Source organism: Rosa chinensis, chromosome 4, assembly GCF_002994745.2.
Source record: "Rosa chinensis cultivar Old Blush chromosome 4, RchiOBHm-V2, whole genome shotgun sequence".
NCBI classification, from domain to species: Eukaryota; Viridiplantae; Streptophyta; class Magnoliopsida; order Rosales; family Rosaceae; genus Rosa; species Rosa chinensis.
Window position 1 is genome coordinate 121,216 of NC_037091.1, and position 70,187 is coordinate 191,402.

At 40.7% G+C, this 70,187-nt stretch overlaps 5 protein-coding genes across 11 annotated transcripts; 3 read left to right on the forward strand and 2 right to left on the reverse strand.

The window, feature by feature from the left end:
* The first annotated feature begins 2,122 nt into the window (after positions 1-2,122).
* Positions 2,123-6,879, forward strand: LOC112197114. Its single transcript, XM_024337685.1, has 3 exons — positions 2,123-2,317; positions 4,810-4,906; positions 5,801-6,879. Exons 1-3 carry the CDS (start codon positions 2,123-2,125, stop codon positions 6,877-6,879), a joined length of 1,371 nt encoding a protein of 456 aa, XP_024193453.1.
* Positions 6,880-8,863: 1,984 nt separating this feature from the next.
* Positions 8,864-15,142, forward strand: LOC112200724 (chloroplast envelope membrane protein). 2 transcript variants are annotated; one of them, XM_024341729.2, is made up of 7 exons: positions 8,864-9,609; positions 9,704-9,789; positions 10,479-10,652; positions 11,356-11,470; positions 12,726-12,823; positions 13,790-13,925; positions 14,622-15,142. In XM_024341729.2, exons 1-7 carry the CDS (start codon positions 9,040-9,042, stop codon positions 14,688-14,690), a joined length of 1,248 nt encoding a protein of 415 aa, XP_024197497.1. In that variant the 5' UTR covers positions 8,864-9,039; the 3' UTR covers positions 14,691-15,142. The 2 variants fall into 2 exon arrangements, with proteins under 2 accessions (XP_024197497.1, XP_040374846.1); XM_040518912.1 differs by lacking the exon at positions 10,479-10,652.
* A 1,859-nt stretch (positions 15,143-17,001) lies between these two features.
* LOC112196287 (YTH domain-containing protein ECT4) lies at positions 17,002-23,034 on the forward strand. Of its 4 annotated transcripts, none has more exons than XM_024336599.2 (8): positions 17,002-17,179; positions 17,968-18,005; positions 18,114-18,291; positions 18,578-18,654; positions 18,737-19,153; positions 20,080-20,613; positions 21,100-21,312; positions 22,135-23,034. In XM_024336599.2, exons 1-8 carry the CDS (start codon positions 17,149-17,151, stop codon positions 22,573-22,575), a joined length of 1,929 nt encoding a protein of 642 aa, XP_024192367.1. In that variant the 5' UTR covers positions 17,002-17,148; the 3' UTR covers positions 22,576-23,034. The 4 variants fall into 4 exon arrangements, with proteins under 4 accessions (XP_024192367.1, XP_024192369.1, XP_024192368.1 ...); XM_024336601.2 differs by having other exon boundaries at positions 20,095-20,613; XM_024336600.2 differs by having other exon boundaries at positions 18,114-18,276.
* A 66-nt stretch (positions 23,035-23,100) lies between these two features.
* Positions 23,101-33,520, reverse strand: LOC112196289 (probable starch synthase 4, chloroplastic/amyloplastic). 3 transcript variants are annotated; one of them, XM_024336603.2, is made up of 15 exons: positions 33,159-33,519; positions 32,086-32,607; positions 31,332-31,430; positions 31,158-31,210; positions 30,363-30,420; positions 29,852-29,934; positions 28,998-29,075; positions 28,612-28,691; positions 27,138-27,319; positions 26,464-26,538; positions 25,495-25,535; positions 25,099-25,204; positions 24,741-24,823; positions 24,310-24,383; positions 23,101-23,597 (listed from the first exon to the last, which is right to left on the reverse strand). In XM_024336603.2, the coding sequence occupies exons 1-15, from the start codon at positions 33,330-33,332 to the stop codon at positions 23,488-23,490; spliced, it is 1,818 nt and encodes a 605-aa protein (XP_024192371.1). In that variant the 5' UTR covers positions 33,333-33,519; the 3' UTR covers positions 23,101-23,487. The 3 variants fall into 3 exon arrangements, with proteins under 3 accessions (XP_024192371.1, XP_040373639.1, XP_024192372.1); XM_040517705.1 differs by lacking the exon at positions 33,159-33,519 and adding an exon at positions 32,793-33,143; XM_024336604.2 differs by lacking the exon at positions 26,464-26,538 and having other exon boundaries at positions 33,159-33,520.
* Positions 33,521-34,246: 726 nt separating this feature from the next.
* Positions 34,247-37,948, reverse strand: LOC121052672. The gene is made up of 4 exons (XM_040518083.1): positions 37,781-37,948; positions 35,593-37,378; positions 34,443-35,525; positions 34,247-34,276 (listed from the first exon to the last, which is right to left on the reverse strand). Exons 2-4 carry the CDS (start codon positions 37,132-37,134, stop codon positions 34,247-34,249), a joined length of 2,655 nt encoding a protein of 884 aa, XP_040374017.1. The 5' UTR covers positions 37,135-37,378; positions 37,781-37,948.
* Positions 37,949-70,187: the final 32,239 nt, after the last annotated feature.

Sequence of the window (70,187 nt, forward strand, 5' to 3'; positions counted from 1 at the left end):
CATAGTCTGATAGGAAGGCATAATCCAGAAAACCTAGTTCCTCCAACTCTCTTCATTGTCGCTGGACCATATGTTGGAAGATACCTGGTAAATGTTCAGAGTGAACATCCCCAAGAACACAAGCTTTGGCTTGTTGAAAATGGTTTTGTCCATAATCTGTGGACCAAAACAAATGATGATCTGAAAGGTTTGCCGCCCATCATTGTCAACACAGTCAAAAATATCAGAAAAAACGACTGTACGCTTCGTCTGAAGTTCAAATCCACTCCTCCAGAATGGATCCAGAAGGCAAACGGTGAGGTTGAATATATTCCTCCATATCATTATGTGAGAATTATTCAAAGAAGATATCAACCAGCTTGTGTAGCATACAACGGCCAGCCAAATTCCAGCATCCCTTGGATGAAAGCCATGGCTCTTGACTACATCAAAAAGATCATCTCTGAAGATGTCAACAATACCTTCCTGGCAGCAGGAGAAAAGACAATCATCACTGCTTACGATCATCCTGACGTAGTCAGCAGTGACTTATTCCTATCTCTAACCAGAAAAGAGATAGACTCGACAATGGCCTGCATGCGTTGGGTGGAAAAGCTTGAAAATGACAACCACCACAAAATGTATGTTGATACAGACGTCGAGGATAATGCAACAACAACTCGCATGGCCCAAGCAGACAACAACTCCTTTGTCTTTGGCCACCAGTCTAAAACGGACGAGAACATGTGAAGCTACAGGTGAAGAATCAGCACCAAATTGCAACTGTAGACTTTTAGACTTTTCTAAAGCTACTTTTGCTTTTTCCTTTTCAAAAGAAAAAGGACAAGTGAAAAACATTTCACTTCTCACCTTTTGCTTTTCCCTGGCCGACCTCCACTAGCAGGAGCACTCAGAAAAGCAGGAGTCACGGAGTTGTTCTGTACATTTTTGCATTTTGAATTCTAGTTTGAGTTCCGCTCCCTATATAAGGAGCTTTAGCTTCTCTTAGAAGGCATTCGAAAACTTGAGACAGAAAAATATTCTCTCAAAAAAGAAAGCCATAGTAGCAATGTACTTCCTTTCCTGTCTAGGTGTGAAGTAGTGTGCTTTCAGTACAAGTAAGTAACTGTTCTCATTCTTATGGATAGCTAAACAGCTTTTGCTGTTTACCTAAGAATGAGGCTCTGATTGTTTAAAATCTATATGTATATTTGAATAAATAAATTCAGATGGATGTTCACCCACTTCTTTAACTTATAAAATCAGCATTATATTCAAGTCTAAATGTCATTATCATACTCATCTTTGTCATTCATAGTTTACTATGTAAAGTTTAACATTCGAATGCATGCATCTCATGGAAATCTAAAAGTTCTAAAACTTTACTGTTTATCCGAAAGAATCAGTTTTAAAAACAGAAAAAATTAGGACAAGCAGCAGTGATTCCGCCCTGTGAGTAGCCGCTTAGACAAGGAGTCGTTAGGCTAAATGTGGCATGTTGAAGGCTAGTCTTGTTTTTATTTTGACGTTTTTTTTTACTGTTCCTTTTTGTTGAATAGAACTGTAGAGGAACCTAAAAGTCAACATAGGATACAAAAGGCATTTGTTTGTTTAAACCATCCCTGTTAGTCTTTGTTTATCAACAACAGTGTAATACCAAAGTGTTGGGCAGTTGGAAAAAATACCAAGGCTTTTTGGGTATACAGGAAAAAACCCTTGAAAACTAACTAAATATCAACCTATATTTTACGTTTGATAAACTGACTTTATGGTAGCCAAAACTGACGAACTGAAATCGAAAATTACCGAAAAAGTTAGTCCGATTTGGGTAAATACTGAATTACTGATTACCCAAATATTAGTTATATATCTTCTAGTTTTCAATACGCACATGTATATTAGAAATATGAGAATAAATAATTTTATAACAGTATTAACATTATTACTATTACTCTATTATATTACATATATTTTAATCAACCTAAAAAAAATAGGTCTTATATTATTAGGTAAACTGGTAAAAGATTGTTAGATAACTAGTTTTATTGGACCAAAAACTCAAGGCATCTTAACATTACTTCACCTGACGATAATATTACATGGACACACATTAGCACCAAGCCTGGTGTCGAGCACAACGGGCATGGTTTCAAAGCCCACCTTTCTTTGTCTAGCTTCGCAGTTGAGAAGCATAGGATCTCAATTGGAGTGTTATGGCGGTGATGTCAAGAGGCATTGCTCATTATCTGGCTTGGTATTGGATGATGGCTTCGAGTTTTTTCCGGATTCGAATATGGACTTAACTCCAATCCTTCATGTCTTGGTCTTTGGTACTTGGGTTAGCCGGTGTTTGGTTCCGATGGATTGGGACAAAGTGGCCCGGTTTGGCAACTAGGTATGTTTTGTCGCAAGGATCAAGCTCGGGTTCTGATCTTGGGTCATTTCAGATCTAGATCTGGGCATGGATTTGAATCGAAGTCCTTTATTGGATTTTGACTTATGTCACTGTTGCTTTTGGATTTGGGATGCAGATTCAAACATCTTGTTCTTAAGAGTTCATTTGTGGATTTTCGAATTCTCTGACACTGTTGGTCGCTAGCTTTTGATATCTCGGTTGGCGAATCACCTCTACTAAGTAATTGTATTACATATTACGGTTACGTTTATATTTACAATTTACAGTACTCAAATGATTTTCGCAATGTTTGGTTGTAAAGTTCGTAATACCTATAATCGATTCGAACAGATCAAATGGTAACCCTAGTTTAAAGGTAACTCTAAATCATCATGTCATAAAGAGCTCCAAATTGAAACGTTAAAATAACAGTAGTTTTTTAAAAGATGGCAATAGTTTTTCAAAACATTATAATAATTTGAGTGGTTCTTGTGAATGTGGCAATAACTTTTAAAAAAAATTTACAGTAATTATTGTAATGAATGGCAATAGCTTTTTAGGAGAATAACTTTTTAGTTCGTCGACAATAACTTTTTATTCGATAAGTTTTTTTGAAAGATGACAGTGACTTTTTTCGGAGAATGATAATTTTTATGAAGAATGATTCTTCTATGAGACTACTCCTATATATCAGTAACATGATATGACCTTTGTTGAAGTCATTAATCAAGATTTGCAACATTTGAGATGATTGTTACCTTAGTGTTAACAAACGTTAATCTCAAAATAAAGAGTATTCAATGCACCGACATTCATTTGCAACAAACAAGGATAGACGACTAGATAACATTAAGTATTTCTTTTGTTATTAAAAAAAACCTATAAATATCAATGACTGAGATTTGCTAAGGGCTAGTTTGAGATTAGTGTGACTTTGAAAAAAAACTATTGCTGCTGTGTTGTGAAAATAATCAGTTGTGAATTAAAACAGTTTCATGTTTAGTAAATAATACTTTTAAAAGGATTGAGAGCTCTCCAAAACCCTAGGTTGGCGGCAAGCTTTTCAGACCAAAGGATCGGCTCTCGTCCGGTGGCGACCTAGGCATAGGCCTTGTCTACGCCTCTTGGGCTTAGTTTGGGAATGCTTCTTGGGCTGCTTTTGAGACCAAAAGTGCTTTTGAGACCAAAAGTGCTTTTGAGTTTAATCTAGAGTATTTGGTAAAAATCTAAAAAGCTGCTTTTGATCCATTTTAGCTTCTCCCAACCGAGTTTATCAAAAGCTACAAATCGTAGCTTTTGAAAATGGATTTTGCAGAAAGCTGAAAAAACACGGAGATTCTAAAATTAAACCAGCATAATCATCTCTCATCTCCATATCCCGATCATCTCTCATCTTCATCTTCCTCTTCCTCAACCTTCTCCGACCACCGCCGCATGACCGGCCCTTCCGCACTGCTGCTCTCCCTCACTGTCAGCCACAGTGCATCTTCTAGGCAACTCAAATATCTCCTTGAAAATACTGCCCAATCCTCCCAACACTATGATCCAAACCTCTTCTGGGCAACTCAAATATCTCATCACTGACCCGACCCAAGCTTCCTATTCCATTGATGACTCCACTTTTGCATGCAATCTTTAGAACCACCAAATCCCAGAATGGGTATAAAAAAATCCCAAAATCCTAATTGAAATCGTAGAAGTCTAGAACAATGCTCAAACGAATGCCCTTAAAGATACAATATTGATACAACATTCAACATCTGAAAGATACCCACTAATCAGTGGAGCCCAAAGAACAAAAATTTGAGGGTAAAATCAAGAATGTGAAGAACCAGTTAATTCGGTAGAGAATCAATTTCATAAAAAATGGGAAAGAATTATGGGTGGGAAAAAGAATGAATGGAAGCTGGATGGATGATTGAATGATTTAAAGGAACAGACGGATATGAGAGACAGAGAGAGAGGAAGAGAAGAAATGGATATGAGAGTAGGTGGAAGATTGTTGGTGCGAAAATGGTGAGGGAAGAAGCAGAAAGAATGTGGATGATCTGATGATCATTAATCATAAAGGAAAAGCCAAATATATTATTGTCTTAATTATTAAAATTAATTTTTGAGATTTTTCAATCACTTATGAGTTTCTTGATCATTTTAGTAATTATAGCCAACCAAAGCATTTTTGCCTTGCAACTTACCAAACACCTCAACTGCTTCCTCTCACAGCAAATTCGGAAGTGCTTCCTTTCACAGCAAATTTGGAAGTGCTTTCTCTCACAGTCCAGCAATTCCAAACTAAGCCTTGGTCTGCTGTCAGACGGGAATTTGATGTTAACATCCAGGGTGCTCTTAAGGGGTGTGGCTTGGAGTTGTTGCGGGCTGTTTTGGCTTCATTCCCGGTATGAAATCTTTGGGCTGTTGATGGTCGTGTGTTGCAGGATTGGAGGCCTCGTCTCGTTTCCTGGATCGGCGACGGTGCTGGTCTGGTAGTGGAATATGCGGTGGCAAGGATCGGAGGAAGGGGGATCGGGGCAGGTTTGTGGCAACGGGGTTGCGGCGACATGTTTCGTGATGATCTAGGTCGTGACGATAGTGGGGGGGGGGGGGGGGTGGCGGCAGGAACTGCATCGCTGGATTGGGGATGCTAGATATGGATGCCTGGTCTGGGCTAAGGAAAACCTAATGGGCTTTTGAGCTGGCCCTTCTTGAAGGTTGCTCTGGATTTTATTTTGGGCTGGGCTTTCTGCCTTAGGCTCATCTCTATGTTATTTAGTTTATCTAAGTACAATAATTTCCTTTATTAGGAAACTAAGTTTTTATGTGCACTTTATGTACCTCTAGCGCCTCTGGAGTAGTACCAAAGGAGGACCTTGCTAGGTTGGGGGGGGGGGGGGGTGGCGGGAACTGCAGCGCTGGATTGGGGATGCTAGAGATGGATGCCTGGTCTGGGCTAAGGAAAACCTAATGGGCTTTTGAGCTGGCCCTTCTTGAAGGTTGCTCTGGATTTTATTTTGGGCTGGGCTTTTTGCCTTCGGCCCATCTCTATGTTATTTAGTTTATCTAAGTACAATAATTTCCTTTATTAGGAAACTAAGTTTTTCTGTGCACTCTATGTACCTCTAGCGCCTCTGGAGTAATACCAAAGGAGGATCTTGCTATGTCTACGTTTTTACTTGTCTAATGAGTGGGTCTATATGTATGTAGCAATGTAACGACATATTCTGGCTTGTGGAGACTATATATATTGACACCCATTTTGGGTGGATTCAAAAAAAAAAAAAAAACTTTTAAAAATGCTGTCAGTATATAAAACAACTTCAGAGCGTGTTTTAATTGAAAACAGCTTCTAAAAGAACACCAATTTTTAATTTTTCCCTGCAAATCAAAAGAACATCAATGCTCAGGTTTGGGTGAATTTTTGGGATTTAGGTCTTGAATTTTGGGAGCCTCTGACGCTGTTTGAGATCGCAAATGGAATTGGGGTGCCTATGAAAATTGATCAGAATACCTTAGATAGAAAACTTGGTCTCTTTGCAAGGGTTTTGGTTGATATTGATTTATCTTCTGATCCTCCACATGAATTGGATGTTCGTCGCAACAACGGAGATATTGTTGTGATTGAAGTTGGATACGAGCGTCTCCCTGATCTTTGCTCGCATTGTGGCAATGTTGGGCACAACGTTACAACTTATAAGCTTCTACGAAACCATGCAGCTTCTGGTCAGATTGTGATTGAGATGGGTCAAGGTCAATCGTGTAAGTGTCGTCGACAGAAGACAAAACAAGTATTTGTTGCAAAGAATACTGAGCAAGTGGATAAGGGAAAGAAGATGGTTGTTGCTCCTATGCCAAGTGTGAATGCAAATGCTAGAGAGGGTCCTTCATTGGCACGAGCATCTCTTCCTCTTGCTACATCAGTGGTTGTTGATTCGGAATTGAATAGGGTTATGGATATTGTTGAACAAACTCTAATTGTTGAGAAGGTCACTGCTCCAACTACTAGTCCATCTGTTGTCGAGCAAGCCATTGTTCCAATAGTACAGGAGATAGGACAAATTATCTCCAGCCCAGTTGCAAGTTCAGTTCCAACAAACTCTCCAAGTAATGTTAATGTCAATATTTCCACTGGTAATAGCTTTGAGATTCTTTCTCAAATGCAGCAAGGAAAGAGCATTGTTGTAGACGAGCAAGAGGAAGTTGGAGAGCGCAATGACAATTTGGTTGGCAATAATAATACAAATTCTAATTTGGTAGAATCTATTGCTCATCAAGCTAAGTTCTGTTGGGGTGATTTGGAATATGAAGAACCCCTTGGTCATCATACATATGCTCAGGCTGAGATAAGTCCAGTGTGTTCTTGGTTTGAAGAGGGTGAAGCAATTCTGGCAGATGAGAATCTTCTTAAGTCTCTCTCAAAGTCTCAAAATAAAAAATTGAAGACCAAGAGAGATTCACGTGATCCTTACCCTACCCGCAATCAAACGCCCGTTGTGTGTCTTGATCTTTGATTCAATGGGCTCTGCTTAATCTTTGGGGAATTTGATTCTACACCCAAATTGACACACCTCTTTTAGAATAAACCCATCCATAAGTGTGTTTTAATATACACCCAAACCAATTAATTAGATTTATGCAAAATAAAAAACCTATTAAATAGACTAAATAATAAAACCCAATATTGTTAAGAATTACTGAATCTGCCACTTTCAAATTCCCATTCACCTATTAAATAGGATTGATAATAAAATCCAATAATGTTGCTGATGGAAGTCGATCATGAAACGGCTGCCCATAGACGTCGCCCATAATTACTCAACCCTTGATTTCAGCAATTGATAATTCTCCTCTGGGTTGGAGGTTACGTAACTTCACATTGAAAAGTGTAATCTGCACATTCAAAGCTGGTGTCAATATCTCTACAAGATTGTGATATAAATGGATTGCACAATCAGAGGTTGGTGGGTTGCCTGTGTTCGACAGCATATCCGATTGGTACGGTTGATGAGTATTGTGATTGCTATCTATTCAAAAGGTGTGTGTGCTCCTGACGAAGAGGTATTTGTTTTGTGATGGTTCTAGGTTTTTGATATTGAGTAGGTATGATAGACTATACAAGTTCTTGATTGCAGGGTTTTGTTTCATCTTCTTGTTTCTCAATAGATACTACAAGTTAATTTTGATGGCTAAAGAGTACACCCACCTGGAATTTAGGTGCAACCTTCTCAAGTTTGGACGTATTATGACCGACGAGTTAAAGGCTGAAATTACTGAAGTGCGCTTGATCTGATTGCACCCTCCATCATCTACAATAACATGGACCCTATTATGAAAAATTAATGAACATGGAATATTGATTCTATACCTACGCCTATTGGAATGGGGAATCAAATTTCATTCAAAAAAAGGGAAGAAAAAAAAAAGCAAAATGACATACCTTGATGAGAGGATGTTTAATCACTACATGATAGGAATACCTCCACAAAAGGATGTTTAATCAGATTGAGAAATCTACGAAATCTAATAGCAATATCTACACAACCACATTTACTTAAAAATAGCAAATATAAAGATCAAATCTGAAAGGAAGAGATATACAATAATTAAGACCATTAATCTTTTTAAATAAGGAATATCTACACAAACATATCTCCTAAAATATGGCATCAGTTAATGGCAATTGATCACGTTGACATATTTAATAATAGGATTATCTACACAACCATATCTACTAAAAAATGGCAAATATATAGGTCAAATAAAAAAGGAAGAGATATGCAATAATTAAGGCAAGTAATCGTTTTTAAATCAGGAAAAATAAATTGATGGTATTAAATTCTAATTTGTGTTTATAACTGATGCCATATTTAAATTTAAAAAAAACACTTATATTTGAGGAATTTTTTCCTTCTTCGACGATAAGGGTAAAATAGTCAAACTAAAAAAAGAGAAAAAAACTTAATTATAGACTTAAAACCTATACGGTAGGTTTAATTATGTGAATGGGTGTAGATTAAAAGAAAACATATGATTGGGTTTCCCTTAAAAGGAGCTTCATTTTTTGGGTTTTTTTTCTAATTTTCTCTTAATCTTTCTTATGTTTTGTTGCCTTTTGAGTTAGCTGTTTTTTGTTTTCTAAAGGGTCTTGGTTTCATGTCCCCCCCACTACGTGCTATCTTTTTTAATTAATAAATTATTTTAATTACAAAAAAAAAAAAACAGCTTCTAAAAGCAATTTTTGGATTGCTTCTAAAATTTGCTGCCAGTGATCTATAATTTTCAATTAAAACTGCTTTTTATTTATTTACCAAACACAATATAATCTAGAATTTTAGATAAAAACTGATTTTTTTTTTAAGCGAAACAATCCCAAACATGGCCTAAATCTATTGATTCCACTTGTACCGCGGGTGTATAGAAGAATTTTTTTTATTTTTGCCACGCTGGTAAATTCCTCCTTTTATATATCTTTTATCAATATTAGCCTATGGCAATTGGCAAAAGTATTATACATAAATAAATGACGAGTCACTAAACCGTTATCCACTCTGGGCGAAGAGGTGTTTACCAACCAAGAACGTTGGTTTTGGTCTGAGTTTCTTCGCTCCTTGATGTTCATGTTGGATTGTTTTGGTGCTTGGAGAATCTGAAAATGTGGGGTTATATTAATCATGTTGTCCATGGTCTTATGCGAGAACTTCATCTGTTTTAACAACCACAACAAGCAGACTTTGTTTTCGCACAAAATTGATTCGCAGTCGAGGCTCGCAGCAGCAGTTGAGGTGGGTCGAGGAGGAGGAGGACGGAGGTGCAGTGGGTTCGTTGCCAATGCCGGAAAGAGAAAACGGAAATGGTGGCAGAGCTTCTTCTTCGACGAGGAAGGTAATTGGCTTGGTTTGAAAGACGATGACATGCTGGCCGCGGAGGAGGAGGACTTGGATTCCAATTCCTACTCGGAAGCTGAGAAATTTGAGGCGTGGAAGACAAGGGCCGAAGCAATCGTGGATTTGAGGGAAGCACAGCAGGATATGAGCAACGAGGAGAATCGCAAGTGGGAGGATTGGCTTGCTGCGGATTCCAACTCGTCCTCGTCCTGGGAATACATGCAGTCTGATATTCCTACCGAAACTGAAGCCGAAAAGGGGGTGCTTTACTCTCTCACCGATTCCCTTCTTGGAAGGGAAGATGATGATGACCTGCTCTACGAAGACCGTGTGTTCCGTTACGCCTCCCTCAATTCGGTAACTCTCAGCTTGGCTTCTCTATAATCTTACTTATAGCTTCATCATCACTTTTTTTACTTATAAAAATGTGTCATCCCTTTCTACTGTACAGGCTAAATTTTTGGCGGTTTTAATAATTATACCCTGCGCCTTGGATTTTGTGGTTCACGACTATGTTTTGATGCCCTTTCTGGACAGGTAACGCCTCTATCTTTTGCCCCTCTTCCATTATATAAACACACATTTCCCAAGTGAACATCCAAATTCAAATCTCTCTCACCTCCAAACATGTAGACTTCATTGTGCATTTCCTTGTCAACCATTCCTAAAGGGTAGTGCCAGCTTCCAAGGCATACCGCGCGCCTAAATGTGCTACACAATGAGAATAATATTGCTGGCAGAAAAACAAGCCTATACTGAAATAAGGGTTTTCCTTTTTCTTTGACGAGAATCATGTATTCCAAGCTGGTGTTTTGTTTGGGGGTTCCTTCTTTTAATCATGGTAGCTAAAGCAATCAATGAAACCGGTGCGTCTTAAGCACCTGCTTGTTCTAACGTAGAGGAACATGATGCACAGTACTTGGAACAGCTACAAAATAGGGTGGTTATATTTTCCAAGCTTCAAATTTTAGTACCCATGGCAAAGTCTCATGTAATTTTTGCTACTATTTCTTGGTAGTATATATTGTTCTCATACATTTCGTGTGTGTTTGTATTGTTCTGATAGATTCATGTGTTTTGTGTGTGGATTTATAAAAGAAGAAAGTCATAAGTTCCTTTTGAATGCTTCACTTCATTGGACATGGTTAACACCATTAAAATCATTGAATGTTACCTTCAAATTATGAACCACTGGATTGAGCACCCACTTACATACATGTGAGCAGATATGTGAAGACCGTGCCACTTGCGGCAGAGATGCTGGATGTCAGAAGAAATCAAAAGCTTCAAATGGTTGATGAATTAAAAATGGAGAGAGCAAGATTTCAGCTTGAGATGGAAATTGGTAAAGCTCCACCACTTTCTGATGAGGAGGTCTGGTGGGAGTTGCGGCATAAAGCGTAAGATTGACATTCTTTGTTTCTCCTTTCGAAAGATCCTCCATATATATTTATCAGTGGGTGGCTCCTATTGATGTTCCCAACAGTGGCGGAAAATCTCCTTGCTGCTTTAAAACCTGGGTCTACTTCTAATAGTACCAAGCCCTTTTGGGATAAAATCCTACACCTGACATTGCCAAAGGTGGTTAAGTGTGGACAATATCAGTGCTAACTTTGGTATCATTCTGAGCAATGGATAATCTAGCAGATTGACCCAATTTCCATCATTTATGTGCTGTTGCGTTCATTAGTGATTTTGGTAACTCATTTATATGAATTTATATGATGCTACAGCCTAAAGTTATACTTTGGACACTCTTCTATAGCTTTTGGTAATACTAGCACAGTTGGACATTTGGATCTAGGTAACAAAACAATGTAGGAATCTATTCCGAAATGACAATGTTATGGAACCTTCTAATAAAAGAACATCCAAGTATTCAGATCTGTCGTTGTCACTTTAAGTATTCACCGTCATGAATGATGATTTATACTGTTAAATTACAGATTAATATTAATGTTAATGTTATTACAAATGTTGAACCTGGGTCATTTTAGGGACAGAATTGGAAAAGTTTCTATGTTTTGTTCCTCATCAGCTAGATTTCAGACTTTAATTATGACGGTGATTGCTTTCCTAATTACTTCCTTAATGCTTTAACAGATTAGAGCTGAGAGATGAATGGAGATTTGAAAATCGTAGAGCATTTGCCAACATATGGTCCGATATGTCATTTGGGATCTCATTATTCATTCTTTTATACTGCAACCAGAGTAAAGTGAGTTATTATTACTTCTATTCTGTTCTTTCCTTTTATGTATTTAAATTGTCTTACCTGTGATAATTAGGAGATCATTTGCCATGTATGTCTTTGAAATGTTTTACAGTTAACTACTATTTGGTCATCATCTATCACATAAAAACTAGTAGGTGGCAGAAGTGCATTGTTCACTATAATTATTGTTCTTCCTGTCATTTGATTTTGGGTTTGCCTTTTTCAGTTGTCATATGTGTGGTGACTGGTGAGGGTGCTAACTATGGACCGCCGTTGTTTGCTGACTACCTATCTACAAAATTATGCAATAATAATGCCTTTTGTCTGCTCAGGATATTATAGCAATCAATTCCAACATTAAGATAAAATGTATAGTAGGTCTAGGCTATAAAACATATAATGGTCTGGATGATAGGATTCTATACTCAATGATCTCATAAGATGTTAATTGGACTGAAGCAGATAAGTTTGTTTAAGAAAGTATCTGAGTCTACATATATAAGATTTGCCTATGCAGAAGTTAATTGTTAGCCTTTAGAATTGTCACAACTCACAAAATATAAGCAAACATGTAACCCTAATTTGAGCTAGCTATGTTTTGATCTTGTTTGAGGAACTAACTGGTCACCAATTTAGGAATGCTTGAACTGATCACTTGTCATTGTAAATCATCACCAAAGTTCATGTCCAATGGGAAAACTTTCCAATTGTTCATTGGTTTGCATGATGGGGTACTATGGAAAGGTTATCCTCTCCAACATGGTATGGAAACATAAGCATGAAAAGACGCCACTTTTTACCTTTACTGCTGTAAAAGAGTTTCTAAAGATCCACTAAACTGTGATTTGTTTTTATTTATTTTGGCAAGCGACTACAAAACTATGATTAGATATAATAATTCCTTCCATTTATACTCACTCGTAGCCTAGAAAGGGCCAGGGATAGTAGGGAGTTGTCACAAAGAGAGCTCATAGTACCCTTCATTGAATTTTGATCCATTGCATACTACTCAATGTTGTGTAAGAGTATAACACTTTACTCAAGAGTATTGGAATATTGAACTTTTGAGTTTGGCAAGGCAAATGGATTAACATCATTCAAAGATTCACCATGTAGGATTTCAATCAATATAGAAATCTTGGACTTATGCATAGAGGATTAACTATTACTTGAATTCTGCATTCAGGTCTTGTTAAATTGATTATCATTTCTTCTTTTTTATTTTATTTTCCTTTTCTCCTTTCTCTTCCTTTTGCAGGTAGCTTTGCTGAAATTTACAGGTTATAAGATAATAAATAATATTTCAGATACTGGGAAGGCATTTCTAATTATACTCATCACAGATATTTTTTTAGGGTAATATTATCTTTACTTTGCTATTGTGTAATTGTGTTCTTTCCATTATTAAATTCATTCTGCCATACATTGTTGATGCAAATTGGCTTACTATTGAAATATATAAATGTCTGGGCACATGTGAGGGTTATTAAAATCTATAGAAAATTACAAATAAGTGTCACTTTGAGACTTATATTAGTCATAAGGCCACCTAAATTGTTTTGTGCACATAAGGCCACTTGCCTCTTTAAATTATTTTTTCTCTGTCCATTTTACCCTTCTACCTAAGAAAACTAACCCAAATTGTTTTGTGCACATAAGGCCACCTAAATTGTTTTGTCCACTTGCCTCTTTAGGGTTTAGGGTTTTACTTTAGGGTTTAGGGTTTTACTTTAGGCTTTAGGGTTTAGGGTTTTACTTTAGGGTTGAGGGTTGAGGGTTTTACTTTAGGGTTTAGGGTTTAGGGTTTTACTTTAGGGTTTAGGGTTTTATTTTTGTTGGGTTTAGGGTTTAGGGTTTTATTTAGGGTTTAGGGTTTTATTTTTGTTGGGTTTAGGGTTTAGGGTATAAAGGATGATTGTTAACTTTTTACTCTAGTGGCATTTATGTAAATATATTAATTTTTATATCTAAAATTTAACACCTTTTTTATTCTAGTGGCCTTATGAGGGAAAAAAACAGTTGGTGGCCTTATGGCTAAAAGAACATTCAAATATGCACTTATATGTAATTAACTCAAAAATCTATAAACCCCTTGGGATGTTTAGTCCCTGAATCTATCTATCAAATAATTTGTGTGATGAATGATGATTATGTTCAATAAAATTTGTTTATTTTCAAAAATAAAATAAAGTGATGACTATGTTGTGGGATCAGTTGAACAAATTTATTCAGGTTCATTTCTGTAATCATCTTATGCATATTGTGTGACTAGATTGTATGCTTATCAAAATCTCTCTGACACACAAAACTCCATGCCTGCAGGTATCATTCTGAGTCTGGTTGGCAGACTTTGATAGAAATTTTTGTCGAGCATTATGGGCTTCAGGTTGATCAAGCAGTTATAACCATTTTTATCTGCTTGATTCCAGTTATTATTGACGCATGCGTGAAACTTTGGGTATGTTTCACTCATCTATATGGAGGTTCTGTTTTCAGCAACAATAATGGTTCTGATGTTTTAAACAGTCATTATACACATTCAAAAACAGGCTGACAAAATTTTTACCAAAAATAAATTAGAATATGTTGTTAGCAAGTAAATAATTCTTATCTGACATCCTAAGAGGTTAAGCTTTTAGGCTTATGGTGAACCAGCGACCTTTATCATTCCAGAATAGGAAATCTATATCATGGCTACTATTGTACTCTCTGACGCATAAGAATCTACAGCATGAGGTCTTGTTAGATAGCCACATATTGGTCTTCCCTTCTTACGCTCCTCAAGAAAGTAGAGATAGCTTGTGTTTTACATGGATAGTGTCATTCTCGAATAAAATCAATAGGGTTGAAGCTGTTCCCATGGTTATATTATTTAGTACCTGAAGTCCTTCCATTAACATCTATAATGGCGTTCTATTCAAAGTTGGTCAGCTAAGTGTCCCTTGTATCTCTGTATGGCGTGTGGTCGGCAATTTTAGGATATTGACAAAGTTAGGAGGTAATGTCTTACAAGATAATCTGTATTACAACCCGTAAGAACATACATATTGATATTCAATTCACACTTACTGGAAACTTGATACTGTTTTTTTTTTCTTCAATAGGAGAGTTGATACTGTTGTTAATTTTCATTGTGCTATTGTTTGAGCTGCAGCTGTTTAAGTTTCTTCCAAGATTATCCCCGAAGGTGGCAAACATATTCCGGGAGATGCAGCGTCACTAGTAAAATCTTTCTCAGGTTTTCACTGACTTCTGAGAGAATTCTCAGGAAGGTAGCATGCCACGAAGATTACTTCATTTTCTATATTCTTTTAGTGTGTAGAGGTTTATCTGGTTTTGTAAATGTTAATGATAAACGTTGGTGAATACTCTGTGAGCTTATACGACAGTCTAGTTGTTGGGATGCCATTCATTCCCGTAAGTGTATTGTAAACACAAAAAGATCTCAGTACGATCAAATTTTAAGGAGGCGTGGCAGACGGTAAAAGAGATCGTCTACTGAAGTGGGATGTGATTGTTCAGCCCAAGGAGAAAGGAGGCTTAGGAGTGGGGAATTTCTGCCATTTATCCCCTGCCTTCAGTTTTCGTCATTTTTATTTAGCAAGCCCATTCACTTTTTTTGTTGAACTGACATCAACGTATTTTTTGTTTCCCACCCTAAATTTGTGATTCTTATATGGTTGGTTTAATATTTACTTTTTTTTTTTTTTGGGAGCGAAGGCAACTACACCTTACTCATGCAGTGATAGCGCACACTAAGGTCGAATGGGAACAACTCTAGCACCGTCACCCAAAGCAAATCCTATCACCATGTTTCCTCATGCAATCACCACAAAACTGATACGACCAAAATAGGCGTACAAAAATATCCCTGCAATCAAACTAGTCAATTGATGGTAGTATGGGAAAGAAAGGGTCTTATGTAGAGGATTGTGCATAATATGCAAATATGGATTCTAAAACAGACAAAACTCTACACTAACACTCAAATAAAGACATTAAGAACCCTACTTAGACTCAACGAAAAACTATGAAAAAGTTATAGACACAAACTAGACACACTAAGGACGACTCACAAAATTTAAGTGGAATTAGAGTTGATTTACTATATTAAAAATGATGGAAAACATAGGACCTAAAGTAAAGGAAAACATAAGTTGTTTTTGGGGTTTTATTTAGGGTTTAAAAATCAATGATAAAGGTAGGAACCATTTCTCACCAGTAGACAATGATTACACCTATGATATATTTACTAACACACACACACACACATATTTTCATTTGGATGCTTTTATTCAGATTAAGTCAATGATGTGTTAAACCTAACCTATTAACCTTTTGTAATTGGTATGTTAAGTGTATGATGTTTGCATCCTAACTTAGGTTCTAACATGGAAGACTATTAAAAACACCCAAATACACCATGAGAAGACGACTAAAAACGCTCAAATACACCAAGTGTCACAGCCTTCCCGGGACCAATAGTGATTCCCTGCACGCTGGGCCCTCGATCTTGTAATGACCCCGAGACTCTCACCGAGACCCAAGACTAGGCCTTTGATCCTTCTTGACTGGGGACTTCAGCCCCCTAAATCCCGGTAGAGTGCCTCTCGACAGGCCTCTCGCCGTGCACTCTCAGTGTTCCCACTTGGACAAACTCCCCACCTAAGAGAGTTCTTGATCGGGACTTGGGGGACTTGTTTATACCATATACATATCGAGCACAAACACCAAAAGAACACGGCTAACAGCCACCAAAAACCGCCTCTAATCCATAGGAGGCACGCCGTAGCTTCCCTAGTGGAGCAAGACGAGTCACCAGCATCCATGTCAACCGGAGCCACCTTCGGGGGATGGTAAGACATGGATGCAAAATAGTCCTCAAACTGGCTACTAGGCCTCTGTTCAATACTTGAAGGAGGCACACTCTCCCACATCGAAGCCCTATGGGCTTAATTCCCAATCCTTCATATACATACATGCATATACATCCAAATCAAGTCAAAACTGTACCTTCTCCGTACCATTACTCTGTCTTTATCTCATATCAATATTGACTTAGGTATCGAAGGGTTATAGGCTGGCAACCCCGGTCTACCCTTGATCTATCTCTTTATCTTGACAGGTATCAAGACGAAAGGTGCTTAGCTTGGTGATTCTTTAGGTGACGACATCCCCTGGACCGACATAAATAAAAGTAAAAAGCAACGAAGACAGGCGATATGGAATGGAAAATTTAGAAGAAATTACAAAAAATTTGACCGTAAATCGATCATAAGGAGTAAATCAGTAAGAATATGAAATGTGTAATTTATAAAAATAAAGAAATGAGAGAATAAATTAAAAGAAACATGGAGCGAAAAATGGCCAAAATTCTGAAGGGCAGTAAGAAATGTCCTATTCCCAACATTTAAAACGAAACCGCCATTATACAAAAAAAAAAAAAAAAAAAAAAGGGTAAAAAGTTAATGAATAATTTTTGGTAATAGAATATTAATGAAACCTAAAACCCTCTTCCTTTGTTTTCCCTCTCTCAAAACACCAAAAACCCTCTTTTTTTTTTTTCTCTCTCTCTCTCAGCTCATTTGTTTCTTTCGCTTTCATTGGTTTTCCGAATATTAAATATAATTTAGGTCTCGATTTTCTTCTGCCCGCACCTGCTTCTCTAAGATCTTTGAATCATGGACGACCAAGATCGAATCGTCTCCACTGGTATGGCCCCAATTTTCATTTTGTTTTTTTTTTTTCTGCTAAGATTATCATTTCTCTTTTGGTTTTTGTTTGTGGTTCATGTTATCAATTCAGAATTTGTCATAGTGAGATTCTGTTTTCTTTGATTTCATGACAATTCTTTGTTGGGTCGCGCCAAATGTAGCTTTAAAATGCACTATGGATTTCTTGATTCCAAAACCCTAAAATGGGGTTTCGTGTCGGCTGAGACCACAATCAAAGTGGTTCTTGTCTGCGATGAAACTTCTAACCCAGAACGGATATACCTAAAAATCACATTAGATTTTTTTTTTCTCCAACTTGAGTTTGATAGTGCAATCAGTTTTGTATGAGTTAGGGCCTCTTTATTGTGGATGGTTGGTTTATTGTACAAGAATAGTTTCACTAGAGTTGGCAGAGAAATTTCGACTTTTAAAATCTGTGCCATCATTTCAGATCTCCACCTTCTTTCTCTTGGCACAGATTCCATCGGTCATGGTGTGGAATATTACCACCCAAATGTCTTGACATTGAAAAAGTAGATATCTTCTCTAGTTGGCACCCTGTCTTACAAGCCGATTCTACCGTTGGGTTCAAAGAATCTCCATCCACATGCGTTGTTATCATTTGAGAGGGTGAAGATTGATGTGTGTAGTGTGAAGTTGGAGGGGCTGACTTCTTTTGTTTGTCTATTTTTTGTCAGCCTTTTAGCTTCAGTTCCAGCTTTTTTTCAAAAGCATGTGCTTCTTGTATTCTACAAAGATACTGAACATTTCTAATTCTGAATGCAGGAGAGAGACCTGTTAAGCCAGATGTCTTGAAAGAGCAGGTATGTAACCCGTCCACAATGTTGCCTCAGTTTTGTTTATTTTCATGTATTTTGGAAACTTAGGTGAATGCTTTCTGTTAGTACTTCATTTTTTTTATTTATCATCAGCCAGTTTTGCCCAAAGATGAGAGGATAGCTTCAGCAAATCCTTCTCCGGCTGCAGTCATTACAGGGCCTTCACGCACTGCCACAGAACAACCCAAGTTTTCAGATGTTGCAGGAGAACTTAGCACCACCCATCCACTCAATTTGTATGGATCCAATGAACAGAGTATGTCTTATAGTGGTTAGTTTCTTGGCTCTTTGCTTATGATGGATTTAGGAAGATTAAGAAGCTCAAAATAGTAGCGGTTGCTGTTAGCCATTCATCTTATTCCTGTAAAATCTCAAGTGGTCTGACATTTTAGAACTTTTTGTTTCTTTTTACAAATTCTATCAGATGTTTACTTGTAAAAGTTTTATTCATATCCAATGTGACAAGCTTTTGATGGTGGTGATAAAATTCTGCCATTATTCACATACTAGAGTTAAAATCCGGAGAGAACATATTTTAAAGTTCAGTCTGGTTTCAGGTTATGGAAGTAGCACTGGTACTTGGGATGGATATCCTCAGTATATCAATACTGATGGAATGCATGTTGTATCACCGGTGAGTTCAATCTTTAATTGTGCAATTTTTCAGTTATCCTTCTGAGTTAAACTTAATTTTGTTTTCCTATTTCACTGTTTAGGTAATGTACAGTGATAATCCATCTCTTCTGTATCACTCTGGTTATGGTTTCAATCCCGAAATTGCATATGGACCATATTCACCGGTTGCTACACCTTTGGCTTCTTATTTGGTAGATGGCCAGCTGTATTCTCCACAACAGGTCCCCTTCTCTCCATCTTATTACCCTCAACCATCTCCTCCAAGTCTGTCTCATATTAATTCAGCTATTCCAGTGACACCAACTGAGCGGATGACCTCAGAAAGTAGTAGCACTGACAACATGGCCTTTGGGCCAGGATCAGGTTACTTTGTAAATTTTAGATCATTTAGTGGAGGAGATCTATCTGGAAATCTTGGTTCGAGCCCTTTAGCATCTCCAGGGATTTACCCTCAGCCAATGGGCATACTTGGATCTTATGAGCACAGTGTTGGGCAGGTTCGTTTGCATTTAACATTTCACTATTGTCACTGCATAATGAAGAAAAGTTGCTGAAAGTACAATACTGTTTGTTAGTATTATTGCTATTAGACTGGACATATGGGCAATTTTGTTCATATTGATATGTTTTCATATAGGAGACATGTTGGTGATCTGATCAGCATTCTAGTTGTTATCATTCTGCATCTTTATCATGATAAAAGTTATATAAATAAAACAGAAAGTTATGAATGATGGAATAAAGTCACATTACCTAGCCTTTTGAGGAAAAAAAAAAGGCCAGAATTTTTTTATTTGCATGAGGACAATGCTATCGGGCGTCAGCAATTTTCCCTGCAAAATGTTATTGACACTTGGTAGCATTTTCTCCTATGGTAGTCATAGGTTGAGCTCTGTGTTTCAAATTCTCCTGTTAGTGAAACTAGAACATACCCATTCTGCAAAAGAATACTTTGCAGTAACATTGTAAGGTTATTTGACGTCAGTACCATTAAAAGTGTTCTCAATGGGAATAAGAAGCTTTCTTAAATGCATGTATTAATTTATTTGGAGCTATTCGGGTGGGATTCATTTTCTCGGGAATATGAGTCGGAAATTTTGTCCCATGGATTTTTGTGGTTTTGGGCTTGGTCAGATATCACTCTTGCATGATACACTGGCCATCCATGTGTGCATTTTTTGCTTGAATACTTGGAATTCTAACCATACTTGGATGTCATTCTTACTGTTATCTCATCTAGGGATTCATATTTGGCACCTTTGGGGTTTAACTTTTTTTTATTTTTTTTATTGATTATGGAGTTGGTTAATCATATATTCCATGATACTCGAGTGTCGAATTTCCATTTTTACTTGTTAGCATGGCAATGCAACTGGTTGCATCTATGGGGTTGACTAAGAGTTAGTCTATGATTTAATTTCAGATTTCTCATCCACAGAGATCAATGCATGGATTTGGAATGGTATCTAGTTCCTTTACAGGGCGCTACCCACATAATACTTCTCATCAGAGCTCCAACTTTGGTGGTCCTTCTTACTCGTTTGGTAATGACCGGAGCCGACTGACTGTTGACAAGGGTAGAAGAAGAGATAGGGAGTGGGATTCAATTTCCGTTTTCAGTAATTCACATGATATCTCCAATGACCGTAATCGAGGACCAAGGGCTTCAAAGCTGAAGGACAAGAACATGTCTGACCAGGGCTCTTCATCTAGTGCTAGGAAAATGGATCTATCTGCTTCTGGAATTAACCTCGACTCAATTAACCGGAAGGATTTTGTCACAGATTATGAGGAGGCAAAGTTCTTTATCATTAAGTCTTTCAGTGAGGATAATGTTCATAAAAGTATTAAATACAGTGTTTGGGCCAGCACTCCCCATGGAAACAAGAAGCTTGATGCTGCTTATCATGAGGCGAAGAGGATAAAAAGCAGCTGTCCAGTCTTTCTCTTATTTTCGGTATGCTTTGTGTTCCTATCTTCCTAATTGTTGACTGAGCCTTTGTGCCTAGTTTGGGGGGATATAATTGATATCAGCATCACAAGTACGAGGTAGAATCTAGATTCTTGGTGGGTATCAATATCCATGAACAGCCTGGTAATCTACAAAGTTTATGTGGCAAGCAAATTGGTCCTTTATGTTTTGGAATTTAGTAAGATACGGTTTCATGGTTTGAAATGTCATTTTTCTTTCTCATCTGGCACACCTATGTTGTGCTGAATGATATAAGTTTCAATGGTTCTGTTTAAGTAATCTTTCACAAAAGATTATGGATTTACGCTCTGTATTGCTCTAGTTATTACATTATTTCTATACATCTCTGTTGTGACGTTGTCTTTTCTTACAAGAAGTTAGTTGCATATTGAAAAGAAATTCCTATTTTTGTTCTGGTGACATGGTCTAAAATACAAGTTAGTCCTCTTAAGAAGATTTTGGTTGCAACAGGTTAATGCCAGTGGACAGTTTTGCGGAGTAGCCGAAATGATTGGACCAGTAGACTTTGGAAAAGATGCTGATTACTGGCAGCAAGACAGGTGGAATGGCCAATTTAAAGTTCAGTGGCACATTATTAAGGATGTTCCTAACATTCGCTTCCGTCACATTCTACTTGAAAATAATGATAATAAGCCCGTCACTCACAGCCGAGATTGTCAGGAGGTAGTGAATCTCTCTCCATCTGTCACTTTCATTTAGAGATAATCTCCAAGTTCATTTAGATACTACCTGGACATTTAGTTGGTTGCTCTTTTCTACTATGCTTGGCTGTTGTCTCTATGTATATGGGAATTGTGTTTACTCTATGAAATTACAGCTTTTTAGGTAAATGATACTGGATATGATAATGAATGTTTGCCTAGGGCTTTAAAATTTTGTAGTTCTGTATATAGTTTCCAGGGAACATTGATCTTCTGCCAACATGGCCTTGCCATGTGCTTGTATGATGTATTGCAAACATTGTTGTATTTCAATTATTAAGTTTGGCCCTTTGTTGGAACTTTCTTGTTTTCCACTTATGATTTCATCTGGCTATGAGTTACCCTGTACACTTTAAACCTTCAAGGGGTCATGTTGGGTTTGCACTTTGTCATCCTGAACTCTTTTGCAGATAAAGACTCATAATTTAGGTTAAAACTGCAAAAGGTGGATAGATTTGAACAACTGTTAAGTTTTTCACCCAGGTTGTATCCCAATGGGTTTTCTGCGAAGTTCTTATGGGGCCAGTAACATTGTACCCTCAGTCTTGTTTTACTCTTTCATATCAATGAAATTTCAGGTTCCCAATGGTCGATCCCTACTAGATTCCAAATAAAAATTAACTACCATGTATTTCGGTCACTAAATTCTAGTTATTCATTTATATATATGTTCCATGCATTATCTGCTTCCTTTAATTTTTTATTTTAAGGACTTTTGACCTTTTACTTCATTTAATTTGGCTCTTTTTGCTGATTCTTAGTTCTTGTTGATATTAAAATATAGGTGAATCTGAAACAAGGAATTGAGCTGTTGAAAATTTTCAATGATTATGATGCACGGACATCTATAGTTGATGATTTTGAATTTTATGATGACCGCGAAAGGTCCTTGAAGGAAAGGAAAGCCAGACAACAAGCTTGTGCAACTACAGATGCTTCTGAGTCAGTTGTTCTTGATACAGTTAAGGAAGCTTCTAATATTTCCGATCAAGCCTTGGAGATGAAAGGAAGTAGTAGCAAAGAATTTGCAGGAACTGAACATGACAGTAGCTCCAAAACAGATTCAGTTGTATATGAACATGATGCTGTACAGCAAATATCTGATAGTTTATCTCAAGTATTGCAGTTGGAAGAGAGTGACAAAGAGGTAGTACCACCATCTGAAAGAGGCGGTACACATGACAGCGAGTCCGTTGACAAGGAGGTAACAGTTGTATCAACTTAAAGTTGTGGCTAATCACCTTAGGCATGTATGTGACGACACACTACTGTACCATTGTGATTTTAAGGATTCTTCACTCACTCGCTGACAAATTTCGAGGTGGTAATTTGGTCATCTCGAGCAGTCTGGGTTCAAGCGGACTCCCTTTCCTTTATTCTTCATGGTCAATTGTTCAGAGCAATTAAATGGTACTCCAGGAATGCTTTGGCAGGGAGGCTGTTTGACACTTTTGTATTGAATTTTTTTTTCACTCGTTTTCTTTGAGGGCAGATAGTTTTTGGAAATGTGAAGTAGTTGAGCAAATATGCATGTTGCGGTGGGGCCTTCTGTATTTTATGTCCGAGTAATTTTATAGTTCTTGACTGGTTATCTGTTGGTTACTGGGTAATGGAAGAATTGTGATGTTACCCATTTGGGAGGTAGATGAATAAAGGAATTCACAAAAAGCATTGTTACAGAAAATAATATCTTTTCAATTCTGTTCTCACAACCAAGTTTCTATAATTCAAATTTGTGGGTTGGCCATAATTGACTCTTATAAGAACACTATTTGCAACTGGAACTCGGAACCTGGACAATTGTTTTAGTTGGACAGTATCTGCTGAGTTGTCATATTGTGGAACTTTTTCTCCAATATACAAGACCAACTGGTGTACATCTAGATATGCAAGTTAAACTTACAAAGTTACAAGTGCAACATAATTGGTTATAAAGTTCATTGATCTGTCCTCTATACCCAGTCTTTACGGCACTATGAAGCTGAGTTCACCCCATTGAGCCGAAGAACGTGAAGGATTTGATTCTGATGGCATCATGAGCTGGGTTCACCCCATAAAGCTTAAGAACATGAAGGATTCGGCAATGAAGCTTCTGTAGCTAAACATGCATTTGAAATTTTCTCTCAGCAACTTGTCATCATGATGCTGTAACTGATTCATAAATCTCAATGTACTTGCGAGCTGTGTTGTTCCAGCTATTATCCATCTTCATTACCTTCTTAACAATGCAATTCCATTCTCCTGGCTCTGCAACAGCAATTGAAGTATTAACTAACTAAACAAGAAACAAAGGCAAGGAAAAAAAAAAAAAAAATTTAACTGAGATTCTGAGAAATTTGAGCAAAATCAAATCAATGTTTGAACTCTTTAAGGCCTCTTCTTCTCTAAAGAAAAAAAAAATATTTCTCATCGTAGCTCTATGTTTCTGAAATAACAGATGCTGAGCTCTTTTTCTTTTTTCCTTTTGGTTTCAGATTTGTTCCCAAAATGGTTTGCAATCAAGCATTGTTTGTAAGCTTTTCTTTACATATTTTTTTTTTTTTTTTAAGAATTGCAAGCTGAAGATTACAGTAATGGAATTCGGAAATTCAACAACCAAGAAATTTACTAGGGTAAATAGTTCAATCATATTTATAAATGAAACAGAATTACATGCAAGGAATTTTTGACTGCCAAATCAAAACGTTGAGGAATAATAAAAAGATTCCCAGCTAATAAAATCTCAAGGACTATGAAATTTTAAATACACCGTTTAGTTCATATTTAATAACTTCCATTTAGCAGAAATACATCTAAGTACCGGACATTTATGTAAAGGAATTGCTTAACTACAGCTCTGAAGTTTTTCATTTCTATGGAAAGCAGCCGCCAGAAGTGAGGAGAAGGGCACACATACACGCACAGAAAAGAGAGAGCAAAGAGAAAGAACAGTCAACAATCTATTACAAGCAGAACTTACTGTTTCTATAGCAAGCAAATGCACGATCTAGAGCACAATTCAGGGAAGCTTCGTCCATTCCTTCAAAAACAAACCTAACAAAGACAAATAGCCATGTACTTATCAATTCATTGAGAAGGCGCGTTACAAACTAAGGTCAACCCCATTTCATAGGCAGTAGCTTTGAATGACAATAGCTAGTGATTAAAAGGTTACTTCAAAGTGAACTTTGTGCGTGTGTGTGTGTGTGTGTGAGAGAGAGAGAGAGAGAGAGAGAGAGAGAGAGAGAGAGAGAGAGAGAGGTAAGCTGAGAAAACATGCAATGGCCCTTAGTTAGCACTAAAAAGCTTCCCCCCCTCCCACGGGGAATTTGATTCTTGAGCCAATAGGTGAAGCTGATGGTTGATACAAAAACTTTAATTTTCAAATGTTGCAGAAAGAATTAAAGTTACCCATTTGCCATCTCATGGTTTGACTCATCATCCATGTCAAAGACTGTATCTGCAAGACCGCCAGTCTTTCTAACTACTGGGACCTGAAAACATCAATTTAACAAAATATGACCACATAACTTTAAAAGTTCTCTACCAAACTGTATATCTACTGGAAATATAAGTAATTATATCATAACATACACAATGTATAGAAGGAAAAAACAATGCATAGATGAAATAGTGTAGCAACTTAAACTAGCAAGTAATGGGCATATGTAGATGATTGCTGGTGATTTTTTATGCAACAATAATTTCCATATAGCTTTGCTCTCCTACAAGAAATTTGATAGTCATATGTATAGCAAGAACTACATACTGCCCCATAACGCATGCCAATCATTTGGGCCAGTCCACAAGGCTCATACATGGAAGGAACTAGAACAATGTCTGCAGCAGCATAAAGTAAGTGGGATAGCTCCTCACTGCATACAAATGTAACAAATAAACAAAAGTTTGTAAGCAGAAACATGCACTGTATGCTTTTCGGAACAATGGACAGCAAAGTTATATACATGGAAATTTATAACAATGGACAGAAAATTTAGTATAGGATAGCCACTCAAGCTACTGTAAGGAAAGGTATCCAATCCTCCCAAGACAATTAGTTCCAACAGTCAGAATATATCAAACTAATTTTTAAACACAGTCCAAAGTAAAATGGGTTGTAGATTATGAATTTGGTATCAATTGTAAGTGGTTCAAGATTGATTACCTATACATCAATAAAATCCGAATGCTAGGACCTTGGTTAAGCTACAAAAGGAGTACCAAAATGTTAATGTCTGTCGCTTGCTTTGATTCAAATAATAGGGAAAAGAAAACTATACATACATATGTTAACAATCACTGATCTTCAACTAAACTATCTCATGAAATAATGAATGTCCTTTTGTTCTTGTTTCGGTCATTTGTGTTTGTATCATTTGTTTATATAAGAAGAAGAAAGAATCAAGGAATTTGATTAAAAGAGGTACCACATTTGGTTCGTTCGGTGTTGATTAGAAAATGAAGATATGGGGCACAAAAACTATAAGATGAAGAAAGAGTGAAAAAAAGAAATATATTTAGCAAATACATCCAGTAGCTAAATAAAAAGAGTATGGGTTGGGGTCAGACAATTGCGTTGAGACGCGTAAGTCGCTATATAAGTTGTGACAAAATACAGATCCCCTTTTCTGATTCTCGATCAAGACAGTTTATCTTTCTCTTTTACAAATATTTTGTAGACTAAAAGTAGATAAAGCAAGGACTGACTCTGTTAAAATACAGTAGTATCATACTGATTATGGGACATTGAAGCTGCATAGGAGACCTCTGGTTCCTAACAGAATCATAGGGCATAAGCTTAACTTTCTTGCTTTTCTTTGGAACAGGCCAAAGGGAGCGGTTTGGCACTAACCCAATAGTTTGGTTTATAACTAAGCACCTCTACAGTAGCTTGCACTCTTTTATTTATTTTCAGAAACATCTACATGAATTACAAACCAAGTCATAGAGTCACGGTTGAGGAAAGAGAGAAGTGACGAGGGAAATAAGAGACAAGAAACACAAAAGGAAAATACAGACACAGACACTGACAATAATATAGACATGAAGTTGATATACAAGCATAAAGCGTTGTTTACATATTGTATCCTCAATCCTAGCATAAACCAAAAATCATAAATCTTAAATCCAATACCGAATCTGCAAGGTCTTCAAATTCTCTTTCTACCCGGTGATCCGGGGCTTTTCCTAGTACAACCATCTGTCCACCCTAAAATTTAGTCCAACATGTAGAGGAAAAAGAAACTCATCAAATCACATGCCGAATACTTCCCAAAGATATTAGAATGTAAAGCAAAATTGTGGAAAAGATAAGATAGTAATTGCCAAAACTTTTCTCATGGATAAATAATTGGTTCAAAAAATGGCGACACCTTTTGGTTTCAATGTAAGCAAATAATTATGAAACATATTGCTTTCCTGCGGTCTCAGTGTCACACATATATGACACAGATCATACAATTTGAAACCATGATATTATTATTTTATTTTATTAGTATCCTTTATCAGGTTTATCATGTTTTAATTTAGGGTATGATCCTTGCTGTAGAAATATGTATACCTTGTAATCTCGTATTGGGCCAATTTAGTGAAGTATCAGTCATGTTACTTTCAAGTATCAACGTATTTAAAAGAGGATTTCACCTTGTCAATGTCACGCAGTAGAACATTATGCCATGTATAACAAAGGAACACAAGCATACACCATGCACGGACAAACACATGGTACATCGCATGAACCAACACTGCCACTAACCGCACACTAACTTAGGAGTACAAAATATATATGTCAGGCAGTAACAAACTTACTAGTTCTTCAACTTGCTTGATTGCATGAGTAATCAAATGAAGACCCTTTTGTGCAACTAAGCGAGTAATACAGACAACCAAAGGCACCTTGAGAGTAGTATCTGTCACGTGGTCGCCTGAGGCCAAACCAAGTCCCCTTTGAACATAGTATTTGCATAACTTCTTGCCCTCAGAGTTTTTAACTGCAAGAAACAAAAGAAAGGATAAGGAACATAATCTATTGTGCCCTGGAAAAGAGTGGTTCCATACATTACATGGGACCCTACACACTAGTGTACAGTAAGGTCAACAATTGGACTCGATCACACCCATCCAACACCCTGCCACGCTTCCCACTCCTAAACAGCGATACTTTTGTTTGTTAAGTTACTTGAATTGCAAGTAATTCATGCATCTGTCTGTAATCAAAATCCAGAACAGTTGGCGGATATCATGATCATTTACTCAACTGAAGCTGATTCAATCAGCCAAACAAATGGAATATTTGCTATGTTGGTCTAGGGTCTATCTCTGTCATAGGCTATCCCTCTTGTAGTCTTGGGTTATGTTTTGCTTCCTGTAGGTAGCTGTGACTTTCCTGTCCATGGCTCTTGTTTCTTGTTTCTGTTTTGTTTTTTCAATAAAATGTTGTTTTATTCACCAAAATAGAGAGAGAGAGAGAGAGAGAGAGAGAGAGAGAGAGAAAAAAAGAAAGGAATATTTGGCTGTGGTAACTGGTAAGGATAGGAGTTAGTGTACTGTTCAACGAATAGGATCCAGCTCCTCTTTCTCACTCAGATTTTTCTTCCTTTTCTTTATAGAAAATGCAGATTCCAAAGATTTAAAACCACACTTCAGATTGCTCTAACTTAATATCAAAGTACTGATCCATCTTACACATTGCACTTTTGCAGACAACACACAGCTTCCTGCTCTGGAATTTATCATATGAAGATATAGCAGATATATATTCTATATCTAATGCACTCATTAGATGAGTTACAGAGATAAACAATACAAATACCAGCATGCACAACTCCACCCAAAATGTTGACTTTCGAAAGTGATTAACAATGACGGATCAACTAAGAGGGAAGACTACAATGACACAGAACTAAGTTTTACTTGGTGTGACCTTAACTGGGTACGCATCCATGAAGAAACCTAATACTAGTATCATCCACAGAGAAGGCTGCAAGTATTTGTGGAAGTGATCCCTTTTTCTTCTTATAGGGTAGGGAAAGCGCATTCCTTTTCCTCACTTCTGACAGAGGACTTGCTACAAATAGTGAGACCAAGTGACCAACTGCATCGTATCAACAGAAAGAAACAACTTTCCCTAAACTTAATAGTCACATAGAGTTATTGTATTATTTAAATTTAGCATTACGTGCAGAAGTATTTCGAGAAATTGAAGACAGCAAATGGTACCAAAAGATTTTTAAATATAAAGATCAAATTGAAACTTTAATATAAACTGCCTCATGGAAGTTACCATTGAATTTCGAAGGCAAGAAAACATCAGTAGAAGGGTTCCACATCGTAGTGTCTATTCCATTTACTATACCAAAGTACCTGTAGCATTACTATAAGGTCAACAGATGCATTGACGACAATAAAGGGTTTATCTTATCAGAAACTAAAGATTAAGCTGAATATAGACCTATGACGTGCAAATAGCAAAAGACTTTCCTGAGAAGGAAATGTAATTTGAACAAATTCATACAAAGTCATATCAGTAAGATGAACCGAGTTATATGCCTTAACTGGATTTCAATCGCATCAGAGGTAGGCGTTAGTGTTTATAATGAACAAGTTGCACGGAAATAAGTTATTAGTGTTTACAGAATATGTGTTAATTATCACAGTTAAGGAACTTACTTATCACGATTTCTCATCAAAGTACTTGAAAGCCATCCAGAGCAGAGTGTCTCTTTGAGATATGTTGGAGAAACTGTGCTGAAAATGAAAGAAGAACCATGTATTGTCAAAAGAGATACCGGGGGGGGGGGGGGGTGTGGTGTGGAGCTTGTGTATGTCAATGTGGGTGGGTATGCACTCATGCCATCACATGTATGCTAAATGCATTTCAGGAAGCTGTAGTAAGTTGATAACTGCTGTATGTCAAGTGAGCAGGACTGTTTCAACTACAAGCACTACTGGTTTTGGATTTCAAATTCCAATAAGTTACTGTGAATTATGGGACATCCTATTACCAACAGTTACTTCAATAAAGTTGAGATATTCTGATCAATGGAAATGCATATCATTCTCTGAGTCTGAAGAAGCAGTCAAGATTTATTATAATTTTTGAGAGATGGGTGTAAGTGTGTAACATAGCACTATAGAAGGTTTTTATAGTTGTTTCTTCTTCTATCTCTTCCTCAAGCTTCACCAAGGTATCAGAGCCCATTAGCTTCACGCGTGCGGTGACTTCAGGGCATCACGTGTGTGGTGACATCTACATGACATCCGCTTAATTCTTGCTGGTGTCAGCAGACACAAGATTGTTTGTGTAATCCCTTATATCTTAAGCTTATCAAAGGTTTGGTTGCAGTGGTCCAAAGTTCGAAATACTCTCTCTCTCTCTCTCAAGGAAGTAAATAAAATGCAAAGAAATTGTGCATTACTTAGGTGGCTATGATATCATTTGTGCACAGAAGCCAATCAATAAACGAATAAAGGAACATCATGCAAACAATTTGCAAATAAAAAAAATGAGTGAGGCCACTTACACTACTGCATTGCTGTAGACAATTCCACCTTTCAATAAGCTTAACCGTTCGGGATTGTGACCAACAGTTCGATCATCAACTGCCTAAACCATATTGGTAGGTGTGAGAAGCATGGTAACTTTTAGCTGTTAAAGAGAATAATTTCAAATTCAACTGGGAATTATTTCTAGGGTACTTCACCAGAATAATACAACCAAAACACAAAGACTGCAAGGACGATTTCAGTTTGCTAAGCTTTTAGCATAGTAAAGGTCTTCTTCACAACAAGAAATACTACTTGCACTTTTTCCGGAAAGTAATAGATAGGTGATCATTGAAGCTCATTTATTTTTTTTTTGGAAATTCAAAAGATATAATCTGCCTTCTGAAAAAAAAAAAACCTTGGATATTTATTAGCCCAAATAATGAATCCCATAAACATAACATTATGCTGAGACCCCATGTAGCAAAAATCCATTAACATTTCACAATACACATACACACAAAAATCACTCTGACACATAAACCTCACCTTGTCAAAGGTTGCATAGAGGGATCCATCAAGACCACACATGCTAAGTTGCTCTTGTCTGCCACACAAAAAAAAAAAAAAAAGTCTATGAAGAGGTTTTGCCCAACTTAAAAGAACTTCTTTGATCAGAGAAAAAAAATACTTAAAAGAACTTTAATGGATCACAAAATGTCACTTTAGTTTAAGAATACAGCAAGTAAAACATGCATTTGGTGGTTAGCTGATGAGTTCTAAACTCCTGTTGGCTTGGGTAAGCACTTAAAATATCAAAAATCAAAAATGAAATCATAATGTACAAAGTTTTTTGAAAGAAGCATAGTTGCACAAGTAATGCAAGAATGTATGCTAAAAGTAATAACTTTTTGATCCATGATTAAATTAAAAGAAAACTTACTGGGATTTGAACATAGTAGGACATGAACAAACATCTATAAACCCACTTTAGCAATAGAAAACAAACCCTAAATAGACCTCTAGAAAACAATAAAAGAAGCATAATTTCATTGAAAAGAGAAAAAAATTGCAATACAGGGGACAAGTTGTCCCATGAATAGACTATGAACTAATCTAAAACAAGATACAACAAAATAAGAATGGTGATGATGCATAAAACAGCAAATAAGATCTGTCTCACAAAAACAATTTTCAGTCATGTGAAAAGAAATTCCACGAAAGAAGATTGATTAAATCAAGAGAAAGAAGCAGAAATAAGTAAAAGGAGACAAAAAGTAGCCAGAAAAATGCAATTGAACGACCATATATTTATCTTTGCCATAAGAACTAACGTTTGCTTACCTACATTCACCATAGTGCTCCATGTTATGGATTGTCAATACTATTCTCGGGTTCTACAAATTAGGATCACACATGGGGAAATCAAATATTATATGCAAACTTAAATAACTATACAGCATTGTTATCTGTTAGAAAACGTGAAGCGGGAACAGTAGCAATAAGAGAAGGAAGTACCTTAAGTGAAAGATGATGATACATGTCCCAATAAAGTATGGGTAAAGCACCAGCCTGCCACTCATGGACATGAATGATATCAGGTTGTGTTCCAGTCACCTGCTATGAAGCATGTTATCTTGTCATAAATTGGAAGAAAAAAATATGTAAGATAACAATTTGAAATGAACTTTCATTTTAGGACAAGCTGAAGTTTATCTATAATGCATATTATCTTGTCATAAATTAGAAGAAAAAATTATATGTAAGATAACAGTTTGAAATGAACTTTCATTTTAGGACAAGCTGAAGTTTATCAATGAAGAGAACTAAACACAATACTGAAGAAAAAGTCCCCTTTCAAAAAATATGAATAATTTATATGAATTCTAACGAGGGTATAATGCTACAAATAACTGTAGAACAGCTGAGGAACTACTTCATTTAAATTATTATTAACAAAATTGAGCTCTTTATACAATTTACTTAAGTTCAACATATTTTCCTGCAAAGGGTAAATACTACAAATATTCAAGTCATTCATGGAACAATGAATCAAGCAGTTCTTCACTTTCATTATATGTGTGTGTGTGTGTATACATATTTATCATTTTAGAACACAAATTCAAGATGCCTACCTGTGGAACAAACAGACCTTTTAAATTAAATGCATGCAAATGATTAATAAGAAAAAGTTTAACTGTTTGAGTTCAACTATAGATAATTCCTTGGGAAAAAGAATATAAGAAAAATAGAGAAGTCACTAGTCCTAAACCTGCATCCATTCAAGGCAAGCACGACTAAAGAACATATATGCCTCCAGCTCATTGTATGAACCCCCATACACCTGACGTCCCTTAAAGAACTGACAGGATGGTTCAAGAAATATAACTGGGATTCCTGAAACTACCCCATGATATGCATTAGTGGGGATCCAGTTTCCATCATGATAAGAGTTATATGTTGTGATTAACGTCAAGTCATTGATTTGATGTTTCTGGATACATTCATAGAAAGGAAGCATTATATGCACTGTGTGGCCACGTGATAAACATGCTCGAGCAAGTCCAGTTACAACATCACCAAGACCACCAACTTTTGCTATTGGTGCCATTTCAGCTGTAACATGAACAATGTGCATGAGTTTGGAATCCTTGGTTTGTTCAGAGGGAAGTTCCAAGTTTGCATCCCAAGAAGGGAACTCCTTCTTCCAAAATGGGATTTCATCTGTTGGAGAAGGCCAAACAAATCCCTGAATATCAGAATCAGTCAAATTTGTTGGCTTTGCAATGCCGACCTGCAAGTAGGAGTGGTATTATTACTAGTTAATAGTGATTAAAAGTTGAAAAGACAAATCTTGAAAATTGAAAGGATTATGGTTTCAGTCATATTCATGATCATGTTTTTAGAAATTGAGAGAAATCTTCAAAATATAGTATATGGGTTACAGTTATCTATGCAGTAATTCCGATTCTAAATTACCTTGAGCTTTTTAAGTTTCAGTGGTCCACAGAGGAGTACGGAGACAGAGATTGAATCATAGCTTGAAATTATATGCAAGTAAGACTACGGTGCTCCACCCAATACATAAAAAGGTAGCATGTCTTGAATTTTTGATCTTTACAACAAATACTTCGTTTCGTTTAATATTAAGAAGGCTAGATTGCATAACATGAAGCCTACACTTGATCATCACTCGCAACGACTTTTCCGAGACTAAAACTTGACATATGTTTACAGCAGAAGGTATCAGAAGAGGGGGTGGGTAGCAATCCTGTGATAATCGATCAGGACAGGATCATAAAATGAGATGCAAATTTGCATCAGTCAGTTGGGAAACAGCAATACCTGTGATGTGTGATGGGTCTGAGCTTTAATCTTGAATTTAGAGGAGCACAAGTTGTTGTGGGCACTCAGTCCCGTGTTTCTTCTGCTCAACACTACCTTCCTCGGATTCCAGAGTCCTGAAGTTGAAGCACAAAGCAACTTTCCCGGAATTGCACACTCCATCACCACTCTCATAATTTACTACACACACACACACACACACACACTAGTCTTACTTTCTGAATCCAACACTGTAACTCAGAAGACAGCAAGTAGAAACATCAGTCACAGTCCACAAGGAAAAAAAGAAAGTAATCTCATTTGCTTGTTTCTCTCGGAAAGGACAATAATCAACTAATCTCATTTGTTTGTTTGCGTAGCAAATTGGCTGCAGTTATACTATACACCACAGCATAGCATAGGAGTATATGCGGCAGAGTGGAGTGAGACACCTTCTCTTCTCTGAGGTGCCCAGTCATCTTACGACTCGTGGACTTTGTCCAATCATCTGTTTGGACTTTGGATTAGGGAGTTGTTAAAGCGGTGACTAATGTTATGACCGCCGATCCAAGGATCGGTTTTTGGAAAGGTTTCAAATTTCGGTTTCGTTTTCGATTTCGGTACTTCAAATTAAAGGAAATTTCGGAGAAAGTTTCGATTTCGGTGGAAATTTCGGTTAAAAATAAAGAAATCACATTAATTGCATGTATAAAATGATATTTTTGATTGAAACTTTTACATAGACTAACTAACCTATAATAAACCTATTTACAATGTAAACTCTCTAAATTATACATAAATAATAGAATTGTGATATTTAATATGGACGAGACGACGAGTAATTAACTAAAACTGTAGTAAGTTGCTAAACACTATCTATAATTCTATATGTAATTATAAATGTTATGTATATTGATAATGTGAATGTGATTTACTTTTTTTTTTATGGCTGGAACCCAGTGGGAGGCTTGGCCATCACGCCTTTTTCACTAATAAATATTAGAAAAATATAACCGGGGGGGGGGGGGGGGACATAATACCAAAACCCCGTGAATCAAAATAAACAAGAGTACAACAAAAGCAATATAAAGTATTAGTAATAAGAGCTACTACGATGTGGTTCGATCCATGTGGTTGAACTGCTCCAATTTAGTATCATACAATACTGCTCCCATTTAGTATCATACAATACTGCTCCCAAGTACATGAATTTTGGAAATGATTTTGGTACTTCATCACATGGGTAATGTATGTGTGTTGATCTCTTCCCACATGCAATCCATATATCGGAAATTGTGGAATTACCCAATATGGTGTTTCATTGTATGAAGCATGCGACATTTGGGACGAAGAATGATCAAAAAGGCCATATGTGCTTCCACCTTGTGAGCTTGATCCAATTCCGTAAGTACTTTCTGAGGTAGAACTCATTTCATGATGAGGATAATGAGAATGGAATGGGTTAGGGTTATCACTATATTGAGTTCCTATGTCCATTGAGCCAAGACTTGAAGAAAGTGATTCAAACTCATTTAGAGACAAATGGCTATCGCGTCTTCCTTGTGTATCCCTAGCTCTAGAATTGTATTCACGATTTGCATCAGGATAAGTAGTATGATCATCACTACTATATTGGTTGTAGTGCCATGATTTGTCACTCCCCCTGTCATTTCCATAATTCGCCTCACGATTAGTGTCGTCATAACTACTATTGTCACACGAGTTATCACGTGTACTACCACCATAGGCATGATATCTGCTACCACCACCAGTATTACCATCATCACCATCATCATCATCATCATCATCATTATGATCATCAATTGATTTTTCACTAGTGCCTCTTGATAATTTATAACCACTTCCATCACTTTCATCAGAATGATCTGTTACTTCTTTCTTCATTACCTCATCCACATCAATTCCCATTCCACGAGCATGAGTTGCTATATTTGGATCTGGATTTCCTGCTGCATCATCTAAATGTAAAGGTCGAACCCAATGGTATATTGGATCAGCAGTTTCCTCCGCACCTATATCTGCAGCTATATTGAATAGGTCTAAATAACTGGTCTCCGCAACTCTATCTGCAGCGGCTTTTGCATCTCGCAATTGTAGCTTCATGTTGTAATAACAATACACAATTTGCTCGAGTTTGTTATGTGCCAGACGATTTCTTTGCTTCGTATGGATAAGAGCAAATGTGCTCCAATTTCGCTCGCAAGCAGAAGATGATGTGGTTTGAGATAGGATCTTCATTGCCAATTTACGAAGTGTAGGTGCATCACCCCCATACATGTTCCACCATTCATATGAAGTCATTGCTTTCCTTGCAGCAATGGCAGCTGGTCTTCCAAATCCGTATGATGAGTATCTAAAGCTTATAATCTGCATGAGAAAGAATTATGAATGTTCGTAAATGAAAATAACAATTAATCAAATATAGAAAATTTACCTCATTTCCGAATTGTGCGATGCCTATGGAGTTTGGGTCTAACTTTGCAAAAACTGAGTGAAGGGCGTCTAGTAGCTCTGGATCATCACCAATTCCTTCACTATACTGGAACATTGGATTCAAATAATAAGCTGCTGCATGTAATGGATGACACAATTGCTTAAACCATCTATCGTTGATGATTTTTCTGACCCAAACTGTATTCCTGACTTCTTCTAGCTTTATTCTCACCTTCTTAAATAAATCATACAGCATTGGCATTGTCGGGTTAACCTCTGTGTCAACTATTCGAAGAACACCGTATAATGGCTCGTAAATAGAAATCACTGCTTGCACATTGTCCCAAAACATGTTTTCAAGAACGAGTTCCTCTATACGTCTTCCCTCCTTGCTTCGACTATATTTGCTAGTAACCCAGTCATCACAAGTAAACAATTGTTTAAGTCCAGCCTTCTTTTGGAAAAGGCTTTGAAGAGAAATGTAATTAGTGGCAAACCGTGTTGGTCCTGGTCGAATCAAATCACCATTACATATTTTTCTCATAAGAGCAAGCACCCATCCGTGATTGTAGATATATACAGTCACGAGTCTAGCAATAGTAATCACATCACTTACCTTTTTCTTTTTACCAATATCTTCAAACATTAAGTCGATGCAGTGTGCAGCACATGGAGTCCAATAGAAGTTATAACGTTCCGATAATGTTTTACCAGCCTTCACAAATGCTGAGCCATTATCGGTACATATTTGAACCACATTCTCCTTCCCCACTTCATCAATGACATCTTTAAATAGCTTGGCAATGTATTTGTGATCCCTTATATCACTTGATGCATTGACAGACTTCAAAAACACAGTCTTACCCTTACAGTAAACCATGAAGTTGATAACTTGCATTCTTGTTGGACCGGACCACCCATCAGCCATTATGGTGCAGCCATATGTTTTCCACATTTTTCTTTGGCTATTTATATATTCAGTTATTTCCTTATGTTCCATGGCCAAATATTTGTTCATTATCTGAAACGAACTTGGCGGAGGAACATTTGGACACTCTTGTGCTCCAATTATCATGTTTTTGTACTCATGAGATTCCGCTTTGTACGCAGGGACATTGGTATATATGAAAAACTTCCCACATACTTGACCAAGCTTCTCCTTGAGGCTTCCCATTGACATGGAGTCAATGATGCTCTTTTGTTTTGCAGCATTGGATTTATAAAGTGACTGTGGGAATGAAGCTTGAGGTTGGTCTTCATGCTCTTGTCGTACACTTTTTGATCTATCAAATTTTGGTTGGCTTCGACTTGTCCCTCCAGGCCCTGAAACACCTCTACTTATACCTTGCTCCCTTTCCCATTCTGATTGTCTTGATGCTCTCATAGCAGCTTTATAATCACGGGGATCTACATCATGCTGACCTACAAAACCTTCATCTTCATCTTCAGAGTTCAATTGTTGTGATAACCCTGATCGCAATTCTTCTCGAGTATCACGGATTATTGAATCCTTTTGATATTTTGCAGTACATTTTCTCCTCATCCATTCTTTTACTAATTTTTGAACTTCTGGTGGCACCTTATCACAAACTCGTGTATTCTTGGCAGGATCTAATCCAGTCAAGTGGAACTTAAATCAAGTGATACCACCACTCTTTATGACCGTATTACAAAACTTGCATACTGTACCTTTAGTTTGGCCTTGATATGGAAAAGCATAATTCCAAGTTGGGTCTTTTTTGCTCCCCACAGGGTCAGAACTTGCCATTATGTAAAAAACTAGACAACTACAAAAAACAAACTAAAATTTATGAACAAATTATTTCTACTAAAGTGTTCTCATTACGTTTAAAATTATTATCTTAATTTGTATTCATATTGTAGTTACCTATTGAAACTAATTGAAGAACACATCTTGACAATTTATGTATGGAATATAGGTAGGCACTAAATAAGATTAATATCTTTGATTGTTTCTAACTTCCTACATCCATTAAATTATCTATTGAGTGCTGACTACAATATTTTATCTACTGAGTGATACTAAATAGTTTCATAAATTACAAAAACATGATTATTAGACATTTTCATAAATAATAAATCTCATAACAAGGGAACAATTTAAAATATAATTACCTTTTCGTATATATAAATCATGCAACCAACAATATATATAAATTTCAACATACCTTGTAGAGCTTAAAATCAACCAAGCTTGTTATTGTATTGAGTCTTCAACTCTTTTTCTCTGCTCCAGCTCGCATCTCTTCCAATTCTTCACAGTCTTTGCTTTCTCTATTTTGTTTACGGCTTGCTTTGTGAATTTAGTGATCAGAAGTTATAGGAGAGACGAGAGAGTGATAATGTAACGTCCCGTATCTCAATTACCCGTTTGCTAGTCATTTGGACGGTAAACGACTTTTATTTTCACTTTTACTATCGTTTCAGTATGTTTAGTGGCCCTAAAAGTTGACTTTTCGTTCGGGTCAAAATTTGAGAAAATTTCCTTCATGAAAGTTGTAGAGGACGTTAAACCGAGCGCGTGCATATGTGGTACGTAAAAATCGGAGTTCGTGTGCGAAAGTTATGAGTGATTTAAGAAAGTTACTGTTCATGGTAAGAAAATTATATATATAAGGAAAATTACTGTGGTAGGTTTCCAAAATCGGAAACCCACCTCTCTCTCCTCTCCCCCGATTTTCCCCTCTTTCTTCATCGGGAAATCCTTCTTCCCTTCGATTGGCCGCCGTCCGGCCATCACCCGGCAGAAAGCCGGCCACCACAGGGTCGCCTCCTCCCCCTGGTCACGCTGGTGCCCTTAGTTTTTGACGATTTGGCCGGAAAAGCTCGGATCGAAGCAAGGTTTGCTCCGGTTGCAGTTTTGGGGTTTCGCCGATTTCCAGCCACCTCCAGCCACCAGGTTAGCATCGAAGGTTCGGTTTTTGATGGTGATCATTTCCCCTAAGGTAGTTCAATCCAATTTGCAGTGTAGATGTCAAATTGACAATTTTCCATTTCTAGGGTTCTTGAGCTTTTCTGGAAAATTTTCACCGGCTTGATTCGACCACTTCGAGGTAAAATTGGGTTGTGTTGTAGTTGAGAGAATCGATCAGTGTGTTGAGTAGGTGCTACTGTCAAAATATGGTGGCCATCGGAGGTAGTGGCCGCCGGCGCGTAGGGCCCACGCGCTGCCACTGTGGCGGCGCGTGGAGGCGTGTGTGGGCAGTGTTTTAATTTCAGTTTTAGCCCTTTAAATTGTATAATTGTTGTAGAGGTTAATTATGTGATTTTGGTTAAGTTTGGGAGAAGTTTGACATGGATTATGAATTTCCGAAGTTTGGGAGTTTCGGTTGTTGAATTGTGGGAATCCGACCTTCGGATTTCCCTTGTTCCGATATGGAATACATTAATCGACGGATGGATATTAATGGTGAAGTTTGGTAAGGATTGGTGAAGTTTGATTGGGTGTGGAAGAGGATTGGAGAAGTTGAGGTTATGGGTTTTGAGATTAATTATTGATTATCGTAAATAGTTATCAAATTGTTGTTTACGGATTATAATTGTGTACAGGACGTGTTACCGACCTATCGCTCGACGAGGATCCTTACGCTTGGATACCACGTTAGCCGTATATCGTGAGTGGACTTTTATTTTTAAAGATTGATGCATGCATATATATTTATTTGCTTCCGAGTTGATTATTTTTTTTATCCATTTACCTTCTTGAGCATACGGTTATTTTCGGAAACGGTTTTGGTTAATTGATTTACTTGGAGATTTTATGGCGTGCGGGGTCACGTCATTGGATTACGCTTATCTTCTTTTATTTATTTATTTCCGATGTGATTTCCGGATTTATACTATTTATATTATACTTATATTCGGCAATTTGAGATTTCTATGAGATTCGATGAAGTTAATCTTTATACTTATTTATATCCTATCTATTTTGAAGATGAGATTATCTTGGCGTGTGGGACACGTCTTTGGAAATTCATTTACGAGAATTGGGGAAGTTTTATGGATTTATATGGTTTTCGGATTTTCTTTTGCCATACTTTGGGTGACTTATCATTGCTAGCATTGATTTTCCGCCTTTGTGGTGCGGTGATGGGATCACCGTAGCCCTCCGCCTTTGTGGCGCAGGTTACTGTCTTTGTGACAGTAATTCTGTAGCCCGGTATCCTATCGCTACACTTAGTGGCGTAAGGGTATATTACGGGAGTCATGGGAGTATTTTTAGCCTGGGAGGCTATCACCCAAGCCTGGGAGGCTCATTCGTATGGCTATCGCCTTCCCCTACTCACTTTACTACTTAGCTAGCGGGGCTAGCTCGATTTTTGTTTAACCAGCGGGGCTGGTCTTATTTTCCGTAAGTATCGGAGTTCCAACTTTTTCTTTTAAATCGTATGTGACTAGCGGGGCTAGTCGGTTTTCACGAGTGGAACTCCTCTTGTTTATTTGTCATTAATCATTGCATGCATCGGAAGTTTTTAGAGAAATAAATGTGGGAAAGTATAAAATCCCTTTTAATTGAAATTGTTTATTTTTGTCCACTCACGCTAACGTTTTTCTTGTACTTTCCCCTGGGCCCTTCGGTTTCAAATGCCCAGTTCGCAGTGTAGCTGTTCGGCTTTAGGAGTTGAGGCTTAGCACCACCGCTGTCATCCATCCCTCGTAGGTTACTTGCTAACCTACTTTGTGTATCGTTATTTCTTTTGGTTCTAGATTGCTCTGATAACCTTGAGTATTTTGTACTAATATTGTAACCTATGACTTGGTTGTAATTTGAGTTATTTGGATAATTTGGTACTCTAAATTGTGAAGTTGTGCGGTTTTGGGAGCAGGGTGGCTCCAGGAGTTTTTGGGAGGGTTGTTTAGAAGTGAAATTGAAATTCTACAGGTTTTGGGTTACCCATTTTTAAGGGAGGTTATGCCGAAATTTTTGGTAAACCTTCTTTAAAGATGGGTCCCGCGGGGCCACTTCGGATTCCAGGGTGGAATCCGGGGCGGACCCTGTCAGATAAATATAGCCATATAGGTAGATTTAGAATTATTGTGAAGTACTGTGTGAAGTGTGAACAAACATGACTTGATGGGTTTTTGGGTGTATCCAGCCATGATTGCAAATAGAATCATGATGTGGTTGGAGACTTGGAGCATGAGTGCTTTGGTAGCAGATAAAAGCAAAGAGGTACTATGGCCTCATTCAAACTTTGTTGTGAGAAAACTGAACTCTAAGCCTACGAAAAAGTTAAAAGACATCATTATGGTCATGGTGGTCAAAAAGCCATAGAAACCAAGATACTTCCTCCATCCTCCCACGCACTAAGAAAATACTAGTAAAAAGAACTGTAAAGCCTTCAACATACCTTGTTAATTAATAATTATATGGTGGATGATAGAAAGAGAGCTTCTGTGTTATGAAGGAGGATTGAAAAAAAAAAAAAAATCAAAATTTCATATTTTGTCAGCTAAAAGTCGAAAACTGTGAAATACGAATTTAACAGAAATTTCAGAGAAATTTCGGACAAAATTTTGGTTTGAATTTTTAAATATATTTTCTGTGTGTAGATATTTCGGAAATTTAGAATTTCGCGGAAATGTACGGAAAATTTCGGTAAATTTCGGGAAACTCCTGACGGAAATGATATAGCATATGAATTTCGTTTCAGTACTTCAAATTTACGGAAATTTCGACGGAAATTTCGGCAGTTTCGGAGAAACTTAAAACCTACTTTTTGGAACAATAAGGTGGTGTTTGTTATGTGAGACTATTATTCCCCACCTTGAAATGTCTAGGACTCTTCTAACTTGGGATATGCTATGTTAATACCTGACCCATGTTTGGTACTGCTTAGGACTAAAGAGCAGAATAGTCAAAATAGTCTTATCCTATGTTTGTTTGTGTATTGGACTAAAAGTTGGTAATTTGTAGAGACATGAACGATTTTATGAGTTTGTGAGAAGAAAAGCAAATTGGAATGAGAAAGCTGAAGACAAATCCAGAAATTGTATTCCTTACGTGACCAGTTACAGTTTCTTGGTCAGTGACATGGTCAGTTACGTGACCAGTTACAGTTACTTGGTCAGTGACATAGTCAATTACATGGTCAGTTACGTGACCAGTTACAGTTACTTGACCCAGAATTGATCAACATCCAAAATCAATGAAAACAAACAACCAAAGAAGAAGAAGATAAAAACACAGACGTTGTTAAAAGAAAGAAAAAAAACCCAGAATTGATCAACATCCAAAATCAATGAAAACACCAACCAAAGAAGAAGATAAAAACACAGACATTGTTAAAAGAAAAAAAAAACCCAATCTTGAAATTGATCATTTCTTAGCAAATCAAGCTACCCAGACACCAATTGTTACAACCCATAAACAATTGTTAATAGAAAATCAATCCATAGTCTTTAATTTAACAAATCACAGTAGATACATGAGAAGAAGAAGCTAGACAGGGTCGAAGGGAAGAGGGAATCAGAATCAAAGCAAAAGGAGCATGATAGAGAAAAGAAATTGAACAAGTTCAAGGAGGATGATGCGTGATCGAGAGTGGAGAGACGAGGCTGAAGCGCGAAAGAGAAGGAAAGACGAGGCTGAAGCGCGCGAAAGGGAAGGAGAGACTAATGCGTTGTTGAAGCCCGTGCTTCCACAGTCCGATGAGATTTGGGGGTTCTATGTAAGAAGGTCGGGAGCTGATGCGGGGACTCTCTAATCTCATTTAATTGAGTCCTCATGTGTGCCAAACGTGGGATGAGTCTTATTTTCTTACATAAGTTACTCCAATCCAGTCCAGTCCCATGTAACAAACATAGCCTAAAGGTCTAAGGGGAGAGGTAGCCTCCATCCTCCAAGCCCAGGCCCTATTAACAACCCATGTACAGAGGCCCTGAGTGATCAGGAGACTGACCGTTCTGTGGGAGTGAAAAGACCTCACACACACCTGAAGCCCACATTACTTACTCAATAGGTGCATGCATTCGTTCTCAGGCCTACTTTTTTTTTTTTGGTTACAACGAGGCCTAAAGGGCCTAAAGTAAAAAGAAACACTAGCCATAGAGGCTAACTTTCGATCTTCTGCTCCTCATAACTCCACAAATATCATCCATAAAAGCACTTGAAGCTTGAGGGGGGGGGGAGTATTGTTATTTAACAATCCCAGGATCATGAGAGAGGCTGCTCTTAGCCATGGCATCTGCTGTCATATTGCTTGGCAAATGCTCATGTAAGTACGTGTAAGTACAAGTCCCCCAAGTCCCCAGTCAAGGAGAGCAATCTTGGTTGGGGAGTTGCCTAGCGGTTGAAGCGTTACTTCAGCTAGACTTACAAAAGCATAATTAGCGTCAGTGCATTATCAACCATGAATTTACTGAGCAAACGCTCTATACCCCTTCGGGTGGGCCTTTGCTAGGCCCCCCAGGGAGTCCCCCACTCCCCGGCTAAGATATACCTCCGTTTTGGCCGGTACATTGTTTGTTGAGGGGAAGCTGCGCGGAGCAGAGGGTGTTGGGTAGCGAGCCCAATCTTTAGTACCCTAGTGTCGGGTGTCAACGTGCCTGATCAGGGCTGTCGAACACTATTGACATGTCCCCTTACTTGTCCCGGAGGGACATTGCTTGACTACAACCCTGCGTTGCTGTCATCGTCAGAGTGAGGCGTTGCCTCGGGAAGCGCCATTGGCGGACATCCCTCCGCCCATTGAGAGCTATTAGAAGCGTCACGGCAATCTCTGTGAACTTGACGAGTGGTGTTGAGGTCAGCGGAGATTATTCTGCCTGATGGACGATAGGGAGAAGTTCCGCTAGCAGTGTTGCACTTAGCGGAGACTGTCTCACTTGCAAGATGAAAAGGGAGAAGTTCCGCTAGCGGTGTTGTGCTTAGCGGAGACTGTCTCGCTTTTCACGATTTGTTACCTGCCTTTTCGATTGTTGCTTTGGCTAGATTCTTCATCTGACGGTGCCCGACACGTGGCCAACATGTATTGGGCTAGCGTGTGGAATAACGTCTCTGCAACATGCCCGTCTCCTCGCCATTAATGCGAGTGATTATTGATTATTGTTATTTAACAATCCCAGGATCATGAGAGAGGCTGCTCTTAGCCATGACATCTGCTGTCATATTGCTTTCTCTAAAAATATGCTTAATCTTCACATCTTCAAAACCATTAAGTAGAGACTTGCAACTATTCAGAATGCTTCCAAGAGGATGGGAACTTCACAGCCTTCAACAATGAGTTTGATGAGAATGGCAGAGTCAGATTCAATTTCAATCTTATTAACCTGTAAATCAGTAGCAAGTTTCAAGCCAGAAAGCAAGCCCCAAGCCTCAGCAATAAGGACCTGTCCTTTACCAACATTAATCATAAAACCTGAAAGCCAATCACCATTATGGTCACGTAGTACTCTACCAGCACCAATTTGTCTTGATTGACCAGCTCTTGTGCCATCCACATTAAGTTTCACATAACCATCATCAGGCATGGTCCAAGAAAACATGTTGAAACAATATTGATCCACCAAGCTAAGTTTAGATTGAGCATGAGACCACTCAATCGTAGCATTCAGACTGATGTGAGAGGTATTATAGGGTCTATGAAAACCAACATAAAAAATATCCTTATTTCACCATTTCCACAAATACCAACAAATGAAGACAAAGATACTACACCACTGAATATTATTGGAGTAACTAACATTATAGTGGAGATTTGCAGCAAGCCATCCAATCCAATCAAGGTTAAAAGTGTGTTTCATAGCAGTAGGCCAATTGAAAGTTCTCCAAACAGCCATGGCTTTCGGACAATCCCTGAAAAGGTGAAGAAGAGTCTCGGGCATGAGGGCACAAGTATGACATTTATCATCACCAGAAAAGTTTCTTTTAACCCTTTGGACATTTGTGAGAATTTTCCCATGAACAACAGACCATAGAAAAGTTTTCAGTTTGGGGGAGATATTAAGATACTAGATGAAATTCCACTTGAAAAGATTGGGCTCAGACATATCAAAAAGGCTATTGTAAGCCGATTTAACAGTAAAGCGACCATTAGAAGTATATCCCCATATTTGAATATCAGGGCCACACCCCTCAAACCCAGGAGGAATGCTCAAGATCTGTTGAATAAATGTCTCAGGCGAACAAATTTGTAATTTATCAATGTCCCATCCATTGTTGTTCCAAAAGATACTTACAGTATCATCATTCATCAATGTTAGCCAAATAACCAGGCAAAGCTACATCAATGAGAGGAAATGTACCCAGCCAATGATCAGTCCAAAACTTTACAGTCATGCCATCCCCAATTCTCCATATAAGACCTTGCCTTAGAAGAGAGGCTCCATGAGCAATGCTCCTCCACGTGCTTGAGCTCCAAGAGGGAGGAGAATAGTCTAGTTAGTTAGCTTCATTAATGGAAGTTGTGCTGACAACTGTGGCATGCGAGTGTGTTTATGTTCGAGCAATGCTTATTAAGGCATTGATCTGGATGCAAAGTCCGCATGATTTGTTTGATCAACTAGAATCTATAATTGCATCAGAGCTTTCTGATCCAGCTTGACCAGCCACGCTCTTGAATGATATTTTACTCACTTTGCATGCTCGGTTTAAGGTATGTGGTAGAAATGAAAGTGCCATTTTTAAGAATTTCATCGGTACAGAATTCTTCACATTTTACGTGAATTAGTTTTAGCCAACTTAACTAACTTGTTCCCATCAGCTTACCATGCTAGTGTGTTGTTGTTTCTGTTGAAAGCGGTTTATGTTTTTTGATTTCCACTTGTAGTCTATTTTGGTTATACATGACTAAATCTTGTCTTAAAATAATGAGAAGTAAAAGTACCCACTTATAAGTTGGGAGCTTTCATATCTATAATAAAAGAAAACAGGGGTTAGCCTTTAGAAGTTTACTGTGTAGGAATAGATCATGAAGATACAAGAATGCCTAAAGTTCAGATCAAAGGAGAGCAGAACAACTTTGCGTTCTATACAATCAAGGTTTCAGGCTATTCTAAAGCTACTAAACTGTCAACTGACAGGCTCCCTGTAATCCAAAAAGACAAGGTGTATTGTTGGAGTGTGAGTATAGATTTTTTGAAGATACAGTGTGTTAGTGTGAGTCATCGTTCCCTATTAGGAATAGACTACAAGGGAATATATTGTTGTAACTACTTACCTTGTATATGTTGTGTAGTACGGTTGTACACAATAGTTGTAGTACGATTGTAACCTATATATATACACCACAGAATGGGTGTAATATTATATCAGAAAATTCATTCTCCATAACTTGTCTTATTTGACTTGGTATCAGAGCAAAGATCCGAAAAGGACTTTGTCTCTTTTTTTCCTTTTATTCTTCTCTCAATCCGAGGAAGACAGTTTGCTTAAAACCCAGTTATTTGGGTTAGACGACGTCGTTCTCTACTATTGGTAATAGTAGACGTCGTTCTTCATCTTCGATCGGCTTCGTCTTCAGTCCAAGACCGCCGTCTCTCATCTTCAATCGGCTTCGTCTTTGTATTCAGTTCAAGACTGCTGTCGCTCGTCTCCAAGACCGCTGTCGCTCGTCTTAGACCAGCCCACAGGCCAGTTCGTTGCAGCTCATAGCCCAGTTCACAGTTCGGCCACTCTCTGCTACCGCCCAGTTTTCCGACGGTCGGTGCTAGTTCATACCGGTCGCACGCCTCCGGTCTGATTGCTTCCATCTCCGGTCAGGTCGCCCCACTCTTCATCCTCAGCTAATTCCAGATCGATCTCGATCTCTTCAGTGAGTCAACCCGCCTCAACTCGGTCAACTCGGTGAGTGAGTCAACTCGTCTCAACTCGGTCAACCCATTCAGCTTAGTCAAACAGGTTCAAAAAAAAAAATTGTTACTATTTGTTTTATTTTGTTTGGAGACATCTGTTATTCTTATTTCCGTTGCGCACTTTGGGATTTGTGTATTTTTCTATTGTATTATTGCAATGGGTGGTGATGACAGTGAAGGTCAGAGTTCTAAGACCAATGAGGTCCAGAGGGTTGAAGTCTCTGTTAAGAGCTCAGAAGGTGGTTCTTTTGGGGGTACCAAACTCACTGGTGCTAATTTTCGAACATGGAAGAAGATTATGTCTGTTTATCTCCGTGGGATACACAAAATGGGGCATGTGACTGGAACAATCAAGACTCCTAGTGAAGATGATGTGGAGGCCTATGCTAAGTGGGAAGATGATGATGGGTTTGTAATGTCAATTCTATTTCGAGCCATGACTGATGATGTGCTACAGATGGTGGAGGAGTGTGAAACTGCTGAGGCGATATGGAAGACGTTGGGAGATCTCTATACAAATGAGTCTGATTTTATACAGGTTCATGAATTGATGTGCAAAGCTGCTAATATGCAACAGAATGGGCAACCAGTAGCTGTGTATTTCACTAAGCTGAAGAATGTATGGGCTGAAATTGATCAGAAGCGTCCTTGCAAGATCAAGAATCAGGAAGATCTTGTGTGGTACCAGAAGGAGAAGGAGCTAGAAAGGGTTCATGTGTTCTTGAGAGGACTTGATGAGAAGCATAGCAGTGCCAAGGGAGAATTTCTCAGAATGACAGACCCTCCTAGTTTGAACACAGCTTTTACATACATCTGCAAGGATGAGTCTCAGCAGGAAAGTGTCAAACATGCATAGGTTGAAGTATCTAGCCTAGCCATTCAGGCCAAGTCACCGGCACCTTTCCTTCAGCAACAGAGTTCAGCCCCACTTCATCAGCAAGGTTTCCCACAAGGCTTCACCAACCGCCCTTGTCCTCAATGTTCTTATTGCAACGACCTTGGGCATGTTTGGGAGACTTGTTGGAAGTTGAACCCACACCTGAAACCTAAAAAGCAAGGTTATCGTCCTAAGGCGAAAGCAGCTGCTGTTCAATTGGTCCAAGAACCAGATTTCTATGGAGTGGCTGGCCAATATCATCATACAGCAGGTGGAGCTACTCCTACAGCCTCTATAGCTGGTCGAGGTAAAATTGGTATGGCTTTAAAGGTTTCTAACTTTGTTGGTTCTGATACATGGATTATTGATTCTGGTGCCTCCGATCATATGACTTATGACAAATCATATTTTACTGAGTTATCTTCCCCACCAGTGTCCTATGTAACCAATGCCAATGGTGAGGCTTTTCCTGTGTTAGGGTCAGGGTCAGTGCGTATTACTCCCACTTTAGAACTTCATAATGTGTTATATGTGCCTGACTTATCTCATCACTTGATATTTGTCCCACAGTTGAACACTGAGTCTAAATGCTCTGTAACCTTTTATCCAATGTATGTGATTTTTCAGGATCTTCTCACCAGGGAGATAGTCGATCGGAGGTATCTGAGGGGCAGGTTGTTCCATCTGGATCCGACATACGCAGGAGAGAAACCAGGAGCACAGTCCCGAGCCGCTTTGACTTCGAATTCTGATAAGTTAAGTGAAATTTGGTTGTGGCATCGCCGTTTAGGGCATCCATCTTTTAGTCTTATGAAAAAAACCATGCCTACTCTGTTTATTGGTGTGGATGAGTCAGTTTTACATTGTGAAACATGTGTTTTGGCCAAGAGTCATCGTGCTACTTATTCTCCTAGTGTTTCTAATAAAAGTGTTATTCCTTTTGAGTTGATTTATTCTGATGTTTAGGGACCTTCTAGAGAGCCCACTGTATCGGGTATGAGATATTTTGTGTTGTTTATTGATGATTGTACGAGATTGTCATGGGTTGCTCTTCTTAAAACCAAAGATGAAGTCTTCCCTGCTTTTCAAACATTTCGTAATCTTGTTCAAACACAATATCATAGCACCATTAAAGTCCTTCGTTCTGACAATGGGGGGGAGTATGTTAACCATGTGTTCCAAGAGTTTTTTAAAACTCATGGGATTGTTCACCAAACCACGTGTCCGCAAACACCAGAACAGAATGGAGTGTCCGAAAGGAAAAACCGTCATTTACTTGATATGGCTCGTGCCCTTCTTTTTAGTGCTCATATGCCTAAGTATCTTTGGGGCGATGCTATACATGCTTCCTCTCATCTTATCAATCGTCTTCCATCCAGTGTCCTCCAGGGAAAAATTCCATTTGCGGTTCTCGCCTCTCATGTCTCCTTACCATCATTTCATAATCTTCCAGCTCGTGTTTTTGGTTGTGTTGCTTTTGTTCATGTGCCCAAAAACCAGAGATCTAAGTTGGATGCCCGGGCCCTTAAGTGTGTGTTTGTTGGCTATGGAGGCTATCATAAGGGGTACAAGTGCTATCATCCACCAACCAGAAAGTATTATGTCACTATGGATGTTACTTTCTTTAAAGACATGAATTATTTCTCCTCTTCAGATAAAGCTCTTCAGGGGGAGAATTCATATTTTGAAGAGCTATATCATGGAGAGGGGGGGGAATCAGAAGGAGAAGGAGAAGCCACACAGCCAGGAGGTATTTTGACGGATCCGGTTGAGACTATTAGATCGCCGCTTCCAGCAGCAGAGGCTCCAGACACCCAAGCACCAGTTTCCATCACTCAGAATGAGGTGGAAGACACAACTGCCCCTCCTGCCATCGCTTCTACCCCTGACCCACAACTTCCTGGTACTGAAGATCACCCTTTTGAGGTATGTCCATCCACTGATACTAGTAGTAGTGAGTCTAATGTTGAGCAATATGTGTTACCACATAGGACCACTCGAGGTCAATCAGCCAAAAGATATGAACCTACTCTTACTGCCAAATCAAAATACCCAGTAGCAAACTATATGTCCACTAAGATGTTGTCCAAGTCATATGAATCATTTGTGAATCAAATATCTGCTGTATCAGTACCTAACAAAGTGCAGGATGCATTGAGGGATCCAAAGTGGAGGAAGGCTATGGATGAAGAGATGGAGGTGTTGCAGAAGAACAATACTTGGCAACTTGTGCCTCCACCACAAGGCAAGAGGGCTGTAGGTTGTCGTTGGGTGTTTACCGTGAAGCATAATGCAGATGGATCAGTGAATCGATACAAAGCACGCCTTGTGGCAAAGGGGTTTACTCAGACGTATGGTATAGACTATGACGAAACTTTTGCTCCTGTTGCCAAGATGAATACTATTCGGGTTCTGCTCTCGTTCGCTGCTAGTTTAAACTGGCCACTCCGATAGTTTGATGTCAAGAATGCATTTCTTCATGGAGAATTAGCCGAGGAAGTGTACATGAGTCTTCCACCGGGATATGTAGTTGCTTCTCCTGGTGATTTTGTATGCAAATTGAGAAAATCTCTGTATGGTCTCAAACAGTCACCTCGTGCTTGGTTTGGAAGATTTTCACAGTTCATGCGGAAGGTTGGTTACAGGCAGAGCAACTCAGACCATACCTTGTTTCTCAAGCATCAACAAGGGAAGATAACAGCTCTAATTATTTATGTGGACGATATGGTAATCACTGGTAACGATACTGTTGAGATGGATAGACTGCAGAGACAGCTAGCCTCTGAGTTTGAGATGAAGGACTTGGGTGAGCTTAAGTACTTCTTAGGAATTGAGGTAGCCAGGGGGAGAGAAGGAATCTATCTGTGCCAGAGGAAGTATGTTCTTGACTTGCTGATAGAGGCAGGTTTGTTGGATTGCAGACCTATTGATACTCCTATTGAGCAGAACCATTATTTAGCTGAGTATCCAGATCAGGTACCTACTGATCGAGCTCGCTATTAGAGGTTAGTTGGGCGCTTGATTTATTTGGCTCATACTAGACCAGATGTTGCATATGCAGTGAGTGTGGTAAGTCAGTTCATGCATAATCCGAGTGAGAGTCACATGGATGCTGTTATGCGAATTCTGAAGTACTTGAAGTCAGCTCCAGGAAAGGGAGTACTGTTTTCTAAACACAACAACATTCTTGAGGTTTGTGGCTTCACAGATGCAGATTGGGCTGGAAATATCACATACAGGAGGTCGACATCAGGTTACTTTACCTTTGTGGGAGGTAATTTGGTTACATGGAAGAGTAAGAAACAGAAAGTCGTTGCACGTTCTAGTGTTGAGGCCGAGTATAGAGGTATGGCTCATGGAGTGTGTGAATTGTTGTGGCTGAGAAATCTGTTACGTGATCTGGATTTCAAACTCAAAAATACCATGCAGTTGTATTGTGACAACAAGGCAGCTATTGACATATCACAGAATCCAGTACAACATGATCGTACTAAGCATGTGGAGGTTGATCGTCACTTTATAAAGGAGAAGCTAGATGCCAAAATTATTATCTTTCCTTTTGGTCCAACTGAAGAGCAACTTGCAGATGTACTTACCAAAGGAGTTTCCAGGAAGGCATTTTATGACTCACTCAGCAAGTTGGGCATGGTTGATGTATATGCGCCAACTTGAGGGGGAGTGTTAGTGTGAGTCATCATTCTCTATTACGAATAGACTACAAGGGAATATATTGTTGTACCTACTTACCTTGTATATGTTGTGTAGTACGGTTGTACACAATAGTTGTAGTACGATTGTAACCTATATATATACACCACAGAATGGGTGTACGTAATATTATATCAGAAAATTCATTCTCCATAACTTGTCTTATTTGACTCAGTGGAGGATGTGGATTTCTTTCTAGTGTCATGTGGAAAAATTGTTTAACGAGGCAGGAGTGGAATGGTCAAATGCTTTAATGAGGATTGATTGTTTAGCGAAAAAGCCTAATGCTTTCGATAAGGTAAAAAGGGTAAAACTCTGGGGATGCGGGGTGTTAGCTGTAATCTGGGTGGTATGGATGGAAAGAAACAGAAGAACGTTTGAAGCCTATGGTGGTGCGGAGTTGGACGGGTTGTGGGAGACAGTTAAGTTATGGGCATCTCCCTGGGCCTCTATGTAGAGGAGTTTAAAGATTACTGTTTTTCATCCATTATCTAGATTGGCAGGCTGTTGTAGTGTAGAACTCTGTCTATTATGTTATAGTATCAGTTGAGCATCTCATTCTGTTGCTTAATCTATCTGTCTTTCTTTTGCGGAATTCTTGTCCACTTCTTTGTATCATGCTTTTTGTTTGGGAAAATACTTCAGTACATTAATGTTCCGATACATCAAGTAGACTAGGTTCAATACATATGTAGACTAGCTCGGTATAAGGGTAGACTAACTCCATGCATGTCTACCCATGTACTGAGCTAGTCTACCTCTGTATTGAAGATAGTCTAGTTGATGTATCGGTACATTAATGTACTGTAGACGATCCCTTTTGTTTGTCTACAAAAAGTGTTGCTTTTTTTTTTTGGATAAGCCATTGATTGATTCTCACACCAGACATCTGACCAAATTCAAAGAGGGGACCACCATTCACCACCTTATACCTGACAATGGAGGGTTAGTCCAAATTCTAAGTCAGCTTCTCAATTTCTTGGAAATTTGTTCTTTTATTTTTTTTTATTGGTTGTCTAAATATGTCGTACGGAATGCTTCCGAGAGGGGGTAGGGGGTTCTTTAGGAGAGTAATAGTTCTTCTTGTATTTTAAGGGATTGGAGACCAATAGTTTAGGAGTATTATTAATTCAGCAAGGAATGGATGTAGCACCTGACATGCTATCTGTTTGAGCCCAAAAGCAATTTTGGCAGAATCCTTTAGTGGGTTCGAGCCAGCGGGCCGATACCTGCGGCCCAAAAATAAAACCACTCGAGTTTGGGTTATAGCTTCGCCCATTCCGTGTTTCATAAGGAGACGAAACCTTATTGAAATCGAGTAGTAGAGACTAAACAGGAAACTTCAATTAAGAATCCTTCTGAGGCAAGGAGCAGTCGAAACCCTAGGGTATAAATACAGGGTTAAGGGGCGAAATCAAGGACAGCTCTCAACTCAACTAATCCCAGCGATTACAAAGCCTCCCCAGAGCAAACCTTCAACCTCGTTCAAACCTGGTGACCACGCGCTAGTCCTAGTCTCCTTGCGAGCCGACTGTCAGCATCACCAGACCAACCCGGCGACCGTGCTTCCAGTCCTAGTCTCCTCGCGAGCCGACTGGCAGTACTGCTGCCATCGATACAACCAGCGAAGCAAGGGTAACGTCCTCGCAACCCAGCGAAGCTAAAGTCACGCTTTAGCAAAACCCGTGCTTTCTCACAACTTCCCAGTGATTGCTCTGCTTAGTCTACAACACTAAGTATCGATACAGGGAACGCGAAGAGATCACACCCAAAGTCCTTATCCGTAAGGCAGAAGTCCTTTCCCGAAAGGCAAGAGAAGAATCCTGTGACGAGGTTGGTGCTCTCCTCGTCCACAGCGCTTAAAGAAGAAGTCAGGTCAAGGGACTACCCCAACGACTGCAACTTGCGGTGCTGGCACGCCTGCGCAATCACTCGCTCAAAAGAGACGGTTTGCAAGCCAACTGGTTTTGGAGCCAAACATTTTGGCACGCCCAGTGGGACCACAATAGTGTTTCTTTGCGAATGCAACCATTGGGAAGTCTAGCGATAACCCTTATCAAAAAGGCTACGCTAACTGCTCAAAACATAAGACCTCTAGTTACAGACCGCATTCTCGCGCGGACTGTCGTGGTCTTTCTGAAGAACAAGTGACGCAACGATTCTCTCATCAGCCCCAATCACCCGGTATGTCAACTGCACAAGATGAGAATCGCTCAACCACTACTGAGGGTCAGAACGTCAATGTTAATCAGGCCAGCGAACCAATTATCCCCGCCACTGTCGACACTGCAGTGGAAAGTGGAGAAGAAGAGGCTTTTGTTCCGAAGCCTATCCCGGAAGGAGCGACTGCTGAGGTCAAGTTTGCGATCATCATGGAGAATGTCGAGAATCATCGCAAGAAGATGGACGCTGATTTTGCCAGAGAAACTGCAAAATCAGAAAAGCTTCTCCGCGAAATTGAGCAGCAGATGACTCTACATACGGAGAGTACCCGGCAGCAGATCACACAATCAGAAAGTGCCGTGAAGGCACACGCTGCAGGTATCGCTAGCAGACAGGATCAGCGTCATAAGGCAATTTTGGACGCTATAGCGGATCATACCAAGCAGACCGCGTCGAACATAACAGATCTTCGCAAGGACGGGGCCAACCTTGCAACTGAGGTGGCTATGCAAAGAGCCGAATTGAACCAAGCGAGAGATGTACTGAACAAAGCCTTAGGGGATCCTAATGCTATCCTTGGCTCTCTTGGCCAGCCATCCGGTTCAAGCAAGTACGTGCCGCCAAATCAGCGCGAGAAGACTAACCAAAATGCTGTTTCTTCATCAGCTACTGTTGCTACTGCTCCGTCGTAGAACAAAGAACAAGCCTTGGTTATTAGTGGCAGCAAAGAAAAAACTGCTTCATCAAGCGGACATGCCACCAAGAAACACCAAGTCTCGAAGGGCGCAGGAACTACGTCAGAACCTGTGACTTTCGTCCAGTACGACAGCGACGGGGCAGAAATGGTATATCAAGAACTGCCGGGGAGTTATTATGCGCACGACCAGACTGGCGCCCCGATCAAGATAACAGCTTTGTCGGAGGAAGAGGTTACGCCTGCAGTAACTCTCCAGCAACAGGCTACTACCCACATTGTGCATGTCGGGGAAGGATCAGCAATGGTGAACCATGCGGCCTCTGGGCAAGCTACCCACCGAGCCACGGTGGCACCTCCTCCGCCTCCGGGCCCAGATTATGTGAGACGTGATGAGGTAGAGGAGATGATAAGATTGGCAAACCCTAGAGCCCAGCCGGATGGGATTTATGAGGGACCTTTCCCGCCACACATCATGCTTGCACCTTTCCCCCGAGGTTATAAGAACATTATTTTCTCTACTTTTTCAGGGGAGGACACCGAAGATGCGGCAACACATCTGGCCAGGTTTAGGGTACAATGTGGCCAATACCAGAATGATGATGTCCTCAAGTGCAGGATCTTTGGCACTTCGCTGTTGTAACATCCCGTACCTCAATTTACCAGTTTACTAGTCATTTGGACGGTAAACGACATTTACCTTCACTTTTATTGTCGTTTCGGTACTTTTAGGGGGCCCTAAAAGATGACTTTTTGTTCGGATCAAAATTTGAGAAAATTTTCTTCATGAAAGTTGTAGGAGACGTTAAACCGAGCGCGTGCATATGTGGTACGTAAAAATCAGAGTTCGTATGTCAAAGTTATGAGTATTTTCGTGTGAGGGGTATTTTGGTCATTTCAGCACACCTTAATTATAAGGGGCTGATCAGCCCCATTTCCAGCCATTCTCCCCCATCTTTTACGACAGAAACTAGAAAGAAAAAGAGAGGAAGAGAGAGAGAAAGAGAAAGAAAGAAGGAAAGAAAGAAAGGGAGATCCGTTCAAACCGTCGACATTTTGGAGAAACTTCAAGGTATAAAGTTGTTCTTTACCTCATGATCTTTCTTTTGAGTATAATTTTGCATATATATTGGAGGATTTTAGAGATTGAAAATCCGGCACTATTCACAAATTGGGGGTTTACTGTTTTCTTAATTGTTGGGGTAGTTCTAGTTGTTTTCTGAACTTGGTGTAGTTGAGAAAAATGCTAGGGGGATTGAGATGAAGCTGCTGCCAAAATTTGGTGACCATCGGAGAAGTTGACCGCCGAGTGAACAGTACCGCTCATGAACAGTGCGGTGCGTGAACAGTGGTGAAGTTTAAACAGAATTTAAATTCTATTTTTTTAGCTAGTTAAATCCTATAATTTTTGTAGAGGTTGATTATGTGAATTTGGTTGGAATTGGAAAAGTTTTTAATCGATTATAAATTTCTAAAGATTTGGATTTCGGTTAATGTTAATCGTGAATCCGATTGTCGGATTTCCTCCATAATTGTTATATAGTCTGAAATCGACGAGTGGGCAGTGTTTGTGAAGTTTGGTAATTTTTGGAGAAACTTGGAATTAAGTATGAATTTTGAAGTTTAGGGTTTCGATTATCGAATTACGAGAATCCGACCATCGGATATCTCTCGGTTCTACCTTGAAACCTTTAAATTAATGAATTGGTATTAGTGGTATAATTTGGGCTAAATCCGAGGAGAATGGGAGATGTAATTATGAGGAATTGATTTTAGGAATCGTATTAAATTATTGAAGAATTATTCACAGAATATAATTGTGTACATGACGACGTATCGAGCTATTGCTCGATGACGGAACACGAATGCTTGATCGTCGGAATAGTACTGTGAGTGGACTTTTATTTTTAAATATTGATGCATGCATTTATTTTCTTAAATAATGCTCTAGTTTTAATCATATTACTTATTGAGCAAATGATTTGATTTTCGGAAATTCGATCTCGGTTTATCTCGTGGATTGGCTCTCGATAATGAGTTTCAAAGGTTGATTATGATTTATAATATTATTTGACAAATTGCTTATTTCCGAGGTAATTTTCTGGAATTAAGTATATTTCCAATTGCCGATTTAAGTTCCTGGAAGATTCTCGAGATGAGTTTCGATAGAGTTGGATTTTCTCATTTATTTATTGACTTTCGGTTTTGGCATCGGGAATGCCTAATTAAGGATTTTGGATTTGGTTGGTTTCTTGGAGATTTTGAGAGATTTTTGGAAATGGGATTTGCTTATACTAATTTCCAGTTTCCTTTACGGATTTGAGAATATTTTGGGCGTGTGGGACACGCCGTCGATTTATTTCTATTTCTCACTTATTTATTTTGAGATTGAGAGTAATCTTGGCGTGCAGGGTCACGTCGTTGAATACATGGTTTCTATCTCGTGAGAAATGTGGGGAAGCTACATGGATTTACTGGTTTTCGATGATTTTTCCTCACCATACGCGGGTCATGTGATTTGGTCTCCTCCTCACAGACTTTGTGTTTGTGAGTGGCAGTTGAGGTAGCTTATTCTCCTCCTCACCTACTTTGTGTATGTGAGTGGCAGTCGAGGTGATTTATTCTCCTCCTCACGTGGGTGGCAGTCGAGGTCATATTCTCCTCCTCACACAATCTATGTGTGAGTGGAAGTTGAGGTTATTAGTTCTCCTCCTCGCACAATCTATGTGTGAGTGGCAGTAGAGGGTAGGTAGAGCCTGGGAGGCTCCATTACCCGTATGGTGATATTTCTTCCCCATATCCTATCATTACTTGACTAGCGGGGCCTAGTCTGATTTCCGTTTAACCAGCGGGGCTGGTCTTATTCTGTTGAGTATCGGAGTTTCCATCCTTCCTTTCAATTGTTTGGGACTAGCGGGGCTAGTCGGTTTTCTTGAGCGGAACTCCTTTTGTTTCGTTTTCCTAAATCAGTGCATGCATCGGGAGATTTTTTTAATAAATTAAATGTGGGAAAGTATAAAATCTCTTTTGTTTAAAATTGCTTATTTTTGTCCACTCACACTAACGTGTTTTCAATACTTTCCCCTGGGCCCTTCGGTTTCAAATGCCCAGTTTGCAGGCGAATTAGTGAGGTCGGGCGTACACGGAGTTGAGGCATAGTCAACAGCATGGCTTCCGCGTTTGCCTTTGAGCTAGGTTGTCCTTATTTACCTTTCTATTAGAATTGCTCTGATTACCTATCTGATTTATGTTTTTCAAGTTGAGGTTTGTGTTTTGTGAATTGGAGATTGATGTTGAGTTGGGGAGCAGGGTGGCTCCAGAAGTATAAGGATGATTTGATTTAGAAGTGTAAATGCTTTCTACAGGTTTTGGGTAGCCCATTTTAGGGGAAGTTCCGCCAAATTTTTGGTAGAATTTCTTCTAAGGTGGGCCCCGCAAGGCCACTTCGGATTTCAGGGTGAAATCTGGGGCGGGTCCTGTCAGCTGTCGGGCGCTGCCTTCAGATGGTTTTCTAAACTCAGACCAGGGACAGTGGCGGATTGGCCGGCAATGGAACTACTTTTCCGTGAGACATTCGGGACTATTGAACCTGAAGTAGACCTAGCATTTCTCACTCAGATGGCCCAACAGCCTACAGAATCGGCAGTCGCTTATCTTCAGCGTTTTCAAATCTAGAAAGCCAAACTGAATGTCATCCTGCCCGAGAAAGAGTTAGTCAAGTTGGCGGTCAAAGGTTTGGAGCCCCGACAACGAAAGAAGCAGCATGGCAGCATGATTCAGTCGATGGGGGAGCTCATCACAGAGGTGGGCAGTTTCGAGCATCTCCTCAGAGAAACAGATGAGAGGAAGAATGCTTCCAGAGGGACGTACATGCCAGGTAAACACCGTACTGTAGCGGCCCTGAGCTACCAGCCGACCACCTACGACCCTTATTACCATCACAACACTAGAGAAGCCGTCCAGGACGACGAAGAGGACGAGGATAATGATATAGTAGCTTATGAGCTAACAGGGAAGAAGAACCCGTCCTTGAAGCAGTTGAAGATTTCCAAGGAGCCTGTTAAGCTAAAATCGATGGCCTTCACCAAACCGGAGTTCGCGACATATACTTATGATGCCAATAAAGCTCACGAAATCCTCGACGAGATGATCGCTGCGAAGATGGTGAAGACTGATTTTGGGCCTTTTCCGCGGCCAGAGCAGTTGAAAGGAAAGAAGTACTGCAAGTTCCATAATATGTGGAACCACAATATCGCGGACTATGAAAGCTCAAAGACCAGATTCAGGTATGGCTTAATAACGGTAGTTTGCAGGTAGAGACTCCAGTCACAGCGGCGACACTAGTTGACGTGGATCCCTTCCTCGACACCGGGATCAATATGGTCAATGTGGATTGGAACAAACAGTAGCGACGGAAACCAACTCTGGATTTGGTCCCGAGCAAGCAGAGTGATAGGTCCATCGCGGATGAAGCGCCAGCCAAGGGTAGAATTGAGTCAACCAACCAGGCCTCACCTGTGATCCTGTGCTCGCGATGTAAGGAAGAGTGCGGTATCCAAATACCGCACGAGGAGGTCGAGCAGACATTTCACTTTGGCTCCCTACCACCGATCAAGTGGGCTTCGTCGTCACGGAACTATCAGCCTTCCAGTCCAAGAGAAAGGGAGAAGACGAAATCACCACCATCCCCCAGAGACTCCAACTTATTCATGAAGCTAAAAGCAGCCGCAGGTTGTCCGAAACAGGAAGAGTCCAGGAGCGACTGCAAAGACATGCTGACCAAGCCCTATATACCACCTGTTTCAGCTAACCCTATCAAGGAGGGCAGATGGTACACCAGGGAAAAGGGAAAGGAGGTGGAGATTAGCTTGTCCAAGAAACGGAAGCTGTAGCGCAGGTTTGGAGAAGCCAAGCGCGCTCTAGAGGCTTTAGATCAGGGCCTGATCAAACCTTCCCAACTGGTCAAGTCGCCCGAACAATACCAGAAAGAGATGGAAGCGCTGGCTACTAAGCCATTAAGACCTCCTCGTGGTTTTAACAAACAAACAGATTCACCAACAGGGGCCTCAAAGCCCAGTGTGTTTTGCAGGATTGCAGAGGAGCGCTCACCACCTCTTGCGCGAATGGAGAACTCACCAACTCGGTGTCCGCATGTCAGGCGCCGACTATTTCGTGAAGCACCAGTGGTCAAAGCTTCAGTCTTTGATAGGCTGGGGGGGCAAGGACAGGACTGGTGACACCTTGCAGTGGCGACCTAAGAAAATCCAAAGCATGGTCATCTCTGCCTCAGAGGAGCGAATGGAACCGGAAAACCCTAAGCCGGTTGTTGTGGAGCAGGAACTTGAATCACAAGAGCTTGAACATTGCGAGGTAAAAGGCCTCACGGAAGAGTCATTGGTAGATCGTTTGGCTAAGCAATTCTAAACTGATATCCCGGTCGAGGAGCCCAAGCTCGAGTTGGACGATGACATGGAGGGGACTGAGACAACTGACGTTTCTTGCAACATGGTTTATGTACTTCCCGCGAGATATGCATTGCCAGTCGCTGCTCAGGATTGCGTGGGGACAGAGGAAGAGGGTGTACAGCCATTGCAGGTCACTTCAGCAGCGGCAACGCCTACAGAAGATGGAGTCCAGCAGGAAACAACAGAGATTCCGAATAAGGGGTCACTCATGCACTTCTCCAAGCCAACGCCCGCTATGGTCCAGCACATGCGACCGCTATACATTACGGCAGACATCGGCGGTATCAAAGTTAGCAAAATCATGATTGACACCGGAGCAGCCGTTAATGTCGTCACTACTCGGACCATGCACTTGCTTGGGATTAAGCGGGAGAAGATCCAGTCCACGTCTCTTGCACTCAAAAATTTCGCAGGCACTGTGACAAAACCCTTAGGGTTATTGTTCTTGCGTATTAAGGTCGGACCAGCAGAGGGGGTTTATGCCTTCTTCGTGACGGATTGCTATGCGGCCTACAGTGCCATTTTGGGCAGAGACTGGATCCACAGGAGTTACTGTGTACCCTCGACACTTCATCAAGAGCTGGTTATGTGGAACAGGGGAACAGATACGGCGGAGGTGGTCAAAGCAGACCCCCGCCCATTCCCGGACTCCGCAAATTATGTAGACGCCAGATACTATTTGAAGCCTATCACTCCATTGCAGGTTAGTGGCATCGATGATAAGGGCCGCCTCACAGGGGTGACAGCCTCCGAACTGGCACAATTGGGGCTCACGCTCGCAAAAGAAGGCTTGGAGAGGCCTGGCCACGCTGTGCCCAAACCTTTAACCGATTAATGGATTACGACCTCTCGGAGGAGGGGATAGAGGCCTTCCACTCGATACATGAACGGCTGTCATCATACATGGTGGAAAAAGAGGCTTATGATCGCATCGCGACCTTAGAGGTCGTTAATGAAGAACTTTCTGATCCGGAGGACGAAGATGAAGTCCGCATTCAACTTGCCCCAACAGCACTGGACGATACACCTCCTAAAGTTAGAGACCCTACTGAGAAGGTTAATCTGGGCACAGTGAGCGAGCCTATGGAGGTATCTATCAGCGCTTACCTGGAGCCTAGCGAGAAACAGAGGCTCACTGACTTACTACTGGAATTCAAGGATTGCTTCGCGGAGAAGTATGAAGACATGCCCGGCCTGTCACTAGATTTGGTTTGTCATCAACTACCAACTCTTCCTGACAAGAGGCCCGTCAAGCAGGAACCTCGACGAATGAATTCAGAGACCCAGATTCTCGTAAAGGAGGAGGTAGAGAAAATGCACAAGTCGGGTATTATACGGGTCGCCAAGTATAATCAGTGGCTATCTAATATAGTGCCTGTCCGAAAAAATAATGGCAAGATGAGAGTCTGCGTTGATTATAGAGACTTGAATCTTGCTACACCTAAGGATGTTTACCCCATGCCGGTCGCGGATATGTTGGTAGATGCGGTGGCAGGACATGAGTTGTTGTCCTTCATGGACGGTACTGCAGGATATCACCAGATTCTGGTCGCTGAAAAAGACAGACATAAGACCGCTTTCCGCTGCCCTGGCTTCGCGGGAATTTTTGAATATGTGGTCATGCCGTTTGGCCTGAAGAATGCTGGTGCGACGTATCAAAGAGCCATGAACTTGATCTTCCACGACATACTGGGAAAGGTTTTAGAGGTGTACATCGATGACGTAGTCGTCAAGTCTCAGAAGAAGGGGGACCATATCGCGGATCTCAGGAAAGTATTTGAGCGCATGCGAAGACATAGACTCAAGATGAACCCGGCCAAATGCGTGTTTGGGGTCCAAGCAGGAAACTTTCTGGGGTTCATAGTTCATCAGCGAGGAATTGAGGTCCCCGAAGACAAGGCGAGCGCAGTCATCAACGCATCTCCCCCGCGGACGAAAAAGGAATTACAGCGTCTGTTGGGTAAGATCAATTTCCTAAGACGTTTTATCTCTAACTCTGCAGGCAAAATCCAACCGTTCTCACCCTTACTGAGGTTAAGGGCAGAATGAGTTTGTGTGGGAGGCTAAACATCAAGAGGCTTTCAACAGTATCAAGGCCTATTTGGCAAGCCCACCAGTCCTAGTTCCACCCAGAGCCGGGATCCCATTAAAGCTATACATTTCAGCAGCTGAGGCCTCCATTGGCGGCCTGCTCGCTCAGGACGATGAGGGAGGTGTCGAGCATGCTATATTTTACCTCAGCCGCACATTGACAGACTGCGAGACAAGGTACACCCCTATGGAGAAGCTGTGCCTCACTCTGTACTTTTCAGCGTGCAAGTTGCGACACTACATGCTATCCTTTACCACTTGCATCATTGCTCAAACCGACCTGGTCAAATACATGTTGTCCCGGCCTATCTTGAGAGGCCGCATTGGCAAATGGGTATTGGCTCTCTCAGAGTTTTCGCTCCAATATGTACCACAGAAAGCTGTCAAAGGGCAGGCCATTGCAGACTTTCTCGCACATCATCCTACGTTGGAGATACCCGCACTGAAGGAGTTAGAGATAGCCTCCACCACTACAACTCGACCAGATTTGGCGTGCATCCCTGAGTACGTGGTTTGGTACCAAGCTACGGTCTCTCTGCAGCCTTGGGTATTATTCTTTGATGGCTCAAGAACGGACACACTGGCTGGTGCGGGGATTGTTTTGGAAAACCCAGCCGGTGACTGCTTCTCTTATTCCTTCCAGCTAACATTCCAATGTACTAATAATTAGGCTGAATATGAAGCTCTTATCATTGGACTCGAAGTCCTACTGGAAATGGGCGTATGGGACGTTCAGATCCGTGGCGATTCTCAGCTCGTTATAAACCAGCTCCAGGAAAAATATCACTGTGCGAGTTGGTTGCTCGTACCATATCTGAATCGCGCCATCGAGCCCCTGGACCAATTTACCGATGTCGATCTGGAACATATACCATGCGAGTGTAACTTTGTAGCTAATGAGCTCGCTCAGTTGGCCATAGGCATCACATTGAAGTATGGAGTACGCGGGCGCATTTTGAAAGTTAAGCGTCGCACATTACCTTCGTGGCTTGTCCGACCTGATCCACCAGATGATCCCTTAGTCACGGTACTAGAACCTATTGATGTGGATTGGCGAATCCCGCTGGTTGAGTACCTCAAACAGCCAGACCCCAGAGCTGACAGGAAGATTCGTTTCCTCACATTGAACTACTTCCTTCGAGGCGATGAATTGCGACGACGTGGGGAGGATGGTATAGATTTTCGGTGTGTCTATGGTCGCGAAGCTAAACGATTGATGCGCGAAGTGCACACGGGGATATGTGGAGCCCATCAAGCTGGACCTAAGATGCGCTGGCTTCTGCGACGTCATGGTTATTATTGGCCCAGCATTTTGAAGGATTGTATCACATTTGCCAAATGTTGTGAGGACTGTTAAGCGCATGGTCCAGTCCAGCATGTTCCTAACATTCCTATGCAGCCTATTATTAAGCCTTGGCCTGCGCGAGGCTGGGCACTGGACTTGATTGGGATGATCCATCCTCATTCTTCCCTTCAGCACAAGTTTATCATCGTCGCCACTGACTACTTCACTAAATGGGTTGAAGCAGAGCCTTTGAAGGAGGCTTCCGGTGCCACCATTCGCCAGTTTATTTTCCGTAACATTCTCTGCAGGTTTGGTATCCCTGAGGTGCTGGTTTCGGACAGGGGGGCAGCGTTCATGGTAGGCCCCGTCGAGGAACTAGTCAATGATTTTGGCATTCAATTCATACATAGCACTCCGTATTATGCTCAATCTAATGGTCAAGTGGAAGCTAGTAACAAGACAATCATCACCTTACTAAAGAAGATGTTGGTAGAGAACCCTCGACAATGGCATGACACTTTGTATGAGACACTTTCGGCCTATTGCACTTCTAAACGGAATCCCACCGCCACGACGCCGTACGCACTTATGTTCGGTCATGACGCTGTCTTACCATTAGAAATTAACGTTCATTCTCTGCGCGTGCAAGAACAGCATCATTTGATTAGTGAGGATTACGTTCAAGCAATGTGGCAGGAGCACGAAGATTTAAGCGAGCAGCGCTTGGCGGCTTTGGACAATTTGGTGATGGAAAAACAGCGTATCGCCCGCACCTATGATAAGAGGACGCGTGGTCGTAGTTACAAAGAAGGCGACCTCGTCTGGAAGGCCATTTTACCCCTGGGAGAAAAATTAACCGGTCGCGGTAAATGGACGCCGCGATGGGAGGGACCCTTTGTTATCCACCGGATCTTGGAGCACGGAGCTTTTCACCTCAGAGACGTCGATGGCGACATCCAATGCAACCCTATTAACGGCCGTTTCTTGAAGAAATATTACCCAAGTGTATGGGAGTTCGAAGATCCCCCTGATCCTGTTCTTGCCCAGGCTGGGGGGCAACCTTAATCTTCATCGGCTCGCATCATTTCTTTCTTTCTCATCATTCAGCCTTTTCTCTGTGGCCTATAGTTCTTATCTCTGCTTCCCCGATGAACATTGGGGGGCAACTCCATATCTAGTTAGGCCTTATCTGAGGCTTTATTATGTAACAGTATATACATGAGGCTTTGTTTTATCATTATTGTATTCATTATCCAAGTTATCCCAGTTACTTTTTCAACTTTTCAAATGGCATGTCTTGACAAAGTGTGTGAAGAATAGATGTGAAAGCCTATACCGGAGGCTTTGTTTTAGACTAACAAATTTTGTTGCAGATTTCTGTTTATAGCAAGAATTTCATACATAAAGTGGCTTTGCGGCCAAAAGCATACAACAGAATAGAGCAATACAATTTCACATGCAATTACAAGGCCAAAGGTGGCTCTGACAGGAACGTAAAGTTGAAAAGTGACTGGATCTGGTTGCGGGGAGAAGGATCTGGGCGCTACCTCAGAGCATTCTTCCTCCCTTCACTCAGATCCTCCTCCGATCTGAGTCGCCACTGCTGTCATCGGTACTGGAGGAAGGGGGAAGGAAACAATCCATCATATTCCCTCCTTGAGCTTTTCCTCCAGGCAGGAGTTGGGGTCCGGAGCGAGCGCGACTCACAACCACATCTACCTCCTGGGGAAAAAGAGAAACCTTGTGATCGGGCCCCGGAAGTAGATCGCGGAAGAAGAACAGTCGACCTCAACGTGGCCTTCCGCCCTTCTTCCCCATACTCCTCGCGGAAAGGCTGAAGAGACAGCCTCTTCAGAATCTGATTCTGCCGCGTTAGGAGCGTGGCATGTTCTTCGGTTTAACTGAGACTGGCAAGTTCATCCAGATTTTCAGAAACCAAAGACATGCCACTGGACCTGAGATTAGGCCATGAGGCCTACCCAGGTCTTGAGATTAAGCCATGAAGCCTAAGAATTTGTGGCTAAGGGTGAAATCATGGAGGGAAGATTTTAGAAACTGAAGAAAGAGCAACAGGTCTTGCGAGGTTATCTTTGGGAAAGACATGGTGGTTTGGTTATCGCTGTTCTCTGGAAACTGGTATTTATAGGGCCAACTCTACACAGCGCGATAAGCAGTTGAGGCACTTTCAACGCCATCAATAAGAGAATCAATGCAGTTAAATGCTATAATCTCGGAAATGGAAGATATTGAAAACGCGTGGGAAGCAGGGCAGTCTCCAAGGAGATAACCGCCCAAATTGGGGTTGTCTTTTCAACGGTTCTGCTTATCATTAATTGTCAGACTTTAAATGATATTTGGGCCGAGCGAGGCTGGCTAAATATTAAACATTAAATATTAATGTTGTTCATACAAAGCAAAATGGGCCTGAAGTAAGAGGCCTAGAGTTTACAGCCCGCATGGGTCAAGCGAAGCAAGTGTTCATCTAGACAAAAGCTAGCATCAGCAGCAGCTCGCTCTGCTTGTCGGACTGCTTCGCATGCTTGAGCCAAGTTCTGAGTCATCGCTTCGAAGGCTGCTAAGGGCTGCTCTATCTGAGGTTCCTCTTGCTCAAGTTGGGCCGTCACCACCACCAACTGGGCCTTTGCTTCGATCAGTTGGGCTTGGAGGTCCTGAATGTGGGTCCGAAGGTGGTTCTGCGAGATCCGTGGGTCCCTGACGCGAATAGCTCGATCACCTAAGGAGTCGCGAGATGCCTCTGCTTGTTGTGCAAGGCTGCGATAGTGAGCCTGAACCTGCCTAGCCTGCGCGGCCGCGGTCGTTCTCTCATTAATCCGCGCAGGGAGATTTTGTAGGAGCTCGTATATCTCAACAAATTCAGCTTTGGTGATAGTGCGCTCGCGGCGAAGCACCATCAAATATTCTTGAGCTCTGGCAGGCGCGCCCGGCAGTAAAATGTCAGGACCCAGAAGTCGCTGTAGACCGTCCCTCGCTTCATCTATGACTCCTGGAGGAGCCACTTCGAGTACGCGAACAAGCCTTTCCAGCCTGTTAGGAGGTTCGGGAGGAGGAATATTGGCAACGGCAATAGCATTAGCGTCAACAGCGGCCGCGGCAGGAACTTCTTGGGGCTCGACGATGGGGGCTGCGACTGGTTCCGGTGCTGCATTTATCTCAGCTCCTATTTCTAGAACCTGGGGGGCAGGTTCTTGAGCCACCATGCCTTCACCAGCGGGCTCAGCAGGATCAACGACAGCGACCTCCTCAGCAGGAACGTTACTCTACGATTGGGGAAGGTTTATCAGAATATACAGAGTCAATCAAGAGATGAGGCATGGATTTTGGAATGGGGGTTACCTGTGCAACTGGAGGCTCGTCTGTAGTTGGTATTGTTGCAGGTTCTTCAACTGCCGCGGCGGGATCAAGATTGAGCGATACGTCTGCCGAGGGTTGTACAGCGATCGGCTCCTCGGGCGGTGCATCTGGCAGGGGTGCATTCTCTTCTGGCTCGGGTGAACTGTCCTCTATGATCTGCACAGGAATTGAGGCCGAATCGCCAACGGTGCTGATAGAAGGTGGAAGGTTTTCAGGGCCCACGGGCGCCGGCGCTTGTAAAGCAGTTGTTCCTTGACTAGCAGCTGAAGAGCCCTCCCCAGCGGGTCCAGATGGCCGGTGACGAACCTGCGAAGGAAAAGGTTATGGAAGTTTGGGAGAAGGTGTGGATAATTCTTAGTATGAGCTTCTTGCTTCTTACCAATCGATCAGCCGGTGGTTCATCTTCTGCCCAGGGATCAGTGCGAGGGTCCGAGCGACTGCGCTTGCGAGCTAGAGCAGCTGCGACCTGTCAAAATCAAGAAGTTAGGACTTAACCCACAGAACATGATCCTGAGGACAAAGGATTTCTTACGGTTTGTGGATCGTCGTCATCAGAGGAAGAAGAATCTTCGGCTGCAGGTTCAGCGAGCACTGCTTTCTGTTTTCCAGATTGTCCGGCGGCCGGGGAAGCACTGGTTGTACGGCGGCCAGGGCGCGGCGTACTCCCCTAGTACAAAGAAGTATGAGTAAAAGGGGTGAACAATGAAGGAGCTTGCAGAGGGTAAAGTTATGATACTTACCTCCGGCGGAGGTTCGCGAATTACGATGCCAGCCTGGGCCGAGCGAGGAACTCTCGCTGGTCGGACCACTTGAAGAGGCCGGGGCCTAGTAGTGTCTTCAGAGAAGCGAGCGAGCATTTCAACATCGACAGGATAAGGATTCCTTAGCTCGCCAAAGAGAGTTGCAAAGAGTTCGTCGTCTGGTTGGGTCCAGCAATTGACGGAGACTTCTGCCCACCAAATCTCATATCCTTCTTCAGTTCCGTCTACAGCGTCGATGGCCTGGGCCCAATCAGGGAGATCGACTAGCGCGAGCATGCTCTGTGCCAGCGGGGGCCCTGAGGGGGGCCCGAATCTGAGCCAAGAGGTGTTGTAGTTCCAGGCGTCGTATAGAGGGACTGGTACCAATTGGACAAGGCCGAACTGACGGGCAAAGTGATTAGGAGCATAAAGCTCGTAGCTGAGTTCTTCGGCGGCGATCCTGATATCTGAACAGGAGATCGCGCGGCAAAAAGCCAGGCGAGCGCGGTTGGAATAGTGAGGATCGCCAGGAAGAAAACCTTATTCGAGCAAAGATGGGAATCCTCTGCCCAGAATTATGTCACAGTACGACATCTCATCTAGCAAGTACAGATAAGAAAAACACTCAGAATAAGGGGGAGATGAGTACTTGTCCTCGCGGCAGAACCATCGACCTAAGAGTTGATCGGCCGGTGGAAGTAGCGGGATATCTTCGCGGCGGAAGAATTGAAAGTAAGTCTGGATCCAAAAATCCAAAATCCAGAAAGGGCCGGATATGTTGGTCTCAAATGGATGCATCGTCGTTTGGTATAGCATGCGGTAGAGGGCTCCTAGTACCGGTTGTCCGAGCCCGACATTGCTGCCGTTGTAGAAGGCCGTCGCTAAGAAGGTCCAGGTGCCAGTGGGCTTATAGGAAGAGGTGCAGAATATGAACTTACACAGCCAATACTCAAGAAAAGCAATTCCACCGGTCGCGTTGTGTTCCCGGCTGTAATACGCCAACCATCGCGGGTAGGAGCCACTGTGAGCGCTGCGACCGTGCTGGGCCATGGTCGAGGTGAAGTTGACAGAGTCGAATTGGCCGTGCACATAAGGCTCTCCATCGATGGGCAGGCCAGTGATGGCGAGGATATCCAACAGAGTGATGCTCATTTGACCAAATCTAAAGTCAAATGTGTTGGTGGCGGTATTCCAAAAACAGAGGAAAGCAGCGAGCGGCGAGCGATTACCACCGCGAGGAAGATGGAAACACAAGTCAATAGTGTGGGTGATACCTGCCGTGTCCCAGCGAGCTAGATCTCGTGCCCGCGTCTCGCGATACCAGGAAATCTCCGGTGTACTAATGGAGGATGGCCAATTCCCTATCATGGCTCGATGGTTCTGAGCACCCCAACCGCTAAAGTCTCTAGGAGTCCGTCGGAGGACTGGAATGGGCCGGCGAATAGGAAGGCCGTATAGAGCGATAGCATCGTCCGGAATAACGCCTTGCGGTGCTGGGCCCAACCCGGTGTGATGGTCGGGAAAACGAAGGAGTAGGGGTCGATGAATAGAGGTTTCAAGATGAATGCGGGCACCGATGCTGGTGCCCCAAGTCCGAGCAGCCTTTTCATTTAATTCTTCTTCCTGATCGATGATGATTTTCTTAGGGGGAGCCATTTCTGGGTTGTTTGCAGAGAAGATGTTGGCAGAAATGGGTTTTTCTGGGTTTAAGAGACTGGAAGGGTTTCTGATGTGACAAGGTTGCAGCTGTGAGTTTAAATAAAGGATTTTGTGAGGGAAACGATGCCACAGAAAGCGTTTCACAAACGAAAGGACGCGACCTTCATTAATGGCATCGTTTCAAGCGACCGGCACGTCTTTCTAAGTCCCCTTCAATCAGTTACACCCCAGCGGGCCTGATTTCGCGGCTTGGGGGGCAATGTTTGAGCCCAAAAGCAATTTTGGCAGAATCCTTTAGTGGGTTCGAGCCAGCGGGCCGATACCTGCGGCCCAAAAATAAAACCACTCGGGTTTGGGTTATAGCTTCGCCCATTCCGTGTTTCATAAGGAGACGAAACCTTATTGAAATCGAGTAGTAGAGACTAAACAGGAAACTTCAATTAAAAATCCTTCTGAGGCAAGGAGCAGTCGAAACCCTAGGGTATAAATACAGGGTTAAGCGGTGAAATCAAGGACAGCTCTCAACTCAACTAATCCCAGCGATTACAAAGCCTCCCCGAAGCAAACCTTCAACCTCGTTGAAACCTGGTGACCACGCGCCAGTCCTAGTCTCCTCGCGAGCCGACTGCCAGTACTGCTGCCATCGATACAACCAGCGAAGCAAGGGTAACGCCTTCGCAACCCAGCGAAGCTAAAGTCACGCTTTAGCAAAACCCGTGCTTTCTCACAACTTCCCAGTGATTGCTCTGCTTAGTCTACAACACTAAGTATCGATACGGTGAACGCGAAGAGATCACACCCAAAGTCCTTATCAGTAAGGCAGAAGTCCTTTTCCGAAAGGCAAGAGAAGAACCCTGTGACGAGGTTGGTGCTCTCCTCGTCCATAGCGCTTGAAGAAGAAGTCAGGTCAAGAGACTACCCCAACGACTGCACCCTGCGGTGCTGGCACGCCTGCGCAATCACTCGCTCAAAAGAAACGGTTTGCAAGCCAATTGGTTTTGGAGCCAAACACTATCAATAATAAACTTGGAGTCACTATCAATAATAAACTTGGAGTCAGTCACCTTCAACAACAATGTTTTGAAAACCTTCGTATAGAGCACTATGAAGACCATCTGTAAGGGCCAAAGCTTCAGTAATAATAATAGAAGTCCTTCCCACATTTTTGGCAGCCGCAGTACAAGGATTACCATTATGGTCTCTCATAATGAAACCCGCAGCAGCAGTAGAGCATTTTGTAGAAAGATGATTTAGTATGGTTAGTCTACAAAACAGGACACTGAGATGGGAAAGGTGGTCTAGCACAATCTCATGTCAATTTTTGACTTTTAGCTTGCATTATCAAAATCACATTGGTTAGTACCAAGAACATGTCTGAGGATTTCTCCTACTGTAACTTTGTCTAAAGTCAAAGCTGGCTGCCATTTCTGATGTTTTTATTGTAAATTTGAGAATTCTATTGTCCTGCTTTAAATTTTGAAATTAGATTCTTGTCAAGGGAGTAAAAGAGATAAAGTACATTAGATTGTGGCATTTGGTTTTACTATTTAAAATTATAACAAGTGAATTCACATATATGCATGTGTTCTGCGCGCACATGGGTGCAAACATCAGTATTGCTCCATTAAGGGACTGAATCAAATACGCCCATCACATAAATGAGTATAGAAGTAGTGAAGCACTAGTCTTTGGAAGGAGGAGGGGAGATCAGCATCGCCATGTGTAAC

What these genes read in the sequence shown, in the direction of transcription:
- LOC112197114 (XM_024337685.1), top strand. Translation starts at nt 2,123, where the DNA reads ATGGTTTCAAAGCCCACCTTTCTTTGTCTAGCTTCGCAGTTGAGAAGC. An exon ending in TCTTGGTCTTTGGTACTTGG is followed by an intron (nt 2,318 to 4,809) that starts GTTAGCCGGTGT and finishes CGTGTGTTGCAG; the next exon opens with GATTGGAGGCCTCGTCTCGT. An exon ending in AGGAAGGGGGATCGGGGCAG is followed by an intron (nt 4,907 to 5,800) that starts GTTTGTGGCAAC and finishes TTTGGGATTTAG; the next exon opens with GTCTTGAATTTTGGGAGCCT.
- LOC112200724 (XM_024341729.2), top strand. Translation starts at nt 9,040, where the DNA reads ATGTTGTCCATGGTCTTATGCGAGAACTTCATCTGTTTTAACAACCAC. An exon ending in ATCACAGATATTTTTTTAGG is followed by an intron (nt 12,824 to 13,789) that starts GTAATATTATCT and finishes CCATGCCTGCAG; the next exon opens with GTATCATTCTGAGTCTGGTT. An exon ending in ACGCATGCGTGAAACTTTGG is followed by an intron (nt 13,926 to 14,621) that starts GTATGTTTCACT and finishes TTTGAGCTGCAG; the next exon opens with CTGTTTAAGTTTCTTCCAAG.
- LOC112196287 (XM_024336599.2), top strand. Translation starts at nt 17,149, where the DNA reads ATGGACGACCAAGATCGAATCGTCTCCACTG. An exon ending in GAATGCATGTTGTATCACCG is followed by an intron (nt 18,655 to 18,736) that starts GTGAGTTCAATC and finishes TTCACTGTTTAG; the next exon opens with GTAATGTACAGTGATAATCC. An exon ending in CAGTCTTTCTCTTATTTTCG is followed by an intron (nt 20,614 to 21,099) that starts GTATGCTTTGTG and finishes TGGTTGCAACAG; the next exon opens with GTTAATGCCAGTGGACAGTT.
- LOC112196289 (XM_024336603.2), bottom strand. Translation starts at nt 33,332, where the DNA reads ATGAGAGTGGTGATGGAGTGTGCAATTCCGGGAAAGTTGCTTTGTGCT. An exon ending in ATCATCATCTTTCACTTAAG is followed by an intron (nt 31,211 to 31,331) that starts GTACTTCCTTCT and finishes CCTAATTTGTAG; the next exon opens with AACCCGAGAATAGTATTGAC. An exon ending in TCTATGCAACCTTTGACAAG is followed by an intron (nt 29,935 to 30,362) that starts GTGAGGTTTATG and finishes AATATGGTTTAG; the next exon opens with GCAGTTGATGATCGAACTGT.
- LOC121052672 (XM_040518083.1), bottom strand. Translation starts at nt 37,134, where the DNA reads ATGAGGAGAAAATGTACTGCAAAATATCAAAAGGATTCAATAATCCGT. An exon ending in TCGCACAATTCGGAAATGAG is followed by an intron (nt 35,526 to 35,592) that starts GTAAATTTTCTA and finishes TTTCTCATGCAG; the next exon opens with ATTATAAGCTTTAGATACTC. An exon ending in ACAATGAAACACCATATTGG is followed by an intron (nt 34,277 to 34,442) that starts GTAATTCCACAA and finishes AAATTGGAGCAG; the next exon opens with TTCAACCACATGGATCGAAC.